The sequence below is a fragment of the Dermacentor silvarum genome, unplaced genomic scaffold, assembly GCF_013339745.2.
Source record: "Dermacentor silvarum isolate Dsil-2018 unplaced genomic scaffold, BIME_Dsil_1.4 Seq94, whole genome shotgun sequence".
Taxonomy (NCBI): domain Eukaryota; kingdom Metazoa; phylum Arthropoda; class Arachnida; order Ixodida; family Ixodidae; genus Dermacentor; species Dermacentor silvarum.
The window spans coordinates 1138-73226 of NW_023606994.1; the positions used below are offsets into that span (position 1 = coordinate 1138).

Consider the following 72089-nt stretch of genomic DNA (forward strand, 5'->3'; position numbering starts at 1 on the left):
AAAGAAATTCAGGAGAATAAAAGGTGTTTTCAAATTTATTAACGATTATCCAAACTCATTCATTCGATTGCATGTCAAGCTGTTTACTGAAAAACATTCTGATCCAATGGCCAGAATCACCAGAATATTCTGGACCAGGAGGGAAAGCACTTCCTCTCTGGCACATTTTTTCAAAGTTTATTTGTCCATGCAGCATATACATACATAAATTCTGACACACTGCTACCACTGCATGTTGCGGGGTTCGTTGAACCTCTTCGTCCTCTATCGTCTCTTTATCCTTATTTATCAGCGGCCCTCTAAAGTTTGACAAGTAGGCACATGTTGTAAAAACTGCATCTGCCAGGTCCAGCATGTTTATAGGAAATGGTTTGTCTAAAATGTGGAACTCCTTAATTCTCCTAATAACTCTCTCTATATGAACTCTCGCAATGGCAATTTGCCTGGTTTCTTCAACGTCCTTTCCACTCATTTGAGCTTCGCCAGTAATGCGAAAAAGAGGAATATGAAGTGAAACACCACGTGGAAGAAGGTCTTCAACTTTGAAGCCCTTATCCACCATTACACCATCGCCTGGTTCCAACAAATCAAGTACACCTGACTGTTGTACAATTTCCCTGTCACTGGTTCCTCCACCATACAAAGCAGACACAAAACTCGCAAAGCAATTCGGTGTGGCTCCCACTAGGCACTTCATCGTGTTGGCATGCTTATAGTTGGAAAATGTTTGTCTCTGGGCGTACACCCCTGAAGGCTTCTGGATGCGAATTTCTGTTGTATCTAATATTATCCGTGTGTTTGGATACCGTCTGAAGTGGTGTGAAATGTTGCACTGGATATCGGAGAGGGATGGAAAGCCAGTAATATCTGTGAGGAGTCTTTCTAACATCAGAATCCATGTCGAGAAAAGGCGACTAAATGTCGACATTGGTATGGCGAAATTTCGACAAATCTCCCTCGTGGGCATGCCTGTCCGCAGGCGTGCCAACACCATAAACAACTGCTCTTTGGTGTTGTGCGTTTTTATCTCTTCATGCTTTTTAAGGTGTCGATTTTGATGTACGACTAGGTAAAGGAGGTTATTAAACACATCCATGGACGGTAGGCTTGTGTAATACAGCATGTCTTGTTCTGTCTTCATGTTAGACAGACACAGTGTTGTTTCTTTCAGCTCATAGTAGCTCATTCTCCAGGTGTCAGTGTGCTGTGCTGCTTTTAAATGCGACTCTAGTATCAGGTTATATTGTTCTGCACTAGCTAAACGGAATTCAGGTTCAGCTATTCTAAGGCTAGACACATTGTCGGGCTGGCATGCATCATGCATGGCAGCACCACTTTCAAGATTGGCTGTAGAATGCTCAGGTGCTTCACTAGCCTGGGTTTCTGTATTTTCCCCAGAGTCAAAATGAATGTGTAATACAGGAGTTTTTGGAAGTTGATGTACTGCCTCGGGTTCCAGCACTGGGCTTCCATCGCTGTGGTGTGGTGGATCGTCCGGGACAGCTGGCACCATTGATGTGTTACTTCCTGAAGGCTGGCTGCTCTGTGTGGTTGCTGGCTTTGTATCTGAACGAAAAAAAAGAAAAATGTGTAGACCTGCAGACAAAAACTAATGTTACAATCCTGCATTTAAAACGTAGAAAAGTTGTACACATGCTTGTCAGCAACTAAGCATGAAGTATTAAGAGGACTACCATTAATGATTGCCCACTGCAGTACGCATTGTACTGATGCATGTACTGTCGGGTGAGTTTGTGGTGTAACAAAAAGTACAACCGCAGTCTTCACACAAAGCGCTAGACGCATGAACCCTGCAGTTTATTAAACGGAGTCGGAAAGCTACACAAATGTAAACAAATAGCATTTACTACTTGCTTAACCGTACACGCTGATAGACTCAGAGAATATTCAACCTCCGGCAACTAGCGCCTATACTGCTTTTGCTTGTGCCTTAAACCACTAATCAGAGCTGTAAATCTAATGATCACCGTCCCATCTAGTGATGACTGCTTCTGTTACTGACATTCTCCATTTTTTTCAGTAGCTTTATTTCAACTCGACGCATATGTGTGGATTGCCGAATAGTGTCAAACATTACTCACTTGGAAGCTGAGAACGTTTGAAAGACTGGCTCGGAGTACTTCGTCTGTTGGCCGACCTTTCAAAACGCACAACAGCATCTCGGCGGCTCGTAGGCTTGTGCTTAAATACGGACGGGACGCTGTCGGGGTGGTCCGGAAACCTACATGGTTCTCCTGCAAACAGAAATCGTTCTTACATTGTCCAATACTTTACCCTTCAGTCCACAATCACCACAGCTTTATCACACACGCAGAGAGATAACCTAGCTTTATATCCGGGCAAACTTCAGTAGTCGATGCGCAACTAAAACCCTTAGGGGCGTTTACATGAACCAGACAGAAGCGGGTCGAGTCGACTTTTCAGGCTGGGATATGTCTGTCGAGATCATGAAAACGCGGTCACGTCGGGCTCAGTCATCCCCATTTCTGACTCGACCCGCTCACGTCGGGTTCATGTAAACGATTTCTTTACATATCTCCCCGCTCACGCTTCGTCTCCGCGGCGACCGCACCTCGCCCGCGTTATCGTTAGCACCGCTCTGTCTGCTTAGCGGGCCGCGGCACATGTCAACCACTTGCTTGTACACCACACTCATCATTCATCTGATATGACGAAGCTCGAAAAGCAAAAGAATAGGAAAGGCAATGCTACAAAAGCGGCGATTGTCGACAATGCGCACCGTTTGCCCGACGTGAATGTTATCAATCCGAGCGCAGGAGGCCTTACATAATATGAAATGCTCGCTGCAAACGCGCGAGTTAGCTGTACGCTTCCACGTCGATCCGTTGACATTTACTCAGTGCATCGTCATTCGCGGCGATTGGACGCCGCCCGCGTTATCGTTAGCACCGCGCTGTCTGCTTGGCGGACCGCGGCACATGTCAACCACTTGCTTGTTCCACTTGCTTATCATTCATCTGATATGACGAAGCTCGGAAAGGAACAGCATAGGAAAAGCATTGCTACAAAACGCAGCGATTGTCGACAATGTGCACCGTTTGCCCGACGTGAATGTTATCAATCCGAGCGCAGGAGGCCTTACCTAATATGAAATGCTCGCTGCAAACACGCGAGTTAGCTGTACGCTTCCACGTCGATCCGTCGACATTTATCCGGCGCATCGCCTGGACCCACTTTCTCCTTTTCGCTGCGTGTAAAGAAGCTGCAGGGAAGCAAAAAAACCTGACCTTAGGAAGCTTGTTGCTGGCATTTGTGCTATAGCCCCTATATATAAAAAGTAGCGCCATTCTTAGATCTTGCCGCCACCACGCTCACCCCGGCGTTTCCTCCTTGCCGCCTCCTGTCGCCCCAGCGTCATCCGCTCCCCCATTGACCAATCCGTGTCACGTGGAAGCTCGTGTTGCGCTTTTGTATATTTTTTTCTTTCCAGCGCGCTTCGACTGCCATTCTCGGGCCTGTGCGTCGAAAGTGCTGTACGCACAAACGGATCAAACGTGTTAGGGACAAGAACTTCGTTGTGATGGCATGCTGCTGCGCCTTAAGTTGCCGCAACCGACAAGGCGAGGGCAAAAGGCTTTTTTTGTTTACCATCCGGCGTGCGCAAACGCTTGCTGCACACTTGATATTTGCGCCGTCTCGCATCGTCGCGTTGCTACTTCCAAAACGGCATTATTAAGACCAGTTACTGACTGACGAAGCAAAATCGCCCCTCAAAAACTTCTCCGCAGGGCGCGATCGAAGTTTTCCTCGGATTTCCTCTGGTAGCGCGTTAGCTGTCGTATGCCACGGCAGGCCCGACGCAGGCACTGTCGATATCGCGCCGAGCGCGATAGTGGAACGGAGGAGGAGGGAAGTGGATGGCGCTACTTTTTATATAAAGGGGATTTAATTTGTGCACCACAGCGGCGCACCTCTGCGGCATCACAAGAAAGCTCGACGGCGAGCAGGCGAGCCGGAGAGCCTCAAAAAACATGGCGCTCGCGTCCTTCCCGTCGTACTGTGCGCGGCCATCGCCGCGCATGCGCAGAGGACCCCTTTGGAAAAGGTCAATTATCTGCTCCGGGTATTTCTGCTTCAGAAAGGCGTCTTTCATTAGCACACAATTATCACTGAAATCTTCTTTGTTTAAGCATATACGCTTAAAGCGGTGGGCTTGGCTGTACGGAATGTCCGTCTTACAGGGTCTGACGTGACTGCTATAGAAATGCAAATACTCGTGTGTGTCCGTTGGCTTCCCGTTAAGTTTTGTAGTTAATCTGCCTCCAGACAGTGAGACGCTTACATCCAGAAAGTTAACACTGTCCTGCGAGTAGTGGTGAGTAAAGAAATAGTGGGATAAGCACGATTGAAGCCACCTATAAATTTTAAGAGATCTGTTTCCCCTTGAGGCCAAATCATAAAGATGTCATCGATAAAACGCTTGTAGCAGAGTGGATTTAAGCTGCGAGACGCGAGAAATTCTTCTAGTACAGCCATAAAAATATTGGCGTAATTAGGACCTATTCTCGTTCCCATTGACGTTCCGCTTACTTGCACACAATGGACCCCGTTAAACTCAAAATTGTTTAGTTCGAGAACTAACTTAAGAAGTGTCTGTGGCGTGTAGGAGTCAACAGGCTTATCGACTAGTGATTGATGATGCTGTGAACAGAGCTGGCGAGCTCAACTGTGCCGACATACTTAAAGCTAAACCACCTGATAGTGAACAATGCACAAATATAATCCTTACCCACTCTGCGTCGGTGCCGAAGGTTTCAGCGATTCTTAGAAAGCACCATTATATCATTGAACAAAGCGATCGCCTTAAGCGCATATTTGTAGAACCACCCCGCGTCGTGTATAGGAGAAATAAAAATTTACGCGACAGTTTGACAAAGTCAACCTTAAATCCAAGCCGTTGCACAGGCTGTATGCCTTGCAACAAATCACGTTGCCAGGTTTGTCCTCACATGAGGACAACACAGAAAGCAACCAGTACCACCGAGTCCAACTTCTCTGTTCAAATCAAAGGAAACTTTACATGTGACACCGCCAATGTAATCTACCTTCTTGAATGTGCATTTTGTAATCAACAGTATATTGGTCAGACGGAGACACCTTTCAGGATACGATTGAATAACCACAGGTCACACACAAAATCTCTTTTGAACCTTCCCTTTTACACACATGTCAACCTTCCCGGTCACTCTGTTAATGACTTGAAAGCGAGAATATTGGAATCAGGCTTTCGCTCACACCACGACCGGGAAATTCGCGAGTCCTAGCTTATCTATAAGTTTAAAACCACCGCCTCGGGTATTAATGAAAGCACCGGGAAACTCACGTCTTTGTCTTCCGATTAGAACAATGTGGTTATAGCCAAAAGTAAATTCCTTGTAGTCTAACCGCGACGCATGTAAAACGATCTTCCTTCGTGCTGAAAAGTCCGCATATCCTCTCTTTTTTCACTCTGGAGACGCTAATGTGTCGCATGCCCCTTTCGCACGGCGTGTCTGCAGTAGAGTGTAGTCTTCTTATCTTAAACGATGGTGGTCCCTCGGGACTGGGGAACGCGCTGCCTTAGAGGCGGCTCATCAAAGCCACCCACATGTGTTTTCCTCCCCTTTTTCCCCCTTCCACCACCGTAATTTTTCTTTTTTTTCCGCTTCTTCGACGGTGAGGACAACGCGTCCACCTCCATGACTCATCGCAGCCATTCACGTGTGGTGCTCTCTTCATCTGTTAATGCCTCGTTTAAAAAATTGTGTGTATTTGTTGTTTATTTTATTTTTCTCCTCAAATTTTGTTTGGAGCCACACAAGGACGTTTAAATAAATTTGCTGGAGCGGAGGTCGCCTATACCTACCAATAGGCGGCGGTGAAGCCGCGCCGCGCTCGCGGCTCCCATCTTGCCATAGGCAAGAAACGGGAGCCGCAACGCGCCCGCCGCGCCCGCCGCGTCTCCCCACCGTGGTTTTTAACGGTTATGGCGAGCACTAAGGGGGAAGTAGTCAATAATTAGAAGTCAAATGGCAGATAACAATGCAATGAACTTTATTTTGTTTCTTTTGGTGTTCTCCTTGCAAGCATGAACACCGGTGAAGGGTCTGCATTACTGGTCTTTAAAAATAATCAGCCTCGTAATAGCAGACCTCACTTTTCGGCACTCATTTCCGCTTTTTTCTTTCGTCTTTCGTCTGATGCTTATGTAGAGTTTGGCCACTTCGCCATGGTGATGTTTGATGCAGCGCCATCAAATGTCAGTGAAACAACATCAACACCTATTGACGTTAGCTTTTCAATATATTGTCTCGTTAGCTCGGCTCTATCAGCTCCTGTCAATGAATCACTTAAAAAATACCCAAGTGGCAACTTAATTCGCAAGTTCAAGCCAAGGAGCATCTACACAGATGCATTCTTGGCTTCAGGCACACTGTCATCACGCATTCCATGCCCAAATTCCACATATCCAACCACTTTGTCGCCCACAACCTCAACATGTTTCCTGATTGACATGTCTTAGACAACCAAAGTACAGTACAGTCGACGTGCGGCAGTGGACACGTTTTTCAAGAAAGACAGTGACTCAGCTGTGAAGCCAGGATCCCCGTTGATGGAACTGTACCATTCTCTTTAGTGCACTCTGCTGGCAGTGCTCCATTAAACTTCGAGCGTACATAATCATAAGCTGACGGAGACTATCAGAGCAGCGTTAACGCAAATGCACGCAGCTCAGATGGGTACGTGCCTTAAGATCTGGTCTTTTTCTGCCCTGTTCAGGAGTTGCTGTATATCAGGGTAAAGGGCTGCAGTGAACGCCTCCATGCCCTCCTCAGACATTAGCTTTTCGTCCTTGATATCCCTTATTATCTCTTGAGCAGTCTGGGTTTTTTTTTTCGTTTTTTATGGTTAATCTCCGCTTCCTCTGCTGCAGAATATTTACCTTCTTGAGCTGTGTTATTTCCTCTTGAGAAACATGACGCATTTCTTTTAAATGCTGCTTTGTAGGTGATGCAACTGCCACATCTTCAACAACTTTGTCAACTTCAACACCTCTGTCGGTTGTAGTACTGCGAGGCCTCAGTGGTGGTCGCTTTCTTTTCAGCTGGAACGAGAATTGCACAGCTTAAAACTACTGGCTTTACTCACGGAATTGCGTAATGCAACCCCAAATATAAGAACAGAAAAGGCACAAATGTAAGACAAAACAGGTGCTCGTATATTGCCCAAACGACGCTAATTAACACCCCGTAGTTGCGAGAAAACCTATTAATTAAGACAACACAGCAACTGATTACGAAGTCTAGGGGGTCATCTATTTACTTTCAGCGAATGGCAAAGGTGTGTTCTTTTCCTATTCACGCTCCGCACCGGTTATATCAACAAGCACAAGAATGTGTACTCACCGGCAATTACAGGTGCTTTGGAATTGCGTCAAACACAGTAGGACAGCTTCCCGGTCGTAGGCGTACATCTGCCCGAAGGTCCGGTCGAAAGAACCCGGCGTGATCTGCCACGAACATATGTGACCGCCGTCTTTTTGCTTCCAGACTTTCCGCCGAACAGCCCGCTCCCACGTGCTTCACACATTTTGGTTCTTAGGAAACCTGTTTGGAAAAAACAATGACCGTCGGAGGCGAAATTGCCGACAGATTGCGAGCTGTCAGCATGTGTTGCGACAGGTAGAGAAGTTTTCATGAAGTACAAAATGTGCTACTTACAAGTGAAACGTAATCCCAGAGTCCTTTTTCCCTCGATTTGTGCAGCCGTACGCAACGCCCGATGCAACGATTACGCCACCACACTACGCACTTTAGCTGCCGTGGCAGAAGGCGCGCTTTCTGCCTATGGCAACATGGCGGCGCGTTGCTTCATCTCAGGGGCGTCCCCTCCACTCCCGCAAGATTTATTTAAACCACCTTGGCGCCACATGTCCTTTCCACGTGTCTTCCCAACACCTTGGTAACGAACGTGTTGTATATTCTCATTCACTGCGATGAAGGCCGGACCACCGGCCGAAACGTCAGTAAAATAATAGTATTTTGTGTCTGTTGAACGTGTGAGCATTTCTTTCGTAACATATATATATATATATATATATATATATATATATATGAGATAACGCGTAAAGTGATTTCAGATAGGTTTTTCACATATTAACTTATGGTCCATGTTGCAATTTACAAATTCTAGCCGTAGAGTTCGCAAGGCGGATGCACTAGGAACTAATTCTCAGGTGGCACCAGTTTCGAGACATTAATTCCCGGACATTGCGAAGAAATGCCTTGGTGTTCCGGTTATTTTTGTGCTTACCCACCTAGTTGCTTAGTGGCTATGGTGTTGGACTGCTGAGCATGAGGTCGCGGTATCAAATCACGGCCACGGCGGCTGCATTTCGATTGGGGCGAAATGCTAGAACACCCGTATACTTAGATTTAGGTGCACGTTAAAGAGCCCCAAGTGGTTTAAATTATTCCAGAGTCCTCCGCTAAGGCGTGCCTCATTATCATATCGAGGTTTTGGCAAGTAAAACCCCATAATTTATATGGGTGCAAAAAACGACGTTTTGTTAAGAAAGTGACTCGCACGCCAATACATATCTCTGCAAAGTTAGAGAAATAATATCTCGACTTCGGTGTCAGCCTGAGAATTAGTTCCAAGTGGATCCGAACTCCACGGATATAATTGGTAAATTGCAACATGGGTCGTACGGTAATTAGGTAAAAATTTAATTGGTTAATTTTGTTAATTAGTCTTTATGCACTTGAATTTTTTGTGCAAATGTCCGCCTCTTCGAGTAGAGCTCGTGAACTAGAATTTTGCTCTATGCCACAGGCAACCTTTAAAATTCTTTGAAAGTGTTCGCTGAAACACCTTGTATATAGAAATTTCCTCAGTAACCGAAATGATGACAAGCCGGGTTCACTCAAAATCAGAATAACTAGAATATCTAATTTTAGCGAATGCTACGGAGAATATTTGATTGGAATGAAACAATCGTATCCTGTTTAGAACAATGCATTTGAAAAGAAAATGAATGTTACAAAAGGCAATCCCGTGCGTCTGCTACGCTTTGGAGTACAATTTACTTCCATTTACGTCTAACGCCTGAGAAAGCAGTGTTGTACGGGGTGATGTCCTTTGCATTTCTATTTTCCATGCTTGTTAACAAGCTCAAGAAAATACATGGTCTGACGCTGAAACGTAATGATCTCTGGATATGGGCAGAAATTGAGTTAAGAAAAATTATGATTGAATAAGGTCATCCAACATATCCGCGAAAAAAAACGACCCTGATTCGCAAAGTACTTCATTACGCTCACCAGTTCGTGGCTGGCATTTGTTGGTATTTTCAACAATTAAAACACTAAAGTGGATCGAAGGTACTGCGGGCACCCAATCATCAACGATCCACCCTTTCACTCACGGGCGGGACTTACTAATTGAATTGAATTGTTGGCTTTTTATGCACCGAAACCACGATTTGATTATGAGGCACGCCGTAGCGGGGGACTCCGGATCAGTTTTCACCACCAGGGGATCTTTAACGTGACCTCAATGCACGGGACACGAGCGTTTCTGCATTTCTCCCCCATCGAAATGCTGTTGTCACGGCCGGAATTCGATCCCGCGATCCCGCGACCTTGTGCTTAGCAGCGCTACACCATAGCCGCTAAGCCAACACGGCGGCGGGTGGGAGTTGCTAATTCCCAGCTGCCCCAATTAATTTCAAACATTCAGTGGAACTAACTTCCACGGCCGCCAAAAGTGAACTCTGGCTAACGGGATCTCGCCGCTAAATTCCATAAATTGCGAGGCGTCAGCGCTCATGGTTCTTCCTGCCGTTCTTTTATGCAACCCTTCCAATATAACCCACTCATGTCATACGTGGCTTGCATATGTAGGCAAACTCGCTCACGAGTCCACTCACGCAGACTCACCGGTTGGTCCGAGTCTGCGTGAGTTAACTCGTGCGTGAGTTTGCCTACATATTCAGCCACGTATGACATGAGTGAGTTAAATTGGAAGGGTTGCATAAAAGCACGGCAGGAAGAACCATGAGCGCTGACGCCTCGCAATTTATGGAATTTAGCGGCGAGATCCCGTTAGCCAGAGTTCACTTTTGGCGGCCGTGGAAGTTAGTTCCACTGGATGTTTGAAATGAATTGGGGCAGCTGGGCATTAGGAAGTCCCACCCGTCGCCGTGTTGGCTTAGCGGCTATGGTGTAGCGCTGCTAAGCACAAGGTCGCGGGATCGCGGGATCGAATTCCGGCCGTGACAACATCATTTCGATGGGGGAGAAATGCAGAAACGCTCGTGTCCAGTGCATTGAGGTCACGTTAAAGATCCCCTGGTGGTGAAAAATGATCCGGAGTCCCCCGCTACGGCGTGCCTCATAATCAAATCGTGGTTTCGGTGCATAAAAAGCCAACAATTCAATTCAATTAGTAAGTCCCGCCCGTGAGTGAAAGGGTGGCTCGTCGATGATTGGGTGCCCGCAGTACCTTCGATCCACTTTAGTGTTTTAATTGTTGAAAATACCAACGAATGCCAGCCACGAACTGGTGAGCGTAATGAAGTACTTTGCGAATCAGGGTCGTTTTTTTCGCGGATATGTTGGATGACCTTATTCAATCATAATTTCGCTAGTCTGAGTTAGCCGAGCTGTGTAGAACTTTGGCGAGCTTGAGCCCGAGTTTATACCCGCGGGAAATTTTTGGCTAGACTGAGTCCGAGTAAGCCCCAAGCGAAATAATGTATATACAGTATGCAGGCTGTTTCAGTGAACACTTTCAAAAATTCCTAAATGTTTTCTGTGGCAGATAGCACAATTCTAATTAATGAGCTGGTCTACTGGTAGAGGCGGGCATTACTTGCACGAGAAATTGAAATGAATAATCGAATAATTACCAAAAATCACTATTTAGGTATTTAACTAATTACCTGATGGCCCATATTGCAATTTACAAATTGTAGCTGTCAAGTTCGCAAGGCGGATCCACTTGGAACGAATTCTCCGGATGACATCATTTTTGAAATACTAATTCCCGAACTTTGCGGAGAAATGCATTGGCGTTCCAGTTAGTTTCTTAACAAAAACGTCTCTTTATGCATTGAAGCACAAAATTACCTGGAACGCCAATGCATTTCTCCGCAAAGTTCGGGAAATAATATTTCGAAACCGGCGTCATCCTGAGAATTCCAAATGAATCCGCCTTGCGAACTCCATGGATGCATTTTGTAAATTGCAATATGGGCCATCAGGTAATTAGTTAAAAACTTAATTAGTGAATTTTTGTTAATTAGTCGATTGTGCATTTCAATTTTCGTGCAAGTAATGTCCGCCTCTCCGAGTCGACCAGCTCATTACCTAAAATTGGGCAATCTGCCGCAGGCAACCTTAAATAAATTTTGACAGTGTTCGCTGAAACACCCTCTCTCTCTCTCTCTCTCTCTCTCTATATATATATATATATATATATATATATATATATATATATGGTAATGTCAGTGAGTAGTGTTTATTTTTCCGGCCTCAAAACATTTGGTAAAATCGCGGCGAAGAATGCAGCGCGATGCGACGCAACCCTACGTCGCGCGAGAGCTCGAAGATTGAAAAGAATAAATATAGCAATAACAAGCACGAGAATACGCGAGTGGAGGAAGGCTCGCTGCGAAGCGTGTTAAATCCGGGCACATGCGAGCAGATTGTATGCTGTGTGAGCTTTCCCTTTCACCTTTGCGGCCAAGGTCAGGCACGGCTAGAGAGATAGATGATACGGGACGATACGGCACTCGGCGCGCTGCGGTGTTAACAGGAAACAAGCAAGGTTTATGCCGTCCGTGTTTCTCGAGTCTGGCAGGTTTGTTCTGCGGCGCTAGCTCGGACCCGTCCCCCTGTTTGACGGCTCTTTGCTTTTGTGCGGGAGTGGTGATGGCCAATGTTCAGCGCGACTGACGTCCGGGTACTGCGCGTCTGCTGGTTGTGCTGCGCGTGCACGCTCGTGGCAACTTCTAGAATGAGTGGTGCTCCTGTCGCTTCTGCGAATCGACCGACGTTCCAAATGCTCAGTGTTCGAGAACAACCAGGTGAGATGCACTCTTCAGCAATGCTCTCGTGAACCGTAATTCTATTGAACGTCGCAGATGCAGCTTGCACGCGGGCATTTCGATGCCTTCGAGGACGGAAAAAGAAAAACTAGGAGGGAGCATGACGGGGGGCCAAGCAGCTAGCCTCGGCAAGCCAGCCTCTTCTAACGCCGCCCCATAATCCCCCTTTTCTGGGCCTCACCTTTTCAAGATGCTTTGGGGCACGCGGTGACCTGTTAGCCGTGGCCTCATCACAGCTGACCTAGGTCACGCGCTCTCCGTTATATCCTCTCGCGTACCGTGCTCAGTGCATAGAAATTTTATCGCTTGCGCATCACGCCATGAGCCTTTTCATTTTTATGACTAGGCTTCAAGATGGTCAAGTGACGCTCCCTCCTAGTTCTTTTCTTTCTTCCGTGTTTGGCGCCCGCGTTCAGCGAGATTGACAGCAGATATGGATGTCAGTAGCGCCACTGATTGATCTGCAATTATGGCACGTGTTCTGATAGACAACATTAGTGTTGATGGCTGTGGACAAACCAGAAATTAGGAAGGCCTACACCCGACAACACAAAACAGCGAGTCGGACCTTCTGCTGTGCTGTCGTGAATCGTATTTAAAATGTGGCGTCACGGGATGTCCTGTTTTCCTTGTTCATAATTTTAGCAGCGTCCACTTTACTACGAGACAGGCCCGCACAGTGCCACAGAGATAAGACCGAGTTCTATCCTGAGCTTCCACAAAGGCATGCACGCTTGCGCCTCCCAAACCAAAGTTCGTGCGCGCCGCTGGCACCACACGCTTGCACAAACACGGAAATAACAATTTGCATATTTTTTTAAAAGATGCCTTCAGCACATTTTATCCTTAGGCGCATACTTCCAGCAGTGCCAAGATCTCTGGTCGTACTTGTTTGTTTCTTGCAAGATGCTGTGCTGCACAGGAAATAAAGAACTTTATCCCGCGTTGTCTGGTTTCGAGTGCTCGCAATAGTCGTGGGACGCCGTTCCATTGCGTTTCCGAGAATGCCGTGTCCCTCGACTCCGTGCCTGATGGGAGCGGGTCATAAAAATTGTCACTTGGATGTCATCCCGCAACACGAAAAGCGCTCGCCCACTGACCGACTTTCGGGCGGGATTCGCGCCTTGAGGAGAGACCACGCATCCTGGCGCCACAAGGTGTTGCTCTCTTACGGCGGCGGCCCCTTTGATCCACCCCCCCCCCCCGGCCGACGATTGATTCGGCTCGTCCCGGACCCGGCGGGCGGGCGCATTTCAGTCGTCTCGATAGCGGCCACCTGCAAACCTTTTGGCCATGTTGTACAGCCGTTAGGTTCAGATTCGGTCGTGTTTGTTAGCATTGCGTTTGTATCAAAACCCGGCTTTATACGGTCGTGTTGTCCTTTCCGGAGAGCTTCGCCTAGTGTCTCCTTTGCTGCGTGCGCGGTCTCGCATTTCCCTAGCTGGGACTGCGGTGGACGCGCGCACGCAGCGGCCGTGGGGCTCGAACCCGTGGAGGTCCTCCGGCGTGCGTGATCGGAACGTGAGCGCCGTTAGCGTAGTGTGACACCAGAGCGCTGAAAAACCCTTATCAGGCGTTTTCCTGATATTAGAGTTTCTAGTCCCTCTTCTGGCTGTAAATCTCGCTTGGAAGTCTTTGATTCATTGATGTATCAAGTTCACGATCAAAGAAGCTGAGTGATACTGTTTTTACATGTATAAAAGTGTAAAATGATGTTCTGTTTTTTCTGTATTTTTATTGTGATGACAGCATTACTGTGCATATTCTTTTTCCTTAAACCGCTGACCAAACCGTAAAGCACAGAGGCCTTTGTCAGGAATTTTAAGCCTTTAGCCTCTGCCCCTTTAGCAGGCTCTGTAATAAGTCTATTGAAAAATAAAGGCGGAATTGAAAATATTAAAACGAAAAAAAAAATGCATCACCTACGGCAAAAGCTGGAGTACAAAGCGGCCTTGTGCGTGCACTGCATCAGTCAAGGCATTATTTCACAATAATGATTCATCATCAAAAGAGCCCCGAATATGTTCTCGGACTTTCTCGGTGAAAATTGGAGATTGTTGTCGCGAATTTCAGCTTATGGTATTGTAATCACGCATGAAAAAAAAAGACATTACAGTAGACGACATTGTACCATGTGAAACGGTGGTGTTGATTGCAATTAGTGCACTTCAGCGAACGCTTCATGCACGACATATGCAGACGTAAAGCTCAAAACGTGCTTGCAGCCAGCATGTGAACTTCGGCGATTAAAAAGTCTATCAGGGGGGCGAGTGGTCTCCAAGTTACTTGAAGAACGCGCGAGTCGCCAAGATGTCTTGATATCTATACGCGGCAGTACGCAGAGTTTCTTGCAACGTTCCTAGCAATCATTTGTGCCTGCATGTTAGATCGCCAATGCTTTCTACGCAGAGTCTCTTGCAACGTGCAATCAAAGATTGCCTGACGACTTTGGTGCCAGTGTTCAAAATAGGCGATCGAATGTTATTTGAAAGCTACAGGATAATTTCTGTTAACTGATTAAACACAACATGGTTCCAGAAAGGGCTTTTCTACAGTTACTCAGCTTATTTCAGTTACACATTCATATGCTTAAGTTTTCAATAATAGCGGTGAAATTGATTCATTCTTTTTAGATCTTCGCAAAGCATTTACTGAGGTCCCTCACGCTAGATCAACATTCAAGCTTAGAAATGAGGTGGCATTCCTGAGCTATTTATGTCTTGGACTGCAGCGCATACCTCAATAATCGCGAACAATTTATGGATGTGTGAGGGCATTACTCGGACTGTCTTCTGGTCACATTTGGAGTTCCATAGGGCAGCACGTGTTATAGGTCATTTGCTGTTTTTATTATGTGTAAATGATATTGTGAACCCATGTGTAATAAGCTCGTTAGCAAATGATTAGTGTTTTGTTCCTTCAGATAACTTGTTCTAGTAACCAGGATCACCTCAACACAATTTGAACTAGTATTTCTCACTGGTGACCTTGCATAAAAGTAAATGCATGTTTCGGATAAAAATAAACACCTTTGAAAATTTCTTGTAACCTTCATAGTTGCTGTAACTCTTATTTGCGAGATAACTCATAAACGCAGTTTTCGATGACATTAAACTATAATATTCGGAAAGAAAGCGATAGGATGAGTGACTGACATCAACACTGTCCAAATGACGGAAGCTCGGTTGGTCGGCCAAGATAGACTCGAATAACCGTGTGACAAATTTAGCTTGGAAGTATTTCTCTCAACTTGCCTATAAAACGAAGCCGCTGTGACAGCAAAAAGTCATTGAGGACGCCGCGGGAAAAACAACCGTCTCAAAACACGTGCAAATACTCGCACATAATTATCTTGCATGCCACTTTACTGCCAAGATTTATTTTAACGGCAACTATGCGATTCGAAAAAGATATTTGGCCAAATCACTATTTGCTTAGAACTGTGTGTGTGTGTGACTGTGAGAGTTGGTGGGACATGCATCTAGGCTCTGTGTATAGTGATCTTGTTTGCGTTTAGTTGTTTGCTTCGGCATTACAAATATGTGTTCCGTATCAAGCTTGTTGGAAAGATTGGCTCGATTTGTTCTTTCTTTTTTTGCGACTATTATTTATTTTTCTCATTTTGTGCAGCTATAGCATCCTAGTAAGATCTGCACATGCGGGTAACAATACTGAAAATATCAGTACATTAGATACTCTACATCTGGCTTATTCAGTTCCAAGTCACCGATGTATGCTTCGCGCTTATTGTTCGGAGCCTCTTTACCGATTGCTATGGAGAATATTTGATTGGCATCAAACAACGGCATCCTGTTTATAACAATGCATTATTAAAGAATGAACGTAATAAAAGGCTTTCCCGTGCGGCGCCTGCACTTTCATGTGTCAGTAACTTCCGTTTTAACGTTTAACTCCTGAGATTAAGCAGTCTTGTACGCGGGCACGTACCCACGGCGCCCCCCCCCCTTCCCCGAAATTACCGGCATACCCCTTTCCTTCGTTTACCGCATAGTCTCCGGCAGAGTGTCCGCCCCGCGTTTCTTACCGGTGCCAGTGCGTTTGATGTGGTTCCTTGTTTGCCAAGTAAGGAGAGGTGTGTCTCACAGGCGTACCTGTGAGATACATCTTATTTCATTTCTCTTTCGCGGGTTTACGCATCTTTATGGCTAATGGTGGTATTATTCACGTTTTTACTAGTAAAGCTACCCCCCCCTCATTTGCATAGAAATGTAACCTTGGGTTGCCCCCCCCCCCACCGAAAAAAATTCTGGGTGCGTGCCTGCTTGTGGACGGCTTGATGTCATTGGCATTTCTATTATCCATATGCTTCTTAACAAGCCCAAGAAAATGCATAACCTAACGCTGAAGCGCAATAACCTCTAAATATGTGCCGAAATGCGAGTGCAATGCAAAGCGCTCGTGCTAAATTCACCGATGGCATGCTCGTAGCCGAAACCACTTTTGTCACAGTTTCTTACAATGCCACCTATTTTATTGCTTTCCTTTTTGTTTACTAAAATACTGTATGTACAATGTGGGCCGTAGCAGCACGGGTAAGAATCTATGCATTAAATCACGAGGAAGAATACATGGGCTACATTAAATAAATTACCGTGCATCGAAAATTTTACAGCGAAACCTGGCGCTGCTACACTCGCATGCATGCAAATGCTGCTAGGTGGTGACTTCGGATTTACATCGTAATCGGAGAGCCGGGACACCAAGAAGGCACGCCTGACTATCACCGTTCCGTCTCTCAGAATGGTTCATTTTGTAATACCACAGCATGCAAACAGTTCTTTTATCTTCATTATTGCACAATAACGTGTTCATAGTTGCATATGACATCGATTATGCCTTAAGAATAAATTCATATCTTTCTCTTTTTTATATTATTTTTCAATGCCACTCGGTGATTGTGCATTCATTGCGGCCGCAGTGCCGGCTGTCATTCTACAATGTATGGTACTGTTCCCTTTGGAGAACAAATATTTTTCTCGTTCTTCAAGCAGCATGTATCTCTTGCGTGTATTGTTGCGCGAATAGGTCTCCATGTAGTTTGCGGCCAGTGCTCGGCGGTTGTATTGTCTTGTCAACATTTCGAGCGTCTTCTCAGTGGTTGTGGCCTCGGAAACAAATTCAGCAACAGTCTTGGCCGGGTTGCGTATCAATCCGGCGAAGAGCTCTTGCTTGACACCCCTCATCGAGAAGTGATCTTTTTTCTCTTCTGGCATGTTGGGGTCGGCGTGCTGGAACATGTGAGTCATCTCGTCCGTGAAAATCATGATGTTTTCGTTGGGCAGTTGCACCCGGGCTTCTAGGAGAACTTCGGCCATTTCCTTGCGCACGACGCTTGTAAAGGTCTGCAGGAAGCCGTGGCGGAACAGGTCCCATGTTGTCAAGGTCAACTCCCGATTCTTGAACCACGTCCTGGCGGCATCTTCCAATGAGAAGAAGACGTGGCGCAGCTTGTCGTCGCTGTTCCAGTTGTTAAATACAGCGACCCTTTCGTACGTCTCCAGCCAGCTTTCCGGATCCTCAAATGTTGATCCGCGCAACGTCGGTGGCTCCCGGGGGTGCTGTAACACGATCGGTGTAGGCGGCCCTGGTGCGGTCATTGTTGATAGCGTCGGTGGTCGTGCACTTCCTGGTCTCGTCGGGAACAAGTTCGTACATCGTGGGCTGGTTTCGTAGCCTGAGGCTAGCTCGATGGTCCGGGACAACTTTGGTACTGTCGTCGGGGTTCGGGCTTGGATCACGGCTTTTCGGGGGCGTCCGGTGCATGAACACAAAAGCACTTCTACCAGATGTCACGTGGTAGTCACGCTGAAGAAAAGTCATAAAACTGTGTATGACGAAACTGATTCTTTTTGGGCGAACCTGTGCCCACAAAAGCAAGCTACACTCGAAGCACAACGATAGCGGCGAACACACTCGGTGATCGTCGAAATCTGATCAGCGGCGAAACGCGTCGGCTTTTATACATGAGTCATAGAAGGTTCCAGAGTAATCCCTGGTGCCTGCGTGTCTTCCAGAAAGTACTAGACCATTCGCGTCGCTCATACAATTAGATAACATAAGCGTCGGTGACGCAACGGATAGAAGCGTCGATAACGTCGAGAAACTTCCGATACATGCAGGTGCGTCCTGTGCCTAGCGATAATTTTTAGCATTTGTTAGGCCGTGAAAAGCAGTCACCCCGGTGAAAGATAAACATGTACCGTGTCATATATTATATATATACATATATATATATATATATATATATATATATATACAGGGTGTTTCAATGACCACTTTCAAAAATTTTAAAGGTTGCCTGCGGCAGATAGCACAATTCTAGTTCATGAGCTGGTCTACTCGAAGAGTCGGACATTACTTCAACAAGAATAGATATGCATAATCGAATATTTACAGAATTGACTAATTAAGTTTTTAACTAATTACCTGATGGCCCATATTGCAATTTACAAATTGTAGCCGTGGAGTTCTCAAGGCGAATCCAATTGGAACGAATTGTCGGGATGACACCAGTTTCGAGATATTAATTCCCGAACTTGACGGAGAAATGCATTGGCGTTCCAGTTAGGTTCTTAATAAAACGTCGCTTTTTGCAGTGAAGCACAAAATTATCTGGAATGCCAATGCATTCTCCGCAAAGTTCGGGAATTAATATCTCGAACTGGTGTCATCCTGAGAATTAATTCTAAGTGGATCCGCCTTGCGAACTCCACAGCTACAATTTGTAAATTGCAATATGGGCCATCAGGTAATTAGTTAAAAACTTAATTAGTAATTTTTTGTTAATTAGTTGATTGTGCATTTCAATTTTTTTGCAATTAATGTCCACCTCTTCGAGTAGACCATCTCAATAACTATAATTGGGCTATCTTCCACGGGCAACCTTAAATAAATTTTGAAAGTGTTCGCTGAAACACCCTGTGTATATATATATATATATATATATATATATATTATTGTCACCGGCGCCACGTTATCTTTTCGTCCACTTTCATTTCCCTTTCTTTCATTATTTGCTACATTCTAATATCAACCAAACATAATTTCTCCGATGCCTTCTGTGACGCCTCATATAGTCTTATTTGGTTATGTGGTCCATGATTAACAAATCGAGCTCCTCGGTGCTCCCTTCATATCTCGTTTCTATATATATATATATATATATACGCGATGTTTTTGCCTGCTATGAACATTTTTTTGCGAATGCGAGCTGTATGTGCAGCATTCCCTAATTAGTGTTTGTTACGGCAACATGTGCGCTCATTACGGTCAGAAGTTCTGAGTTTTTCAATTAGTGCATTAGAGTATTTCATATGTTTCCTTACATATATATCTCGAATACATATGTATATGTACCCTTTGATTTAATTACCTAAAATTCATTGGCCATTCTTTGCACCACGCAGTTAAAAAACCTGGTTTATTTCACTCTAACATTGTTTCTTCTATCATTGTCCCCGAACAATATTCCACCAACAAGATGCACGTGTAAAATGACACGATATTAATTATATTTTCTTACGTAGCATCATGGTGCAGATAAGAGGCTTATTCAGTTACTTTTAGAAGGCAGTGTTAAAACAGCAGTTCACCTGGTTAAAACTATATTTGGTTCCTGCCGTCAAGAGTCATGGGCGCACCAAAGCAACTAAAACATTAAAAAAGTACTGCGCAGACATTCTGCGTGAAAAACTGGGCGTCCGCCAGCGTCCGCATAGCGAACGCGCGCTCGCTAGCAGACGACGCGCTTGACAACGACAGCAAAATTGGAGACATCGTGTTGTACCATCTGTGCCTCAAATATACATGTTTGGCAAAATGGTGTAAACATAAATTTGCAGTTGAAATAAAGCACTATTTTAAGAGGGTACTATGCGCAATCGCCCTCGGCGCCCGCAACGAAAGTACGTTGTATGTGCCGCGGTCTCCGCTCCAATCCAGTTAAAGCTTTAAATCCAGTTCGCTCGCAGCGTCCTCGCACAATTTTTCCACATGCATCACCTCAGCGGGAGAGCGCCGTTCGGCCCACTCGACAATTGTCGAGTACACTCTAACCGCATGAATACCATAGCGCAGCCGCGCCAGATTTCCCTCTAGGTAATATCGTGAGCAACTGACAGGTAACAACACTGCGGCCTGATTACCACGTAGCTATATGCTGACACACAACATGGAGACGCGCATCTTGCCCGCGTCCGCTCTATTTACTTTCGGGGATCCGATGACTGCGCTGAATGGAAAAGCTCCTTGAGCCCACACAATCTCTCGACGAAACAAGGCATTGCAGTTGCCTTGAGTGCGGCGAACCGACGTCGAGGCGCAGAACAGTTTGTGGCGACAGATGGCCCCATTAGCAAGGCCAGGTATTCCCCTGGCCTCGTCGGCTAAGAGCCCGGTTCACTAGACGTACTATGTCGCACTGACGCATGGCATTAAGACATTTTTTTTTTAATCATGCATCCAAACCTGACCGCGTGTTGCGACATCTGTTGCTAGAAAAGTAAAATTTAATCGTGTCATTATGTTTGTTAGTCAAAATTTCACCTGCTGCTTACATTCTATATAGCAAAACCACAGGTTAGTTCAATGTAGTTTGTCGCGCGAGTTGCGAAATATTCTGCGTGTGTTCTCAACGTTCTGCGTCAAGAGGCAGCCTTTACAAGTGAACTTCCCGACCAGCACTTTTATTAAACTCTCAGCTAGTTGCAGTGTGGTTAGGGAGCGTTTAATAACACGGTATCAAAATCGCTATTACTTTTCCTAATGAATTATCGTAGACGCCACCCCATTACCGCTAAACGCGGATCTCAGAGGAATAAATGGTGTGCAAAACCTAACATTCATGGCGTGTTTCCGGGTCTCGCAATCGCTTCCGCCGCATGCAGCAATCAAAAGCGTGACCTTTGAGCTTCGCCACCTATCAATGCTAGTCGCTGCTAGTCCGAGCGTTCCTAAATTTTTGGCGAAAATTGTGCTATAGCTCTGCTATTTTATAAGTGACGGGCAAATGAACGAGCCCTAATGATGCTTTTTGCAGCGACATTAAACATTAGATCTCTTAGTTTCCTACTTTCAAGCTTGCCCCTCCCCTCCCCCCCCCCCCCCCACTGCCAGTAACACAAAAAACTATATTCTAAACCAGGATGCATATAAAAATTATTCATTGACACAACATGCATGTATATAACATTGAACTCTGGTTTTGATCCAAGACGTTTACAAATCTGAAAAAAAGGAAGTTGTGTTCAGGGGGGGGGGGGGGGGTGGTTAGAAAAAAACCGGCGGGGTGGCTAGACATTAATAAACCTTGTTTGGCTGCCAGACTTTTGTGATTGGCAGAACGGTTAGAACAAAACCAAATTACTTCTTTGTCAAATATATTTGTTTACTATGTTACACTCACGTAGTGCCGCTAATTCTGTTGTTGTATACGAATGTCATGGACGAAGGAAAAAAAAGTAGGCGCGAGCATCACGTGAATCCGCTAGCCTCGTCAAGCCAACCTCTTGTGACCGCCCCCCCCCCCCCCCCCAAAAAAAAATCTCTGGGTGTTCTATTGTGCTGAACATGGCGGACGGAAAAAGATCGGAGGGAGCATCGCGCAACGCGATTGAAGCCGGGTTTGGTGGGGTTTTTATTTGGTCCTCTTCATACCCATTCGAAACGAGCGCCGTGCCCCGAACGTGACCCATTCGGGGCACGGCGCTCTTTTCGGCACAAACTCACGATTCTTCAGGTACCAGGTGCTGCTCGGATTCTTCGCTGTCGTGGCGAACGTCGTCGGGGCGGTGGACCATGGCTTCACCAAACCTTGGCCGGCGGCTGCTACAACTGATCTGCAATCATCTGCTCGTGTCTCACACGGTCCGCAAGATTATTTGCTGGAAATCGTGTACGATCTCCGACGCATCGAAATGGAATCTGCGCATCGGGGGACCTTTCCGGTTCCGCTGCGCGCTGGCCATATAAAGGACCAGCCAAGCCTACAGCGACTGGGGCACGACGCTCTTTTCGGCACAAACTCACGATTCTTCATGTACCAGGTGCTGCTCGGATTCTTCGCTGTCGTGGCGAACGTCGTCGGGGCGGTGGACCATGGCTTCACCAAACCTTGGCCGGCGGCTGCTACAACTGATCTGCAATCATCTGCTCGTGTCTCACACGGTCCGCAAGATTATTTGCTGGAAATCGTGTACGATCTCCGACGCATCGAAATGGAATCTGCGCATCGGGGGACCTTTCCGGTTCCGCTGCGCGCTGGCCATATAAAGGACCAGCCAAGCCTACAGCGACTGGGGCACGACGCTCTTTTCGGCACAAACTCACGATTCTTCATGTACCAGGTCAGTTACCTAAATGGAACTAAGTGTTATCGCTCTAGCAATGTTATGCTTTTAAGAGTGTCGTGCCCCATTAGCAAGCGACAAATGTTTGAATGCTTTGAACATGTCAGCCTGTGTTTCGTTGATGCTATGCTATTCTCTCTCTACGACGGCTGTCTGCGCTTTCCCAGATCTTACTGCTCCTATCGGGGGACGTAGAGCTAAATCCAGGGCCCATGAATGCAGTGGAACGTGACCAAATGACAAACATTGAAAGGATTCTCTTAGAAATGAAAACAGGCCAGGAAACTGTGCTCGCGAAGTTAACGGAAATTACAACAAGACAAAGTGAATTAGAATCTAAAATTACGGGCTTAATAGAGAAGACAAGCAATGTAGAAAGTCGTATTGCTCGGGTGGAAAAAATTGAAGACAAATTGATGGCTAAACTGGACGACTTGGAGAATAGAAGCCGTAGACAGAATTTGGTATTTTTCGGGTTGCCTGACAGGGAGCATACGAGACGTGGGAGGCGTCTGAAAAACTAATTAGTGGAATATGCAAAGATGTGATGAAACTTGATAATATTTCGGTTGAACGGGCTCATCGCGTAGGAGTTTTCAGAGAAGGCAAAAACCGGCCCATAGTAGCATGCTTTTCACGGTGGAAGGCTAGAGAAGTCGTCTTTAAAAATGCTTACAGACTAAAAGGCACTTCGTACGGCATCTCTGAAGATTTCAGCCGAGCCGTACAAGAAAAAAGACGTCAGCTTTGGAATTATGCGAAAGAAAAAAGAGAAAACAAAGAAAATCGTGTTCGCTTGAGTTATGATAAATTGATCATCAATGGGCAAACGTTTGTCTGGGATAGCGATATGCGAACGCCAGTTCCACTACAGACGCATGCGCGACTGAATAGAGGCAATTGACGCATTCCGAATTCTGGTCCGCCCCAAGATAATCCAGCACGTTGCTCGCAGCCTGAACGGCTCTCTGTCCTGCTTGTAAATTGTCGCAGCATAAAGAACAAAGTCGATAGCTTCATCTCTTTAGTAGCCACTGTTAAACCTCAGATCGTGATGGGCACCGAATCATGGTTAGACAAGACGATACCTAATGTAGAAATCTTTCCACCTGGTTTTACTGTCTATCGGAAAGATAGGCATGGGCATGGCGGGGGAGTATTTATTTTGATATCAAATGCATTGTCAAGTACACAAATTTTATTTGAAAACGATTCTGAGTCTGTCTGGTGCCTTGTGAAATTACCTAAAGGTAACAATGTTGTGTACGGGACTTTCTACCGCCCACCCGGCAGCAGCGACTCATTCGGACTGCTGTCTGAGATGCTATCTCTTGTGCCTAATAGCGTATTTTTGGGGGGTGATTTCAATTTGCCTGACTTCAACTGGAATGCCGGATGTGTGGCTGGTAATAGGTACCGTATTTACACAGAGTTCGAAGAACTGGTCGGATTAAATGGATTACAGCAGTACGTACTGGAACCTACGCGAGAAAATGCAATTTTAGACTTAGTACTTTGCAATGAGCCGAACTTAGTATCAAAAGTTACTGTTTGTCCAGGTATTAGTGACCACAGGGCAGTTGTCATAGAACTTAACATACAGCGAGTACGGATGCCGCAAATTCCGCAAAGAAAAGTGTACAGCTACGACAGAGGAGACTATGTCGCTATTAGGACCGAACTTGAAAATTTCTTCCCTACTTTCCAGTATCTTTCAAACGCACGCTGTCCGTTAGCTTTGTGGTCGTCATTCCGGGACAAAATACTTCAATTAGTCGAAATTCATGTTCCATGCAGGTACCTGCGGCAACGAAAAAAACAAAAGCTTTGGTTTAACGTAGAAATACGTAAACTTATAAGGAAAGCAAGACAAACGTATAAAACGTTTTCTGCCGACACCAGTCTAGGCAAATCAGAAACGCTTGCAAGAGATAAATAATCTATTGAAAGCAACAATTAAGTCTGCGAAAGATACCTTCTTTGTTAAATTAAATAAGGACTTGAGAGAAAACCCAAAATCGTTTTGGAAATATGTAAAACAAAACCGAAAAGAAGACATATCCATACCATCTTTAACTATTGATGGCAAAACTGTGACGTCAGACTATCAGAGGGCGGAATCCTTTAACCAGTACTTCCAATCTGTGTTTTCGCTAGTGTCTACTGGAGAGACTTCGCTTTTGAACAACGCCAATCAGGGCGATATGATGCCAGACATTGAATTTGATGTTAGTGGCGTCGATTCTTTATTACGGCATTTAGATGAAACAAAAGCAACTGGACCTGATGGAATATCCCCAGTGGTCCTTAAAGAGTGTCATAGCATCATTGCTCCGTATTTAACGATCATCTATAAGCTTTCCCTCGAAACAGGCCTCATTCCCCAAGATTGGAAAACGGCAAGCGTGACACCAGTTTTTAAATCGGGCGATAGAAAACTCAGAGAAAACTATAGGCCGATTTCACTAACGTCGATATGTTGCAAAATATTCGAACACATTTTATATAGTAACATATCTGCATTTCTTGACTCAAACGCTTTCTTTACGTCTTCCCAGCACGGATTCCGAAAAGGTTATTCCTGCAACACACAACTAATAGAATTTCAGCACTACTTATCCAAAGCCATTGATAACAATAGTCAGGTAGACGCGGTTTTTATTGATTTTCAAAAAGCTTTTGATACTGTGTCCCATAAACTCTTAGATGTAAAGCTTGCTGCAATAAATGTAAACAAAAACGTTCAAAATTGGATACGAAACTACCTAAACGGAAGAACCCAGTTTGTCGTCCTAAACAACGCCGCATCTTCACCAATAACCGTTTCTTCGGGCGTTCCTCAGGGAAGCGTACTGGGCCCCTTGTTGTTTTTAATCTACATAAATGACATTGTCGAACTAATTACATCACCTATAAAACTATTTGCCGATGACTGTGTGATTTACAGAGAAATTACTACTGAATATGACATAGACACTTTGCAAACAGATTTAGACAAGGTAGCGAACTGGTGTAAAAAATGGAACATGAACTTAAATATAAAAAAGTGCAGTAGCATAAGTTTTTCCAGAAAATTATCCAAATTTCAGCACCGATATAACATCAATGGCACGCTTATCGAAATACAGTCGGAATACAAGTATCTAGGAGTCTATTTCACCGAATCACTCACTTGGCATAAACAGATTGACACTGTCATAGCAAAAGCTAGTAGAATGTTACATTTTATTCGCAGAAATTTCAAACAGGCAACGCGCGAAGTTAAAGAAACTTTATACTTCTTACATGTCAGAACAATACTTGATTATGCTTGTGTAATATGGGATCCCTATCAAGATTACCTCATTAATAGACTGGAAAAACTACAGAACCAAGCAGTAAGGTTTGTTTGCAATAATTACAGCCCGTACTCTAGCGTTTCCGAAATGAAGGCCACTTTAGGATGGGATCTACTACACATGCGTAGGCAGAAGTTAAGGCTTAAACTATTACACCGAATATATAACAGTGAGACAGGTATCGATCGCCATATCTATCTTCTGGACCCAGATTACATATCGACTCGCTGTGATAACAACAAAAAGATCTCAGCCTATAACTGCAGAACAAACACGTTTTACTACTCTTTTTTCCCCAAATCAATTCGACAATGGAATACTTTATCAAATGATATAGTAAATGTGTCAAATAACGAATTATTCTATTCTATGCTGTGATGGTGCTCTTGTAAAACAAATGTGTTTGCTATATATCTTGAAAACCTGTTTGTTTGACATTACTAGTGTCTCTCTCTAAATACTATTGTAGTGCTTCTGTTTGTGAGTATATCTGTGCAAAAGCTTTTCTGTATTACTGGTTATGTTTTGTTCCCCCCTACGTAATGTCTTTATGGCGATGTAGGTACTCTGTAAATAAATAAAAAACATGGCTACTACCGTGGCCCTTTCGCTTATTCGCTGAAAGGGTCCCTGAAACGGTCAGGACAAATTTTGTAGGCGCGTAGGGTAAAGCTAAAGTAAAACATTCACACCCCAATTTGTGTGAAGCGTCTCATATTAAGAGAACTACGGACGATTACAAGTTATCCTCCTCCATAGCCAAGCTTTTTGAGTGATCGGAGCTATAACTAGGGCTCCGTGTTTTCGGTTTTATCCGAAAAAATTCGATAAACATTCGTCGGTAAAATTTTTGACAATTCGGATTTATCCGATAAACTGCGATTTGCTTGGCCATGGGTATCACCATCAAGTCGCTAAAAACCGCATGTTCGTCGAGGTGGTTCTCGTCTTATGAAGCTCTAGAAAATATTTTGGACTACTAGCGCGCCATTTTGTCTTTCTTGAGAAGCGACGAAGCCAAGGGGACGAAGTGTGAAATGCTCAGGAGTCTTGTTTCATCGCCTGAAGCTGTGCACGACTTGCTCGTTAAGATGAGGTTTCTGAAGACCAATGCGTGTGCCTTGATCTCAATCATTAAGGAACTTGAGGCAGAGAGTAACCTGATACATCAAGTTTATCCCATACTGGGGGTTCGTTTGCACGCACTCATCAGTCAATGGCGGGATCCAACCGAGGTCTTCGCATCAGATGTCACAAGTATGTTGGACCTCCTTGACGAGAATCAACGCTTAACGACTGTCGCAGACTTTAACGGATACCACGCTGCTGTCGCCGAAAAGTGGAGACAGACATCTGAGAGGAACCTGTGCGATCAACTCCAGTACACAAAGAATCATTTTGGTACTGTGTTCAAATTGTGAACCCAAATGTGAAGCATGAGCTTCCCTGCGCGTTCGAAACCTATGCGCCTATTTTTCAATTAGTGCTTCTTGAAACTGATGACCTGAGCCAGCTCCGGGGTGATTTTGCGAACTATCAGTGCTATGAAATACGTAACATTGTTAAACCCCTGTCGTTTTGGAGACTTCACAATGTCGAGTGGCCAGTGCTTTCTCGCTGCGCGCTGCGTCTTCTGGCGCTTCCTGTTTCTAGCGCCAACGTTGAAAGGGCGTTTTCAAAGCTGAGAGTCGTCAATAGAATGGAGTGTGCTTCGATCAGTGACAGCAATCTCGCAAAGTATGCTTGCGTGTTTTACAATGAACTTTAAGCTAAGGTTGTTATGCGCAAAATTAAAGGTGTTCTGTGTTCAAGTATTTCGCTTGTGCGTATATGTTTTTGTCCATTCAAATGTTCTAGAAAAAATAAAATGTGCTTCGTGTGTTTTGATATTATAGTATTCAGATATGAATTGATGGAAGATTTGCGGGTTTTGAGAATAATTCAAAACTCAGAATTTCGGAGAATTGGGTATTTACGAAAAATAAACTCCGATAAACGCTGAATTTCCGCCAGAAATATAAACTCCGATAAACACCCGCCGATTTTCAAGAAAAATAAACACCGAAAATACAGAGCCCTAGCTATAACCCACTGCTGATTCATCACACAACCAGCACCCGCCGTGGTGGCTCAGTGGCTATGGTGTTGAGCTGCTGAGCACGAGGTCGCGGGATCGAATCCCGGCCTCGGCGGCCGCATTTCGATGGGGGCGAAATGGGAAAACACCCATGTACTTAGATTTAGGTGCACGTTAAGGAACCCCAGGAGGTCCAAATTTCCGGAGTCCGCCACTACGGCGTGCCTCATAATCAGATCGTGGTTTTGGCACGTAAAACCCCATAATTTAATTTTTAATCACACAACCAGCGTTGAACAACGCGCGGTCGGCGTGGGCCAGAGATGCAACGCCACTTGGAGCCAGCATCGTGCCTTCTGAAAGTCCTAAAGGATTCTGTCCCTAGGCACCTAAGATGAGGTCACGTGAGGGATTTTTGTACGACATTTAGACGCACGCGAACACACGTCGGGTTTTGGACAATTGCGTTCGACGCATTTAACTAGCGAAAGCATAGCCATCCATAGGGCAGCAAATCTCCGTTCCTTAAATGGTTGCATCATCATCGAGAGCGCTACTTGCCACGTGACCTCCCAGCAGAAGGAGGAACCCGCCGCCTGTTCAACTTTCAAGCTGCTTGAAGCAGCCCCCGGAAAGTAAAGCTAGTTTCGGTTTTAAGTAACACGCGTGCTCCTAGCGGTTGCCGGACATCCTAAGGTTATTTCTTATTTTTCTTTTTGTGAATTTTAAATCGGACGAAGTGCGGGGAGGTGGTCGCCCTCGTGCGTCCGTCGAGCTAAAGCCCCTCTAATAAAAAGTAGCGACACTCTCCTCCTCCGCCTTCCCTCCTCCTCGTTTCTCCTCCCTTTCGCGCTCCTTTCTCGACCGTGGCGCCGCCTACAGCGCTTGAGACACGTGCACTCATTTATCGTTCACCGTTGACCGCTTTTCACCGGCTAACAAATTTTAAGCGTTATCGTTAGGCGCACGACGCACCTGCTTGTATCGGCCGTTTCTAGAACGTTATTGATGCGTCTATATGTTGTCTGCTGTCACCGACGCTTATGTAATCTGATTGTTTTGTGTCGCGAACTGTTTAGTACTTTCTGGAAGACACGCGGCCTCCAGGGATTACTGTCGAACCTTCGATGACACATGTATGAAAGTCGACGCGTTTCGCCGCTGATCAGATTTCGACAATCGCCGACTGTCTTCGCCGCTATCGTTGTGCTCCTCGCCAGTCGATAGACGCTTCTCGGGCGAAAATGGCGATGGAGCGGCGATCGTAAACAAACGCCGCCAGCGCCTGGCGGCGCGACGGACCTCGTGATGCCATTAGGCCAATACCGACGCGGCGTCCGCCTCGGACAGGGCGTGCGAGGAGGAGGCGGCATTCTTCAAAGCGTGTCGCTACTTTTTATATAGAGAGACTTTACGTCGAGCTTGCCTCCGCTCACCCTTGCCACTCGCTCAGCGATATCGCAAGAGAGAGAGAGAGAGAATAAACTTTTATTATCGAGGTTAAATGGAGTTTTCTTTCCCAGCGGAATGGGCTAGCGTGGCATCGGCTTCGCCGCGACGCTATCAGCCCATTCCGCCAACCGTATCTGGTCTTCCGGGTTGTAAGTTTTCGTCTTCATCTCCCACTCTTCGTGTGAAGGAGCTCGCCGAAAGAGTTCTCTCGGGGGAGGGTCCTTTTGGCATCCCCACAAGATGTGATCTTGGTCCGCGAGGGGGCCGTTACAATGTTTGCAGTTTGGTGGATATTCATCACCGGTCATTGCAGCTAGTCTTTTTGGACTAAGTACAGACCTAGTCTGTACTCTCCTGAGGTTAGTGGCCTGTATTCTTGTCAATGTCTCGTGCGGGGATGGATATATTCGCCTCGATTCGCGGTAATAAATTGTCATTTCGTTAAAGGTGTGGATACCCGCATGTCGGTCAACCCGGTCGGGCAGGCCCACCTCCCGGTTACTTGCTGCTCGGGCGGCTAGGTGGGCGGCCTCATTACCGGGGTTGCCCGCATGAGCGGGTACCCACACCAACTTTAACTCATTGAGTTCTTTGTTGATGATTCTGAACGCTCGAGGGGAAATGAAACCCGAGGTGTAGTTACGAATCGATGTTTTCGAGTCGGATATAATAATCTTGGTGCCCGGGATGGAAGTGCCCATGGCGATGGCGGCCTCTTCCGCCTCTACAATGGAGGATGTGTTTACCGTCGCACAGCTGATGGTGTGTCCGTCGCCAGTAGTGACGGCTATGGTGTGTCGAAAATCACTGGCGCGAGCAGCATCCACGTATATGGCGGGTTGGTTTTTGTATCATTGCCAGAGTGCCGCCGCCCTAGCTTTGCCTCTACCATTGTTTTCAGTACTCATGTTTTTGGGAAGCGGGGGGATAATGATCTTGGTCCGGATAGTGTTAGGTATCCGGTGTCGTTGCGGGATGTCTAAGGCAGGGCGATACCCCAAGGTGTCCAGGATCCGCTGTCCCGCGTGTGTGCCGGATAATCGAAGTGTTTGAGCCCATTTGTGGGCCTCTATGATTTCCTCAACGTTGTTATGCATCCCTAGACTCAAGAGTGCCTTCGTACTAGTCCATTTTGGTAGCCCAAGAGCCTGTTTGAATAAAGTTCAGATTAGACCGTTAATCCCTTCCAAGTCCCTCTTCCTGAGATGTAAGTAAGGGCAGACATACGCCACTCGGCTCAGAAAAAAAAAGCTTGGATTAGTCTGCAGGCATCTTTCTCCTTAACTCCGTGCCGTCGGTTGGAGACCCTCCTGAGAAGGTTCTGTAGTTGCCCAGCTGTAGTTTGGAGACGTGTTATGGCTTCTTGGTTGTGCGTGTTTTGCTGAATCCACAATCCTAACACTCTGATTTTAGGAACGGGCGGGCCCGGTTGTCCAGCTACCTGCTCCTGAATGTGTGCAGCCATATTGGCAGCCGGGTTTGCAGGAGTTTTGTTCCGGACTATAAGCAGTTCTCATTTTTTCGGTGAACAGCTGAGGCCATTGTTGCGAGCGTGTTTCTGCACTGCGTCAGCTGCTGCCTGCAGGGATTCTGAAATTTCTCCATCCGAGCCAGTGCACGTCCAGATCGTTACGTCATCGGCGTAGATGGCGTGCCTGATATGAGGAATCTCGTTTAGCTGCCGGGATAAGCCTCTCATAGTGGTATTAAAGAGGAAGGGAGAAAGTAAGGCTCCCTGTGGTGTACCTCTAGTGCCGAGCTCTATGATTTTGCTTTTAATATCTCCTATGTTTAGGGTGGCAGTACGCCCCCTGAGGAATGTGGTAATATAGGTGTATGTTCTCTTACCTACGGTCATGTTGGATACGTTTTCTAGAATGGCTCGATGTGAGACATTGTCAAACACTTTGTGTATGTCTAATGCTAACACTGTTCGAGTTGCGCGTATAGGCGCTGGGTTAAGGATATCATTTTGTACCTGCCACAGTATGTCTTCGGTGCACAGTTTAGGTCGAAAGCCTATCATTGTCTCCGGGAAGAGGTGGTTAGTTTCGGCATAGTCAACCAGCCTATTGAGAACCACATGCTCCATGGCCTTACCAAGACAAGAGGTAAGGGATATGGGCCGGAAGCTCTCTAGACTGAGTGACTTGCCTGGTTTAGGAATGAAGACCACCCTAGCATCCTTCCACTCTTGCGGGAGTGCACCGTTTTGCCAGTGCTGATTAAAGAGATTGGTGATCATTGTTATGGTAGGGTTATCTAGATTCCTTAGCATTTTGTTGATGTTATCTTTACCGGCTGATGATGTCGTGCGTAGGCAGTTTAAAGCAGCGCATACTTCGGCCTCAGCGATGTCTTCGTCTAATGTTCTGTTTTTCATCTCCTCTGTACTCTATATATGCACCCGGCTCCCGTTCTGTATTAAGATATTGCATGGTCAAGAGATTGATGAGATCAGAGTCTGTTCCCGGAAAACTGTGTACGATTTTCTGAACCCTTTTATGAGCAGCACTTTTAGAGTGCTGTGGATCTAGCATGTGTTTAAGCAGGGTCCAGGGGTTCTTTTTGCTCAACTGGCCATTCATGCTGTCACATAATTGGTTCCATTGCATAGTGATGAGCTCGCTAGAGAAGTCCTGAATCTCTTTCTCTAGGGCGGCGAGTTCGCGGCGCAGCGTGCGGTTGATCTTATTCTTTAGCCATCTCTGCTGAAGGTCTTTATGCTTTTCCCATAGACCTACGAGTTTAGAGTCCGGCACGGGGCCTTCCTCTTCTATCGGTGCCATGGTTGTGGCATTGTCCACATCCTGGATAAGCTAATTCGTCCACGCAGTGAGGTCTGCTATATCGGTGAGCTGTTTGCGGTTTCTTACGTATTGGAATACATCCCATTTGGTGTGTGGAGTTAGCTTCATTTTCCTTTTGTGCCCTTTGGAAAAGATAGTGATAAGAACGAGATAGTGATCGCTCCCAAGACTAGTTTCGGTGTTATCCCAAAGAGCCCCATTGGCATTTCTGACGAAGCATAAGTCGGGTGTGGTATTTCGGCATACACTGTTGCCGATACGCGTGGGCCTATCTGGGTCGGTGATGAGTGTAAGTTCTAAGTCACTTGTCATTGAATATAGCGCATTGCCTTTCCTAGTGCAGTTTTGGTATCCCCAGAGTGTGTGCGGAGCGTTAAAGTCTCCTACATCAACGAGTTGTTCCTTCTCTGCGGCTTTACAGGCTTTTTTTTCAGGAGGGCAATAACTCTGTTGCTTTATCTTTCGGCGAGCTGTACAAGTTAAGAATGAATACACATCTGTGTTCCCTTTTTCTAGGCAGCAGCTATACAAAGTGTAAGGAATGTTGTCTTCCTCCAGATCAATTTCCATTGCCGTAAGGTTGCGTTGTATCGCAACTGCCGTAGAAGGTCTGTTGTCGGCTTCAGTTAATTCCATTTAACGTGGTATACCCAGTAATTTTGACTTGCGTGCCTGTTTTCCTGTAAGGCTACAACATCTCCCTTGGGATCAAAGGTAGCGAGTTGGAACTGCAGTGCTGCACGCTTTTTCTTAAAGGATCTGCAGTTCCATTGTATAATCTTAATGGTTTCAGCCATCTTTCTTCGTGTATGGTTCTGCCTTAACGGTAGTACAGATGTCATTTTGAAGCCCTTAGTGTTGAGCACTTTGGTGGCTGTGGTGGCAAGTTGTTCGTGTTCCGGGCTTGTGTAAGATCCCTGGGTACATTCGGCTCTGTATACAGCCCCTATCCTTGTAAGCTCGTGGGCCATCATCTGCTGAAATTCTGCGGTGGTTTTTTATGTGATTGGAGACTGCGTCAGCTAGCTGAGCAATTGCTCTTTCTAACTTATCTACTCTGTCCGTAGAGTTCGAGGCTTCGGACACCTTGGGTGTGTCCCGCACTGACGCTTTGCGTTTTTTTGTCGGTTCTGCCTCCATCGATTCAAGCTCATCTCTACGAACACAGACCACTATTTCGCGTGCAGCCGGCGTCATAGGGGTGCCTCCAACTGGCTGCCTACTTTCTAGGGCCCTGATTTGGCATTGGTTGCCTCTAGCTGTTGTCTTAGTGCTTTAATCTCTTCAGCGAGCTCCCTCACCTGGTTCGCGTCCTGTGGAGGTCGTGTGGACGTGGGCTTGGGCTCGGTATTGGCTGACCAGGCGACCTTCCTCGATACCGCCTGGTCATTGGTTTGTTCGGAGTTGGAGCGGTTGCGAGGCTGGCTGCTGCTCTGGCTGCGCTGCCTGCTGCCACTCCTGCTATTTGAAGCTTCGCGCTGATCAGAGCGCACGGAAGGGCGGCTGTGCCGCACGGCGTCTCGGTAGCTCGTTCCGCTCTCTGTGCCGGCGCCAGATGCGCTCTGTGCGCCGCTGGCCGGTGGCCCTGCTGCCGGCGACGTGGTCGCGCTTTCTTTTTTTCCCTCTTCAGCTGGTTTTTTTCCCCCAGCGCTGCACAGGTGCATATCTCCCACGAAGCGATAGCGGCAGCTGGGAGCGCCGGTAGGGTGACCGCCGCGGCAGATGATGCAACGCGCCTTGCACGTTGTAATAGTCTGCCTCAGCTCCCCGTGGCGGCGTCTCATGTTCTTCGTCGCCGCATAGGCGGCATCGTGGTCGTCTTAGGTCCGGACAGACATCGCTGAGCGACGGCCACTCCGGTAGGGTGACGCCGCGGCAGATGATGCAGTTACGCTGCCTCAGCTCCCCGTGGCGGCGTCTCAGCTTCGTCGCGCAGGCTTCGTCTTAGGTCCGGACAGACATCGGAGCGACGGCCACTCCGGCGACAGTTAAAGCGCAATCCGTTCGCAATGGATGCACAATAAAGGCTGAGGCCCAAAAGCGGACGTGCTTGGGTAATGCTTGCCCGGCAAAGGTCACCACAATATGGCGAGAGGATCCTATCCTTCTTGCTCCAACGATTTCCTATCCTGGATTTCTCGTGCATACTTCCTTGAATATGTCCGGCGTCAGTCTCGTCTGAGTAAGCGTAATAGATAACGCCTTTCACTGAATTTTCTGGGGCTGGTGCGTATGTTAAAACGGCACATTCCTGTTGCTCAATTTTATAGCATTTGATGTTATAATAAGCTTCAGCTCTTACCCTGGATGGGGTGCTGCTCAGCGCAGTGTTGCTAGTAGGGTGTACTCTGACTTGATCTTCTTTCAGCGATTCATCCAGGTTAGCTTGGGCGGCGGCACACGCTGTACGCAGAATCTTGGCTGGGCCGTAAGATTGCAGGTTGATCGCGCACTGTGGGCGAATGATGATCTTGTAATCTTCGGCCGGGAGCCTCGGTAGGGGTCTTCTCTTCGGTAACGACGGCGGGCGAGCGTGATATCTCGGTGCGCTGCTTGGCGTTCCACTTGGCGTCCCTTTGTTCTCTTCGGCAGCTGGATGCGTCTCGGTGTCAGTCTTGCGTCGGGCATATCGCCGCTGCTTGTCGAGAGCGGTCCAAGTGCCGTCGTTCAGTTCTTCGTCGGTGATGGTTTCCCCATCCACGACAACTTCCATGCTGCGGAATCTTCGGATCGCCGGGGTCATGCAGTCGTTTCGGCGTGGAGACCACGCCGGCGCCGTTATACTTCTCGATGAGGAGACCGCATGGCGGAGAGCCCACAGGAGTCAGGTTCTTTTCTTCAAGCTGGTCTTGTAACAGCTCCATCGCCGCTTCTTCGTCCATGACGCCGGAACGCCCAGTCGCGTTTGCCCCAGCCGCCGGCGAGGCTCCGGCGGTTAGGGATAGCGAGGCCGCCGTGTCGCAGATCCAAGAAAAAGCTTCCGAAACAAGAGTACACTGCTACGGCTTACCCTACATGATGTCCATGGGGGGCCGGAACACTGCTCGCATCCGTCAGAAAAGTTGAGCGTCGTATATCCGATAGATCGGGTATTTGGGTGAAAATAGCGGAGCCGTGGCGAGGTGCGTCTTGTCGCCTCGGCTGGCGTCGGCGTCTCCAGCGATATCGCAAGTCAGATCGCGCTTGGTCGTCTGCTTCGGTTGTCGTCCCAAGTGAGAAGATGGGAAAGATAAGACAGAGAAGCTTGATAAGGCGTGAAACTAACGGAAGATGCACGAAACCATCATGTCAACCAAGCATTAGACGAAGATGGCTAAATCGGGATCACATGTGTTGCCCGGCTCTGTGGTGTTCGAACACCGGGAATTATAGTTCTGCGAAGTTTTTCAGGATTCCTGATGACCACGGGTAAGCACAAGTATTTCACCCTATTTTCCGAGCAGGTATTCATTTTGCATGAGTAAACCAGTTCTCTGCAAGCCTGAGTGGACTGACATAAGAGCAGTATCATCATGACGGCAGCTTATCTGTGGCCGGTGAAATACTTGTAATGAAGGGCTTTAGTGCGTGTTTTTGGGCTATAAATTTTGTTCACACTTTGTCGGTATACACAGCGAAGGTTAAAAAAGACGAAGGCGCAGCGGTGGTGGTTAATAACTCTCGCATTGGTTTGGATCTTCTGGAATCTATTTTCACTCATTATGTACAAATTTCCGTTGTGAATGAAAGTTGCTTCTGCACCGAATGTGTGAATGAAAACAAAAGCGTTGAACTTTTACTTGTGTTGAATTTTGGCTGGCTGAGAAATCGGATAGCTTTAGTTGATCCACTTCCCAATACACGAACAAAATTAACGATTGATGGTGCCATGAAGTTATTTTCGTTATGCTACCCCCCACTATATCTGTGGAATAGTTGAAGTGTAGCCCTAAACGTTACCGCAAGTTAGGACTTTCAAAGCGACTATTTTCACGAAATGACGAAATGTAATATATTAACCACGAATATTGGTAATTACCAACGGTTCCCTGTATAAATATTCGTTATAATTGCTTGGCACTTGTGCGTACGAGCAATGACCCAGTGGTTTATAAAATGAATAGCAGCTTGCAAGGTAAACCTGGTAGGAAGAAAGCGCTTCCTAATACACGACACACTTCAGCGGGTTCTGCTCCGCGATTTGGCCAATGTCGCCGCACGGCCAGCGGACCTGCATGAGAGCACGAACACAAGCCACTTGCATGCGAAGTGGGAAAGGAGGGCTTCAGCGGCAACCCTCCTCCTCCCGCCTTCCCGCCCTCTCCCTCTACCTTCTGACCTGATCAGTGACGTCATGGAGGCATTGTTTGTGAATTATTTCCAGTAGGATATCCGGCAGTCGCCAGTGGTGGAAGCGGCGCTGCTGGCGCGTATCGGCTAAGGTCCCGGTATGTTCTAAAGGTAGCGCAAACCATTGTTCAGATAGGAAAGGAGAATTTCCTCCCCGCCCTCTACCCCTCTCCTTACTTCTTCGCCGTTTTCCAGTCTCCCATTGGACGAGGCTTGACACGTGACGAATGAGTGAGTGAGTGAGTGAGTGAGTGAAATAACTTTTATTACAGGTCCGGCGAGGACGCGAACTCGTCGCGCACCCGGCTAGTCCCACGTCGGGACCGGCAGGTCTAGCCCACCAGCCCGGTCGCGGGCACACCGGACAGCCAGGATTTGCTTGTCTAGAGCGGGGCTACGCAGAAGCGAGTCCCACTCATCCTTGCTGAACTTGGGGTATCTCGACCCGCACTCCCAGAGCATGTGTGCTAGAGTGGAGGTCTGCCCACAGGATGGGCAGGCGTCGTCGCGATATACGTCAGGGTAAACTTCGTGCAGAACGGCCAGACACGGATATGTGCCGGTCTGTAAAAGTCTAAGCGAAACAGCTTGCGCCCTATTCAATTTGGGGTGAGGGGGTGGAAAGACCCTTCTGGACATGTAGAAAAATTTTGTCACCTCGTTGTGAGTAGCGGGAGCATCCCTGTGGCCGTAGGGGGGAGGGGTGTCGGCTCTCCTTACAGAGGAAGCGCGGTCGGTGAGGTCGCGCGCAGCCTCGTGAGCAGACTCATTGAGGTTCGGGGGAGCACCCTCGACCGACCCTACGTGAGCGGGAAACCAGTGAATCGAATGATGCGTGAGAGCATCCGGATTGGAGACGCTAAGAAGACGAGCAGCCTGCTCGGCGATGCGACCCTTCTGAAAAGCCCTAACTGCCGTTTTGGAATCGCTGTAGATCTCAGACCCACGACCGTCTAGCAGGGCGAGGGCGATGGCGGCTTGCTCGGCGACTTCGGGGTCTGAAGTGCGAATTGAAGCGCTATTGGAAAGCTTGCCGCGGGAGTCGACCACGACGACGGCAAAGGTCTTTCCATCGCTGTACTCCGCGGCGTCGACGAAGCGTGCTCTGATGCCTTGTTGATAGATCTGTTTCAGAATTGCTACTGCTCTCGCCTTGCGTCTGCCCTCGTTGTGGACGGGATGGACGTTTCGAGGCACGGGGGCCACTTCGAACTTGTCTCGAATGCACCTAGGGATCGGGGTACTGACCCTCGAAGATACCACAGGAGGGTAACCCAGCTCTTCGAGGATGCGTTTACCTGCCGCTGTGGTGGTCAGGCGAGCGAGTTGCGCGCGTTCTTGGGCTTCGGCAATCTCCTCGGCGGTGTTGTGTACCCCCAGCTTGAGGAGATCTTCGGTATGGGTCCTAATGGGTAGCCCGAGAGCCCTTTTGACACGTGACGAATAACTTACGCGGCTTTTGTTATCGCGGGAAAACGGCGCCATTAGTGAGCGTAGAAACACAGGGCCACGTGTGCGCTGTGCGTGAGCGTAGGCTTTTTACATTTTTGAAGACGCGCTCGGCTGCAGCACGATGCCGACTTGCTGTGCTGTTGGATGTTCGAATAGCATTGCCAAGGGGGGGGGGGGGGGGCAAGCTTTTTGCGGTTCCTCGTGGCAAACGAAACCTCAAACAGCGAGCGATATGGCTCCACCGTACCGGAAGAAAGAAATTTGACTGCCACCGAGGGAGGTCATTACTGAGGGAGGTTCTGGTCGCTGTTTTCACCCAGTTAGGGATGAACGCGGGAAGGTGGGCGTTCGCGAGTTCACCATCAGCCAACGACTGAGTAAAAAAAAAAAGTCCCGGCTTCTGGTCTGCGGCGAACAAAAGGGCGCATTTTGGCAATATGAATATCAGCATGACTTCTCGTGAAATGAGCATAATGGAAGAGTCTCCAAGTCAAGAGCAAAACGCAGAAAGCGCGCGCACACACAGAAACCAAGGCATATAACTGAGGGGGAAATAAAAGCGCGGATGCATTTTGGAAAAAAAAACACGTTGAGGGTATTTAGCACATAAATGTCTCCGCCGTGTTGTGTGTGCATCGTTTGATGTATATACAGCTCTTTGTTTTCGTAAATGCGTCAGGTAAACTGAACTCCATTCGATTCCGAGAAACAATCAGCAGTAGTAAAGACTGCCTAGAATTGCGTTTAACTTGTTCTACCTTTCGTTTTCCTCGTCTGAGCGATGCAGATTCTACTAATAATTGAAGGTACTACTTATCTTACGTAGGTATCATACGTACGAAAAGCCGTGTGAAAATGCGCCAAGAATAGTCGCGTTTCAAGCAAGCGCTTCAACGCGTCGCATGGGATACGATATGAAGCGGGTGGTAGCGGCCGCGCGCTTCGCTCACTAATGGCGGCCAAGAGGGAGGGGCGAGGAGGAAACGGCGCGGAGAGGAGTTTGCGCAACCTTTGAAACATACAGGGACCTTAGTATCGGCTAAAGCCCCTTAGTACCGGCTAAAGCCTTGGGAATGAGGGCTTCAGCGTCAACCCTCCTTCTCCCGAATGCGCGCCCTCTCACTCTACCTTCTGACCTCATCAGTGACGTCATGGATGAATTGTTTGTGAATTATTTCTAGCAGGTTATCCGGCAGTCGCCAGTGGTGGAAGCGGCGCTGCCGCCGCGTATCGGTTAAAACCCCAGAAACTTCGTGAAGTAGCGACACTCTCTTCCTCCGCCTTCCCTCCTCCTCGTTGGCCCTCTCTTTCACACCTTCCTCGACCGTGGCGCCGCCTACACCGCTTGAGCGTAGCAGACGACCTTTTGCAGAGTGAATGCACGCTTAGCAATGCCTTGCGCTTTAAGCGTTCGCGTTGGCGTTCTAGCTCCGAGTAATTTCTGTATGGAGGGTTATATATAGACACGTGCACTTGTTTATCTTTCACCGGTCACCGCGGCTAACAAATGTTAAATGTTATTGCTCGGCACAGGACGCCCCTGCATGTCTCGGAAGTTTCTCGAATGTTATTGATGCTTCTATCCGTTGTCTGTTGTCGCCGACTATGTTCGCCCCTATCTTTGTGTTTCAAGTACAACTTGCTTTTGTGGGCGCAGATTCGCCCAATAAAAAGTCCGTTCCGTCATTCACAGTTTGGCGATTGACTTCTTCACCGCAACTACTACGTCACAATACATGGCTTGCACGTGACGTCACGTCCGCCCGCGCCGCTGCGTCCGCGCCATGCCGGAGCACCGCGCGCGCCGCCTTCGCATCTGATCGCGTGCGCTTATGCGGTCTCACTGTGTTTTCTAAGCGGATTTCACCGCTCCTCGCGAGAAATGCCACCCGTTTACAGTAGGCCTGCGTTTAACGAGGCATTTTACGCAGGACTGATCGGTTCGGCGCGTGCACGATATCAAGAAAAAGTGAAACTGTGCGACGATGTGGACCCGTACACGTTGCGACTGAGTGCGGATACGACGATGGACGTTAGCGCTTTCCCCGAGGTCTCGCACGGATGCATTGTAAACTGCCTAGTTTACACTGCATCCGTGCTTCGCGACACTGGAGGAAATGAAGGCTTATAAATCGCTTGAATCCCACAACTACTTCGCAAGCGGTTGGGTGAAAACACTGTCGGCGAAGCGGCTGCAAGGAGAAAAGGTGCTCCTACTAGGAGATGTAGGCTGCAGCCCCCGTTTTCCATGCCGCATTTTGTTTATAACATGCAGAGGCATTCCCTGGTTAGTCAGTGGTGCGTGCAGGAGACACGCAAGATTGGAGCTTGGTGCAGAGAAGAAACGAACTGATACTGTCCATTTAACAATCACGCAAAAGCGGAGTTTATGTGCTAGGGTCTGAAAATTTTCAAACAGGATATGCAGCTTGCGCGAGTGTTTTGTGGCTGGGAGAATGATGTGCGTACTTTCCATGCTTTATTTGGATCGATAGTTCTGCATTGTTTACATGTACGTTTTGATTTCAACAGTTTTCAACGGGCTGTCTGTGTATGTGCGGTCGTCGTCACCGTCGTCGTAGCGGTTTTCGGGTGGCGTTGCGCCGACTCCAAAAGCTCTTGCCGGTGCAGCGGTCACCGCGTCGACCTCGGGAGTCGTTCGTTAAAACCATCGCCTTGCAGCACGCTCGTAACGCGCAGTGCCTTCATTATTTGCTTTGTAGCCTAGCAAAAGCGTTGGCGCCCAGTCCGAGTTCGTTTCTTCACAAAGCTTGGACGGTCTTCCTACAAATGCAAACAAATGTGATTCTAGTGCAGCGTTAAGTGCGCATTATGTAATATTGCGCAGGCTTAGCTGTTACCAAGTGGGCGCCGCACACTCGAATGTTTGGGAGATCGCCCTTGAGATCAGCACGCTTGATACGCGCAAGCCACAGGCTGCGCCGCTTCGAGCTAAGTGCTTTCGTTCGTTCGTCTTGCCATTCCACAACCTTCGGAAGCCGAAAAAGGTTCGTGTTTGCCGACTCCTTCCTCGAGCTGCTTTTACTGCGGTTGCAACACCCAACAACTGCGCAAATAGCCATTGCAAAACAGTGCCATTCGCACACGACTAACAGCGTGGTGCCATATGGTGGTGCTCCGGGTGCTCCGGTATGGCGGAAACCTAACACAGCATTGGCGGAAGTGACGTCAGTGCAAGCCATGTATATATACATATTCAGTGACGGTAGATTGTTTTTCCTGTTTTGATAACTATTTTTATAAGTATCTAAACGAGCGCTAACGCCGCACCATGACGATTCCGAACGTATAGCGTACACGACATTTGTTAAGGGCGTGACGCAAGATTGAACTGAATTGAATTGAATCTTTCTTTTCATGTATCATACATGAAGATATTGTTGCGAGTGGTTGTAAATAACACATTTACGATCGAATGTCAACATCCTGGCCACCAGCAAACCCTCACTAACCTACATACACCGCTCCGTCCTTGCCACTTGAATTCGCGGGGCGTGTAAGCTATGACGCTCAAAGCCTGGCGGAGAGCACGGACGCACCAGCCTTAGTGTCCTACAGCAAGTGCGTCTCAGAGACATAGTGGCCGTACGAACTAATAGTTGAACGAACAAGCAAGCGAACGACTAATACCCCTGTCACACGGCACATGTAATGTCATTTGCAGTAAATGACATTCATAGCGAATGTCATTGCCGTCTTGGGTTCCCAGTCTACACGGGTAAACAAAATGGCATTCGCAATTAGTGGCAATGTTTATCGGCAGGCTACTATGAAAACGAAACCCTACAAATCGCGCCTCTTGTTTACATCTTTTCACTATATTGTTAACAATAGAATGGTAAACATTGGATGGTTATCTGAAAATATTGTTACGCTGCGCGGCGGAGCCGAAGAAGAGGAGATGGAAGGAGTGCACGCGGTGTAGAGCAATGCCTGACTGCCTGCGACAATACCTGGCGATATGTCCACGGATTCCGCAGCTAAAGCAATAGGTGGCTCCCGGTACACAGGGTTTTCATAAAATAGGGTCTGAGGCTGGCTGTATTGTGGAGAAACGCGTTGGGGTGGTGCAGCCTGGCGGCGTTCGAAGTTAGGTGAAGGATGCCGGAACCCCGCCGGGTCGACGCGGACGCGTTCATCACGCAAGGGCCGATTTTCGCTGTCCGTTTGCAGTTGGCAAAGTACCAGTTGTGCAGGACAGCGTTCATCCAGCGTGGATTGCTGGTATTCCCGGGGTGCGTCTCTTCCTCCACCTTGTGCTTGAAAGTGAGCCAGTTATTCTTTAATGAGTTGACGTACTAACAAGGCGATGTCGTGGGAGGTAGAGATTGTCCACGCTTGCGACAGTGGTCCCGTTGTCAAGTCTTCCAAACTTTGGCAATACTCGTCGCGTCATCAGCGCCTCAAAAGCACGGCAGTGATGTCTTAGATCTGAAGGGGCACGCAGGTCTTCCTTTGAAATAAGAAAATTGTAGACATCTTCAGTGATGCCCTTCAGGAGATGTAAACCATATCTTCATCCGACATGCCCGTGTTCACAATTTTGCACAGTTTCAATACGTCTTCAATGTACGTTGTCCATGTTTCACCGGGCAACTGTGCTCTTCGCGAAAGCGTATGCTCAGCTCTCTTTCTTTTTGAAAGTGAGTGCCCGAAGCAGCACTTGATTTCCTCAACGAACGTTTCCCCCGTAGTCATCGTGCTCTCGTTATTATCGAACCAGAGAAGGGCGGTTCCGGTGAGAAAGAAAACGACGTTAGCAAGTCGCACCGTAGAGTTCCAGCCATTGTGACCGCTTACCCCTTGATAATAATACTTCAGCCAGTCGTTGACATCATCAGCTTTATCGGAAAAGGTGCGCGGTTCTTTCTGAGGGGTCCAGCAGATGACTTGCCTGGGGCGCTCACTATCATCTTGCATGCTTGTGTCATGGCTGCCGCCAGCTGCTTGCGGTTCGTTCATGTCCGTGTCTTCAGGCGGTCCGACCACCTTGTTTTCGTTTTCAAACGCCTTGAACTAAGTTTTGCAGCAAGTGCGAGGTCGTTTCACGGCATGTTCTATCACCATCACCTGCTGCGCCTTCGCATGCGAAAATAGTTTCAGCAAAGGCAAGAAGCTTAATCGTTTTGTACGCCAACAGTCTTGATTTCGCGGACACGCGAAGCTTCGTGTGAAAACGAATTTTATACGATTCAGCTCAGTCCTTCTGACATTTGACGCTCGAGCATGAAAACTCATCTTAGGGAAGCAACTCTGCCTTTTGTGGTTACCTGCTTGAAGCGTATGCTTGAAGTCTATGCTTGAAGTTGTCTATTTAGTGCTTGTGTGGTGACACATTTGGAGAATTAGCGGCGCGTACTATCAGCATTGAAATGCCCCGCCGAAAGCCCGCGGTAATTGCTTTTTTGTTACCATGCTGTCTAAAAGAAGAGACGTCTGGTGTGCTTTCTCGTGGTCACGCCGGCGGCAAAGTTCTGACTGCTGTCAGAACTTAGCCCGGTGTCCCACGTCGTGACAGCTACAACGCGGAAAGAAAATGACTGAAGCACCGCCGAGACCGGACCCTGTGTTTTTGATGACTCGAGGCCGCTGTTGACGAAAAATGTACCGTTCTGTCTTCGTTGTCGCAGCACCTTAGATGTCACAGCGCATGTTCGAATTCAATCTTACATTGTCTCGAAATCACGCAGAGCGAGTGTATTCGAAAAACGACGTTCGAAGTACCGTTTCTGTCAACTGTCCGAAGTTTTGTTTGCTCAATTACGGTTCATTATTTTCGGTTGTTTCGGTATAATATTCTTAGGAACATGCTAGCGCATCTGCTGAAGACGATACAGATTTGCGTGCGTAGCTGGTTCGTGCTTTCTGTGAAGAATCCGCAGTTTAACTTTGGGAGAGGGCCAAGTGCCGACCCGGCAGTAGTGGACGAAAAAAGACGAAGCGGCCGGCCATTCGCATTTTGGTCAGGTTATTTAATCGAAATGCAGTGTGGGACTCTTCATTTCTTAGCGGTGTAAATACGTTTTCTTACGTCGTGAAGGGGCGCCACTCTGTCGTCTGTGGTTTAGTGATCCTCTCTTGCCTTATATTCCGCCGTCACACAGAGCCTAGTGAACAGATCAGATTTCTGTAGCGCATATTCCAATTTCGTGCCGCGTTTATAGTTGTCTCGCCTAACTTCACAGGCCGCGTCGGGCGTTAGCAAGCATCGATACAGGCGTGCGCCTGTTATCGTTCTTAAAATGTTCTCTCATTTCCGTGGCTTCCCTACAGATCGGTGTCAGCATATGCAAATAATCAATGCACATGCAACTTTAGAGGTGCTTGCGTCAATTGCAGCCTTAGTCTCTTGCTTATATTAACTGCTGACCAGTTATGCTTTTACCTACTTTAAAATTACGGGGTTTTACGTGCCAAAACCACGATCTGATTATGAGGCATGCCGTAGTGAGGGACTCCGGAAATTTGGACCTCCTGGGGTTCTTCAACGTGCACCTAAATCTAAGTACACGGGTGTTTTCGCGTTTCACCCCCATTGAAATGCGGCCGCCGTCGCCGGAATTCGATCACGCGACCTCGTGCGCAGCAGCCCAACACCATAGCCACTGAGCAACCACGGCGGGTTACCTACTTTAAAGCGATGTACTTCGGAAGGTGTGCGTTACCTACAGGTCTCGCAGCCCCTTCGCATTTCTTTACGATGTGCTGAGTGGTCTCCGCTTCTTCTCTACTGCAAAGACATGCTTCATCTTCTTGGGAATATTTTCTCCAGTATGTTTTTGTCATTAGGCAACCAGCTCAAACCTCAATAAAGAGCAAGGAACTGCCCTTAGCATTATCGTACAGCATTTCCCTTCTAATTTTTCTTCCCATTCTTATAAACCTCTGTTCTTATAAACCTTTTCTTGTAAACCTTTTTGTTTCCATTCTTTGCATCCAATTTGCTGTCTGTTTCTCTCACTGTCTTTGTGATGACTCTTGGTTGTGAGCAGCGATTGACGTGTGACCAGGAAACAAACATTCTGAAAGAAAAACATGTTTTACTTAAAAAGACAGCTTGATTTATTTAAGTAAAAATAAACTTCCTGGTCAATGTTATATACTGTGGCGAACAAAGAAAAGACAACTCCTTTACTTCATCAGAAACAATAAATGCCACCTTTACAGCACCCACTATCAAATGCAGTGCAAAGCAGCTTTTGAACGCGAGCACGTAAGCATCACCTGGTACTACGTACTGTTGCTTGCTTGTCAACGTTTGTGTGAATTCTGGTGGGGGAGTGTTTGCAAGGTGTGTTTCATCGATGCTCAACTTGTTCAGTCAAAAGTAGTTTATTATGACTGCCAGATATTATGACTGCCTTCGTGCGGCTGCACTGACCGGCGTGCTTGGCATCTGACGAAGCGACCAGCACTCAACACCCAAAGCTTCCTTCAGCCTGCAAAGAAATTATGTTCTGTGCGGGGTGCATGTCTGACGCCTCTACGGTTAACATTTTGCTGCATCGCTTTCCGCGCTCAAAGGACAAAACGCCCATCGAGTCAAATAGTGCGTCATTTGAAAATACAGCTACAATGGCAGGCCACCACTACAAATTTCATGCCTTTCATAACCAAAAAGTGACGACATTGCTCTTTTTAATGGAAATGCCGGTGTATTATTTCTTGTTCCGCCGGAAGTGTTCCCTCATCACCCAGACGGCACTAAGCCCCATGAACTGCCGATGAGCCACCATGTTTTGAATGTAATGGCTTCTATGGAAGCTTCGCTACTTGATGTATTTGCTTTGGACATTCCCTCAAATGCTTGAACGCATTATATGACCATTATCCTCAACATTTCCAAGCATTATGAGACAACTGTGGATGACCCGAGTTCACATTTGGTGGAAATGGGAGCCATGTTAGGGGTCATGTCTGGAAAAGTTTAACAATGGTGCCTTAATTATGGTCACTATCCTGCGTGTGTGGGCCACCTCTTAGGTGTAGCACTAAACCAGGAACACATCGCAGCTGTGGTTAATGACTGAGTAGAACTCCCCGGGATGCCCCACAACACCAATGTCGACTGCGCTACCCCTCGCCACATTCAGCAAAGTGAAGAAGTGGCTCCGCCTGCAGACAAATGCATGCCTGTACCTATGGTTAAAACATGCCACCCACAGCATATGTGGGATTGCGATCTCGGTCCACCCAAAATTAATGAGCTTCGCATTCCGGCGCTAAAATTCAGAACAGAGCATCGGGAGACATGGCTCGCCAGAGGAGGAGCAAGTGGTGCTCAACCAAGCACAGTGGGCTGCTTAGGCTAGTGGGAATAGGGGCCCCACCTAAGGCTCCTCTTTTTTCCACAGGTAGCAACGACTACACGCGCGCCCTCTCGGGGGGTCTATTGAGCCGCGCTAGCAGACGACGTACCGCTCGCTCCCATGCATTCCGCGGACGCCTGAAATCATCGCACGCAGTGCGCGCTTGCACCGTGTAATTAACATTTGCGGCCTAAGCTGCTCAAGAGACTTCAAACGACAGGCACAATAGTGTGATCGAGCCCAGAGCAAGTTAAACGTTGAAATGAAACGCGTGCGTTTCCGAAGCAGGTCATTCTATATCTTTCACCAGTGCCGGTGATACACGGCATTTTTTTTTCTTTCTTTGCATGTTTTCAAGTTCAGTGTAACTTGCAGTAGATATGACATTTCGGTCAGTTGATAGTGCTTCTTTTCTAGTTCGGCAAAAGTACGCAGATTGTGAGCTTAACACAATATTCGGAAACGTCATTGCGCACCAAGCGCTCTAATAGTGTGTTGTGCATAATACGCGCTAATGTCAGTTTCATTGCGTTTGTCTGTGTTCATCATTATTTCTACGGTTACACGGTATTTTTAACCTAAGGTTATTTATGCATTACTCTAATAGCTTTACTTAAGAGAAAGAGTTGCACTGCATCTGTGGAATATCAGCAACCAGAGTACATTCGAACGACTAGGAAATATATCGGGCCTACTAGTGTATATGAGGCGCCAATTTTAACTTTTATTGGTTTTTAAATAATGCATCTATTCCAAGCTCTTTCCCTTTTATTACCCTCATCGCCGCCATCCCCGTTGCACCTTTGCAAGCCCCACAGATATAAAGGTACGTTTGCAATGCTACCCAATGCACTTGCAAATAAATTTTGATTATTTCTACACGTATAGTCCCTAAAACCAGACTATAGCCAGAAAAGGTGAGTTATATGTTTTTGTAGAGATGCAGGTGAATGAAGGAACCCTTATTTAAAACTTTCCTTTTATTGCAGGAACGCATAACAAACTTTTTCTTTGAAAGGCCTGCTGTAAGCACTGATTTGAAGCATGTCCTATAGAAGAATACAATAAAAAGAACAGCAGTTAGTAAGTGGAACCATTCTCCATAGCATCATGTAGCACTCCACTGACCAATAAAGAGCTCTTTGATGTTCGACTAGAAGGCAGAGGCATAAAAGTTCTTAAGCTCATAATTTCTTATAGCTGCTGGAGCAATGAACCATTGCATGGAACCTAATCACACGTAAGAGTAAAAACCACAAGAAATTACGGTTACAGGTCACTTCCAGAAATAGCAAATATCGAAGTTGAGTACAGTAAATCACATAATGAACGACCCCAAATACCTGTCATTTATAGACACGCCGTAACCAGAATTGCAGATTTAATACTAACAATAAAGCTTTATTACATTAACACAACCGTGAGAAATACTGCACTTCAATGTTATATGGAACCAAAGTTTTATTGATATCCCGAGCTTTTTGTGAGAAATATTGGGCGTGAAGCGACAATGAATATTACATTCAAATCTACAATATGAAGAAAGCCGAAATAATAGGGTTGCAGAGATAATGTTCATGCAAGAGCACATACATGAACAAAAGCACGCCGGCCAGGCGAAAAGCTGTTTGAAGTTACGCCTATGACAGTGCTTACATTTTATAAACATTAAGAAACCACTTACTTCGCCTAGCCAGGTGTTTTCAGTGGGCACAAAAATCCTTGTTCCGGACTCTATGGAGCCATACCTTCCTTCTGCTGATATTGTCACCTCGTGAAACGGAAAATAACTTTTTTTTCCATCCTCCGTGCGGTTGCGGCAACCGAAGGCACAGCAGCCCGGCATACTGGCACGCAACGCTGCAAACGTTGAATTGAAACGCATAATTCCGGCGTCCACTCAAATTTCAGGTACATAGGCACTTCTAGTTTGCAATAACAATGTAACAGAGGCGCATGAAGTACCATAATCGTCAAACTTCATGCTCAAGAACACAGACATCCGCACATTCCGCCGGCACAGAGACCGCTACTGGACCCTTTGGGCGAGGCGCGAAGGCGAAAATGGTCACGTGTCGCCAACCGGCCTATCGCAGGGCGTGGCGGCTACATCAAAGCCTTTTGCTACTTTTGAAAGATAGAGGAGCTTTAGGCCAACTCACCTGCTTCCCCAACCCTTTCCTTCCGCAATACAATGTTTTTTTCAATTCAATTGATTATGAGTAATGCAAATATTTACTGGACGCTTTATATATATATATATATATATATATATATATATATATATATATAACAGACAACAGCGATGCTGGATCCGGGTAAATATTCGCAGTGAAGTAGACGCGCGTATGAAGCGGTTTATTGACGGTGCGGCCGGGGTCCCGACTCCATCAGATTCTCATGAAGACCGGACCCCGGCCGAAACGTCAATAAACCGCTTCATACGCGCGTCTACTTCACTGTATATATATAGTCAGCCGATATGTATGTCCACTGCAGGACGAAAGCCTCTCCCTGCAATCTCCAATTACCCAGCTCTTGCGTTAGCTGATTCCGACTTTTGCCTGCAAATTTCCCAACTTCATCGCCCCACCTAGTTTTCTGCCGTCCTCGACTGCGCTTGCCTTCTCTTGGTATTCATTCTGTAACTCTAATGGTCCACTTGTTATCCACCCTACGCATTACGTGGCCTGCTCAGCTCCGTTTTTTTCTCTTAATGTCAACTAGAATATCGGCTATCCCCGTTTGCTCTGATCCACAGCGCTTTCTTCCTGTCTCCTAACGTTAGTCCTAAGATTTTTCATTCCATTGCTCGTTGTGCGGTCCTTAACTTAATCTCGAGCTTCTTTGTTAACCTCCAAGTTTCTGCCCCATATGTTAGCACCGGTAAAATGCAATGATTGTGCACTTTTATTTCCAACGACAGTGGTAAGCTTACAGTCAGGATTTGGCAATGCCTGCCGTATGCACTCCAACCCAATTTTGTTCTGTAAATTTCATGATCAGGGTCACCTGTAAGTAATTGACATAAATAAACAATCTCATTTAAAGACTCGAGAGGCTGACTGGAGATCCTGAATTCTTGTTTCCTTGCCGGGCTATTCTCTTCTGCATATAACTTTCTCTTCTGCATATTAATCTTCAACCCCACTCTTAGACTTTCTTGGTTAAGGCCCTCAATCACTTGTTGCAATTCGTCCCCATTCTTGCTGGACAGGACAGTGTCATCTGCAAACCGAAGGTTGCTGAGGTATTCGCCGTTGATCTTCCCTCCTAAGCCTTCCCAGTCTGATAGCTTAGATACTTCTTTTGAGCAAATTTGAATAACATAGGAGAAATTGTGTTTCCTTGCCTGACCCCTTTCTTGATAGATAATTTTCTACTTTTCTTGTAGAGAACCAATGTAGCTGTAGTCTTTGTAGATATTTGCCAAAATATTCATGTATGCCTCCTGTACTCCTTGATTACGCAATGCCTCTGTGAATGATGCGTCAAACAAGACAAATAAACCTGTTTCTCAGTCACAGATAGTAAACTTTACGCATAGAAAGACAGATGATCCAGGCAAGAACAATACTATTATCGCAGAAATCGTGATACGTACTTGGGTCATGCTGCGGTCGCGACAGCATCATATGGGTAGAAAAATAAAGGAAGGTGCAGAAATCAGTAGGAAAATGTGCATTTTAGCTGCTTTCCCAGCGGAAACAATTATTCCGCACCCAAAATCAAAGAAGGCTATTGCTTTGTTTAAAAAAATTAAAAGCACGTAGCCAAAAAGGAAAGAAAAGGACAAACGAAAGCCAAAAATAATGCGGCAAGTTGAACTACCCAATAACCGAGTGTGTTTGTTAGGAAACGCTGCGTGGGCCGTGCTTTGAATGAGCAAGGTTGGTCGAAATTGGTTATTGATGTCCTCGTAATTTTCGTATTCGCATGATAATTTTGATCATGATGCAAACTGTTACAAGAAATGGTGAAAATGTCTGCGGTTTTAAAAGCTAATGAACAGTCTTACGTTTTCACAATTACGAGTTTTGAAGACACAGAGCTTTTTACTTGAATTGATCGTTGCTGCTTTGCTGTCTAAAGGACAAACTTCACTCGGCGGGGAAGTTTAGCGAAGCGGTCAATGACTTCGGACACGTTGATGCCGATGTCTCTGTGGGCGCATAAAAAATCTAGCCTAACCATGCGTTCCTCAGACATTGCAGAGCTCAAGTAGTGTTTTAGTAATCTCATGACTGAAAATATTTTCTCTGCGCTGGCAGTGGTCACGAGAAGGGTGCCTAGAATCTTCAGCAGTTTGTACACATTTACATAAACTTCCAGTCGCAATGAGAGAGGCCATCTATTCCGGTGCTAAAACCTAAATACACTTCTTCGATGCCGTTGGCATCCTTGTTTCGGTACCTTGCACAAACAGTAAGCTGTTAGATTCCAGCAATATACGCCGTTTCGTCAGCAAGTACGGAGAAGTAGCTGCAGTGTTTACTTTTGCATCTAGGCTTTCTTTGATAATTTCACCAAAATGTCTATAATTTGGTTTTGTACATATGGGCTCAAATACGAGGCATAACTGGGGCAACTTTCAAAATGGTTCTCCAGATATGTATCTACACAATCAGCTCGCATGTGAAGAAGCGCTTTGAAAATACCAGTATTTCCAGCCGGGCTTTGCTTTAATCCATAGGACCACTGTCCCTATGGCTACGGCGAGCCAGACTTTGTCGCCCGCAACAAAGAACTGTCTCAATAATGCGCCGCTAACTTTCTTCTGTTTTCTCTTATTTTACTTTGCGTGCCCTGGTCCATGCATCTGATCGATCACATTGAGCGCGCTTCCTAAAAATGTTTCGAGAAATTTATCAGCTGCCAGCTGACAGTCACGGCGATATTTAGGAATTTCGTGCATGGAAGAATGCGATCGAGTGCTTACATCTTTGGAACGTCGTGAATACGAGGGCTCCAGTGCGCGCTTATTGGCCCAAGTTTATAAGATCATTAATCCCATAAAGTTCCAGAATTGAAAATCTAAAGCACGCGTTTGGAAATGTCGGTGCATCTTTTGCGTCAAAAGTTTATGAGAACTTTATACCTACAAAGTTTCGGAATTGAAATCCATGCGCTCCGTAGATTCCACAAGCGCTGCGAGAAGCCGAGACGCGCCCACTCGCTATCAAAAAGCCCTTAAAACTTTGTGCTCGGATGGGGCTCCTTGCGTTATGCGACTCCAAGCGCAGAAGCGTTGCCATGGAATCCAGCCCGATTCCGCAATGTTCGTGCCGAAATGTCTTTTCGAGCGTCAAAAAGACATTGTAGACAAAATCCAGAACAATTCCCGGCGCCGTTGGTTGTTTTAGTCGGCGCCGGGAAAAAATTTCGGGGCGGGGAGGGGCTGAAGCCCCATAAGCCCACCGACCCTGGCTATGCCCCTGGGCACGGCGTAGCTTTCTGCAACCACTGCACGCCATTTGGACCTACATAGCATCCCCGGTATCCTGGGCGCAACATCGTAAAATGGCTCCACATCAAGCGGCTGCGCTCTATGCGGAGGTGTGTCTGTTGCGGGTGGGGCTCTATCGCTTTACATTAAAGGCTACACACATCTTGTCACCTTGGCACGTATATTATAAGGAATTGGCCATGAATGGGCACATACCGACATCGCTTATGCAGAGGCGCAGTTGTCTGTCTTGGCACAAATACTGTGGCACGTAACCAGTGACCCAAGTTGTCTACTAGGCCAGCCAGCAGCAAGTTGTTAATTTGGACACATACCCATGATCTCATATTGTCTGCTCTGCAAGGCCGCATCCAGCGCATACCTAGTGGCCCAAACTAGGAGGCAACTTAGGTCACTGGGTGAAACAGGGTAAGTGCGAACGGACAAAATGCAAAGTATGTAAAGTTCCCAAAGAATGCTAATCGTAATAAAATACAATGGATATTTAGGCAGTGGAATTTTTACCTTCTCCATTCCTCCTTGGCACAAGTTTTTTCCTCGGCTCTGGTGGCACTGACAGCATTGATGTGCCTATCGCTAGGGTCTGAATTTTTATTCTTTTTGTGGTACATTTATAGCAACCATTCAAGGTTGGCATCTAAGAAAGGTGACTGAGAGCAACAGAACAGTGTCCGCAGTACAAGCGGGACACATTAGCAACCATCGCTTCCCCGTTTGCTGGAAGATTCGAGGGATGTGCATGCTCAAGCAAGCTTTCGTTTGGAAGTAACCTGCAGTCGAGAGCAATTGCCCAAGGACTGGTGCCTGTGGATTGTTACAAACGTCTAACACACGTCATAGGCAGGACACAGTGGAGGAGGACTTGGAATAAGCCACCGGAGTGAGCAAGCAATCTACTAAAGAGAAAAACTGTTTCACCTGTATGAATAAATTATCCTTGGGTGCAATACCAAAAACATAATTTTTAACCCAGGTAGTTGCTTGGGAAGCCCGAAAAGGTGCAAGAAAAGGGGGAAAGACGGTTTGCAATGCGACCTTGAAGTTCGCGCACCAGCTTGCCGTGGCATCATGAAATTTCGCAGCACCTGCTAGCACCTAGTTAATTCTTTACCGGTAAAAAATGAACTACATTGTGTTCTAATTAGGAGCCAAGCATTGAACACGGAGAGTTTCGGGAACTTTTACTGAGCCGACGTGATGCAAATATGAAACAAATACTTTGAAATTCATGACGTTACGCTGACGAACTGGCATGTGGGTTTTGGCCCGCAAACAAAAATAGGAACTTTGATTTTCATTATCTTTTCTAGTTGTCAGCCCATTACCCGAAATTAATAAAAACAAAGTTTTCAAAGAATACTTTATCTGTCTAAACTGATTAGGTATTTTTCTTTAGTGTCTCCTCAAGAAAAAATTGCAGGCTCCATGCTGCATGCATCAGAATATTGTTGGCTCACATGTTGATGGAAGCGCTGTCCAGATGACGAACGTTTTCTTACCGTGTGCAACAAATTGTTGCAGTGCCCCTTCAAGGAAAAGAGGAACATTCAATATTTTATTTATTAGTCCTATTATATTCTGTTTGTCAAAAAAAGTAATTATGTGGATCCAACGCACATCTTGGAACTTCAGGAAGAGGTTAATCAAATGCTGTAAGTTTTCGCATCCTTAAGACTTAGAGATTGACTCCAACCAAATAAGGGAATTTTTTAGCCTGACCTTTCGGAGCCAATTCGGTGCCTTCTTCAGGGGGTATTCTTCGGAGGTGGTGGTGTGCCGCTTTTAAAAGGTCCATCGTAAAAAATTAGAGGAAGGGGGAGAGAGCCCAAGGTGGGGAGACACTTGACAGGGCACCTGTGCTTGACAGACGAAAGAGGTGGTAGGTGGGGGAGGGGGGGCTGTGGTGTAGGGGGGCTGGTCGGCTGGGTTGACGGATGCTGGGGGCTCTTTACTCGCGGGTATGCCGTTGATGAGGGGCGGGGGGGGGGGAGGGGGGACGAGATGTTTTGGTGTTCGTGACCTAGAGCGGGGGGTCCTTTCTTCCCTTTGTCGCGTCTGCAAGGCCATATACATACAAAGAAGTAAGCATGCCCTTCACGCGGTTTATATTAGAGCTCTGCACAGGCCCGGGCCGGGCCGTCCGAAGCGTTCTTTAGGCGCGCTCGGGCCGGGCCCGGGCTTAAAGCCGCGGGCCCGGGTCGGACTCGGGCTTGAAGCCACGGGCCCGGGCCAGACTCGGGCCCGCTCATTAAAGCGCATAAGTAGGCCTTCGGGCACACGCGACCGTTATGCATTGCATGGTTCAATGCATTATGTGCCAAGTGGAAGTGACACGTGCAAGATGACTGTCGTCATCATCATCATCAGCCTATATTTATGTCCACTGCAGGACGAAGGCCTCTCCCTGAAATCTCCAATATACCCTGTCTTGCGCTAGCTGGTTCCAATTTGCGCCGGCGAATTAACTTCATCACCCCACCTAGTTTTCTGCCGTCCTCGACTGCGCTTCCCTTCTCTTGGTATCCATTCTGTAGCTCTAATGGTCCATCGGTTATCCATCCCGCGCTTTACATGGCCTGCCCAGCTCCAATTTTTCCGCTTAATATCAACTAGAATATCAGTTATCGTTGTTTGTTGTCTGATCCACACAGCTCTCTTGACAGTATATCTTATCAGATGACTGTATATCTTATCAAAAAAATTGTAAAACAGATGAAGTTCTCGTTTTTAACAGCGGATCTGTTTCAGCCGGGCGTAATGTGTCTGCTGAATCCAAAAATGTGGGCCGATCCTGGCAGCATTGCAGTAAGGCTCCAAGCGCAATAGCACATACACCCGTGAACTAGCGAAGCTGAGCCTCCATAAGTCTAGCTAAGAATGGTGGGAACTACTTAAACTTAGTCAGCCATCGATAGGCAATTGATAGCCAATCAATAGTTAGTCGATAATCGATCAATAATCAATAAATTCCGGAAAATGCTGGGGATGACTTGGTAGTGCTTAGCCTAGCCCAAATACGTGGCCAATACCTTACGATAGGCAATCAATAGCTAATCGATAATCGACCAATAGTCAATAAATTCCGGGAAATGCTGGGGATGACTTGGTAGTACTTAGCCTAGCCCAAAAGTCAGGACTAGCTAGGTGCCCACCAGCTCCACTGTCTCCTTAGCATTGCGCCGCCAGTGCAAGCTACGCAAATAGTTTTTTTTTCTTTTCCACAAAAACGAACGTTGTTCCTGCGTAAGGAAAAATAAATTATACGAAGAGCCGCTCCTCAAACCATTTCCATGTTACCGCTTTTTGATTGTCGATACCAGTGTCGATACTATTGCATTATTTTAGCGCTAAGGCCAGTTACTTTTGTGCTTCAATGCATAAAACAGCGTTTTCCTCAAAAAGTTAACTGGAAAGCCAATGCATTTCGTCGGACACATTGAAAATTAATATCTCGAAACTGATTCAGTCCCGAGAATTCGTTCCAAGTGGATCCGCCTTGCGAACTCAGCGGCTATAATTTGTAGATTGAAAGATGTGCCGTAAAATAATTAATTAAAAAGCTAATTAGGGTGATTGTGTTAAATATTCAATTAGGCGTTTTGCCCATCCATTAGGCCATCCATGTCAGAATTAGCTTGGAACTACATAAAACAATTAACCTCCTTAGAGCGTCGTCGCATTAATGCAAACACAAGAAATCCTGAGATATGGTCAATTCCATACTTCACAACACTCTATAAGCATCAGTCGTTAATACATGACCTACCATTCACTTTGAATAAATACAAAAATGCCGATAATTTCAGTAAGAAAGAACTCAGCTCATACTTCGGTCGCTTGTAATGTATCTGATGTGTTTATTATTCTGCCTTCGTGTATGGTTCTGAGTATATAATGTACATCCTGGTTCGTTTTCTTCGCAAATGTTAATCTTGTAAAATTCAGTCTCATGCTATGTGGTATAGCTGGTGTTCCGTTGTTTTGTATAGCTAGTATTGCTATTTAATATTGTATATAGGCTGATGATGATGATGATTGCTATTGTAGTGGTGTTTAAAACGCATTTTGTTAAAACTTTTTCCAATTCTGTTAACTCGCCATGACGAAAATATTCTCGGTCTTTCCGTTCATAGCTATTTCGTCCAAGAGGAATTCCAGCGATATATCTGGAAATATATGTGAATTATTGTACATGTGCGCACACTGCTTGCTGTACTATTGCCTTGCCTGGTACTTTGGGTCACGTCAAGCTACATATGTAGCTTTTAGTCCAAAGTTACCGTCCAGCATGTAAACTGGAGAATAAATTGATTTGATTGATTTCGTCGGACACTTTAAGAATTATCTCGAAACTGGATTAGTCCTGAGAATTCGTTCTAAGTGGATACGCCTTGCGAACTCGGCGGCTATAGTTCGTAGATTGAAATATGTGCCGTAAAATAATTATTTAAAATCTAATTAGCGTAATTATGCTAATTCTTCAATTAGGCGTTTTGATTTCTCGTGGAAGTAATGGCCGCCTCATCGAGTAGTTTAGATCAAGGATTATAATTATGCTATCTGCCACAGGCAATTTAAAAAATTTTGTTCAGTTAAAATGAACCAAATTTGCATGCTAAATGACATCATATAACCATATCGTACAAATCAAGGTACATATCGTACAAATCAAGCGGCAGAATAGCAGCACAGGCTATGGGCCAGATTACTGATGTTCCCGTGGGAGAAACAAAGATTTCGGCCTTTTATTGCTTATGTACTGCAGCTGATTAAACCTCGAGGTGAGGCTGACCGATACGGTACAATCTGTAAGTAAAAAAAGAATTTTTTTCTTACAGGCCGGGCCTGGTCATGCAGACACGGGCCCCAACTAAGCTTAGTAATGAACGCCTGGGCCCGGGCCGGGCCCGGGCTCAGTAACACGGGCCCGGGTTGGGCCCGGGCTTGTCTCGGTCACGTACGCCCGGGCCCGCGCCGGGCTCGGGCTTTGTATTACGGGCCCGGGCTGAGCTCGGGCCTTGTAAAGCGGGCCCGGGCCGGGCTCGGGCCGAAAAATCAGGCCCGTGCACTGCTCTAGTTTATATTACCCCCCGTATTCTGAATGTACCATGACTCCAGTGTTTGAAGGATTTGGGTTTCTTGAAAAGAAATCTTGTGGTCGGCGTCTTCGGAATGTTCGGCGACGGCGCTGCGTATTCGGTTGAATGTTCTGACGTCAATTTCATGTTGTCTGATTTTTTTCTTTTACATTTTTGGTTTCCCCCATGTACGACGCCGGACAGTCGGCACAGCTGATTTTATAGAGGACGCCTTTAGCTTTTTCTTCTGCTGGACGGTCTTTTGGTTTAGGAATGAGGATGTTCAAAGGGTTCATCGGTTTGTGCGTGACTTTGAGGCCTTCTTTTTTTAATATTCGGCTGAGAGCTTCGCTGGTACCTTTGACGTATGGGATGGACACTCGTTTCTGTGGTCGGGGGGAAGTCAACGGTTGCAGGTCTCGTAGTTTTTTTTTTTTCTTTTTGTTGTCGGATGGTTTTTCGAATGAATTCCGTTGTATAGCCGTTCCTTTTAAGTTCGTTGAGAACTGTTCTCTTTCTTTCTTTTTATCTGATGCCAATGTGCAATGAGTTTCGCCTCTTTTCAATAAAGAATTTACGACAAATGCCATGTGGTTTGCCGGATGGTTGGATGCGATGTGTAGGTAGCGGCCTGTGTGGGTTGGTTTTCGGTAGACTGAAAATTTTAGATTGCCGTCTTCTTCATCTTTCGGGGGTTTTACGTGCCAAAACCATTTCTGATTATGAGGCACGCCATAGTGAAGGGCTCCGGGTTATTTTCACCACCTGGGGCTCTTTAACGTGCACTACAACGCAAGCACATGGAAGTTTTTGCATTTCGCCTCCATAGAAATGCGGCCGCCGCGGCCGGGATTCGATCCCGCGATCTCGTGCTCAGCCCCCCAACGCCTTAGCTGACTGGGCCACCGCGGCAGGTTCGGCTCCTGTAACTTGTACATCTAGGAATGGTTCGCGCTCAGACATGAATTGCATATCAGGGTCTTTGGAATTTAAATGGCTCTGCAGATTTTCGACTTGCGACTCCTTCGTGATACAGAATCAATCATCCACGTACCTTAGGAAAACTTTTGGCTTCGGGCAAAAAGTACTCAGAGCTCTGTCTTCGATATTCCCCACAGTTAGGTTAGCCATGTTGACGGAAATTGAGGCCCCCATGAGAGTTCCTTTCACCTGCTTGTAGTAGCTGCCTCGGAAGGTGAAGTAGGTATTTCACAGACATAGCTCGAGAAGGCGGCAGATCTCGTCTACACTCAAGGGGGTTCTCTCATCGAATGTGTCGTCGCGTTCCAGGGCATCCCTTGTTGCGGATGCCCTGAATGGGTACTCTGGTGAAGAAAGAGATCGCATCAAAAGAGACCAGGCATTCATCTTCTTCGAGGTGTACATTTGATATGAGCTTGAAGTTCTCGGGGTTGCGCACGTGGGATGCTATCGTTCCGTTGAGGGGTGATATAATCTGGTGCAAGTATGTGGATAGTGATCGAAGTGGGGAGCACGAAAAGCCTACGATTGGCCGTAACGGGATTCCTGGTTTATAGAGTTTTGGCAAGTCGTAAAAGGCTGGTGCGGACCCGTTCCTGCACATTAATGTTAAAGATTTCGAGAATTTGGGCGGTTTGAGAATATTTCGACCAGCGTCTTATTCAGCACTGATTGGGTCCTTGTGGTGGGGTCCTTCTTTAGCTTTTCGTAGTCTTGGCTGTTCAGTATGGTGGACGCCTTTTCCTAGGTAGTCCTGCATGTTCAACCCCTCATCACCGCCCCTCGTCAACGGCATTCCCACGAGTAAAGAGCCCCCAGCATCGGTCAACCCAGCCGACCAGTAACAACGCACCCCCCCTCCCCCACCTACCACCTCTTTCGTCTGTCAAGAACAGGTGCCCTGTCAAGTGTCTCCCCACCTTGCGCTCTCTCCCGCTTCCTCTCCTTTCTTACGATGGACCTTTTAAAAGCGGCACACCGCCACCTCCGAAGAATACCCCCTGAAGAAGGCGCCGAATTGTCTCCGAAACGTCGAGCAAATGAATTCCCTTATTAGGTTGGAGTCAATGTCTAAGTCTTAATCAATTTTTCCCAACCAGACAGGTAATTCTGTCGAAATGTTTAGCTTCAAGTTTTCGCATCCTGCTTCTTTAGCATAAAACAAACTTTTCCGCATGCATGTGCTCTGATCTGCTAAGCAATGTGACACACGCGTCGGTCATAACAAAGATCTAGTTGGCGTTGGCACAATATAAGTACACGTGCGATTCTGGCCTACGTCCATACGACAGGGGTGTCTGCTGTTGCCTTTGTTGTGTGCATTGTATTTAGAACCCTGGCGTTCAAAAATACGGGCTTACAGGTACACATCTTCTGCTCTGATAGTGTTGATAGAAAACGGAATGGCAATAGTTATGTGATGTCATTGGCAATCGGCTGAGCATAGACAAGTACCAGGGCCTTCTGTGTGTGAAAACGTCCACTGGTTTACAATACCCAGTCTCTACCTCGAAATCCCCCTAAAGAAATACCGGGACACAGCCATATACTGGAGGGAAAGAACACAGGAACGGAGCACACAGACTCAGCTGTGTCAGACTGTGACCTGTCAGTGTTTGTATACATGCGATTATTTGTTATGTGTTCCTATTATCGAGATTATGGTGTGTCCGGCAAGCATTGTATTGTTCACGCTTGAACATACGAGAAATCCACAGTGTGTTGGCGGTTTTTGTCTGGCAATCTGAATGGGAACGAATGAGTCGGGACAATTTGTTCCAAAGCTTAGGCGGAGGAGGGCTCGCGCTTTTTTTTTATGCGACAAGTCATTTCCCTTATTCTTTTTCTTAGAGACCAATCTCATCCATTCCTACGCATCTATTTCCAGCTAGAGTTGTCGTTTGCTCTACCAAATTTTGTTGTATTATCAAAAGAGTGATTACGATACAGTATCAGATTTCTGCGTGAAGTTATATTTGCGCTCAACTTTCTGACGTCCCGTTTTAGCTTAGAGTACCTCTCTGCTGCCACTTGAAAGATCTGAGGGAGTGTATGCTTCCGGAACCATTTTACAGATCCATGTATTGTGGATGCAGGAAGAATGATGTATTAAAGAGTGTTAAGAACATGCTTCCCCACGGGTGGTCAAAACTTTCTTTAGGCTACATACTGGGACGTTGCTTGTGAAAACTCCATGTCGACTTAGTATTTAACTTTAGTGTCTCTTTAATATGTCTATAGTATGCTTGTGTTGTACCATTGTGTGTCTATATACACTTATTGTAAATGGCGTGTGTTCTACATCTTTACCATTATTTATATGCAATAAGGAAAAAAAGTGCTATTGTGGCGTAATGGTTTTCCTCCTAACACCCTCATTCCATATATTGCACATTGCCTTGGGTTTTTTGTTGTCAGAAACAATTACTCGGAAAATATTACTTGAAATTCTCATTCTGGATATCAAGGCCGCGTGCATGTGGAACTGTACTTTACTGGTTTACTGTGCATGGGAACTTGCCATTAGCTTTCAAGAAGCTTGTCACCAAATTGACCTATAAGCCTCTATATTATAACAGAGGCAGAAAGCAACCTTGAAGCATGTATTGAAATTTTAGGTTTCGTGAAAGTCCAAGATGCAGCTGCAACATGTCAATGTACTACACATATTTCCAACTTCATCTTAGCTTTTAGGCAATGAAATGCAGTTTTTACCGTAACAAACATGAAGAGACGGTTATACTTCTCTCACGCACATGGAGATGCCGTTTATGGCACCTAACTGTGGTATTGAAATTTAACAAAGTTTTCATGTTCCTAAAAAACCAGTACACAATAAAATGGCGCTTGAAGAATGATTATGTCCCATAGCTGTAGTCGGTCCTCCTCAGGTTGTGGCAGTGGGCTGCTGAGCTGGGATACCGAGGTTCGACCCCACCATCGGGCACGTAATTAATTTTCTTTCAAGTGCGAGCAATTCGGTAAGACAGCAGCAGCACCCAGCCGCCACGCTCAGTAAAGTCCGGTAGGGTTGGCAAAGAAACCTCTGATTTTAAAAATTTCTTGACTTTGATGCCCCTAAAATTTTGGTTTATCACATTCTCGACTACGCAAGTACTGCACCTGCTACTTGTAACCTACTGCAGTAGCTCAGTGCGTTCCGCTGATGAGCATGAGTAAGATCACGGGTTCAGTCCCAGCCGCGGTAGCCGCATTTTGATGGGAAGAAAATGCAATAACGCTCGCGTATTTCATTTTAGGTGCATGTTAAAGAAACCAGGGTGGTCCAAATTACGGCGTGCCTCACAATCACATTGTGGTTTTAGCACATAAAACCCAAGCATTTAATTTTAAAAAAATTACATGCTACTTTTAATCTAGACCCTTTCTTGGTTTCCACTGCTGATTTAAAAGATAGCTCGGACCAAGAAACAGGGTTCAAGTTCGCGCCAGTCGTCGCTTCTTTGTGGAGCTGCAATCATCGCCGACCAAGTCGGGTAAGACTGACTGCCAGTATGGTCTTGAAACATTTTCACCTTTGTCTAATTTGTCTGCTTCTCATGTTATTGCCATGTGTCGTTGTATCACTTTTAGTCGCTGACTGCGTTCATTGAATCATTGCTCCATGCAAGATGTGCTTAATTGCTGTATCTGAAACAACACGAATATTGTAACATATTGCGAATACAGTGGCGATACTTGCGTTTCTAATCAGATGGCGTGCGTAAAGCAATTAAGTAGTGTTTTACAACTCGAATCTACGTGAGCACCAATGATTCTTCTGGAGTGGAGCATGCATAAGTAGCCGGAAAACCTGAGCAGGAGATTTAGATTCAATAACTATGCTCAGCGCTGCCATCATTTCAGTCTTGCTTTCCATTCTGGGTACAATTTCACCCAAAGAACAGTTTGATTCTTTATTCATTCTTTCTGGTAACATTTCCACTCATTTCCACCATCACTTCATTGTCACATTAATAAGTCACACTGCAGACCGATGGATGACGAAACCCGAACGGTTGAAATTTATGGAAATAAAATGGTTGATGGATTGATTGACAATTGAACTCCTGAACACCCCGCTTTGCTGACCCATGTGGTGGCTCGCTAGGTATATTGCTCCGACGCTGAGCACGATGTTTCATCAATTCAATTCCTGGCCGTTGCATTCCTATGGAGGTAGAGTGCACAAATGTTTGTGTACCGTGCGCTCGTGTTAAAGGGGCTCTAATAGCAAACAGATTTCAGCATTACTGGTAAATTATGCTTCTACAATACCGAAAAAAAGCCACTGTTATAGTGAGAGGCGGCTCAGTAAGTCAGGAGAAAATGCAAAAACTAAAGAACGGTGGCGAAGCCGCCTTGAAGTTTCCCGCGCCAGCTTGCCCTGATGTCATAGAATTTGATGTCTGCTCGGGCCGTGTTATGGCTAATCTTTCACCGACTACATTATGCACTCAAACCTCACCTCAACAAAGTCATAATGAGTATACTTTTGTTCTATCTGATGTTCCTCGTAACCGTACGGGCACTTCTTGTTGGGCTAGGTGGTAAAACATACTAATAGAAGAGGGCTACAAATTAGCTTATGCTAACGAAATCTCAAGACAAGTGCTTGTCTACTTTGCCTGTGTATGGGTTAATTTGCACCCCTCTTCTATTAATACATGAGCGTATCTTTATTCCACTTTGATATTTGCAATAAACAATTCATATGTACTTTATTAATATATCCATGTTTGTTATATCAAGGCTAAACAAGTACTATAACTGAGCCGAAGGTTGAACTTAAGTCTCAAAAATTTTGCTGAGGCTTTCTTTTACCGGGCAAAATACGAGAAAATACTTCGACATCCATGACAGTGGCACTGGAGCTGTGGCGAATTAAAGAAGTGGAACTTTGACCTTGGTTATTTCTATAAGTAACATATTACCGTAAAATTAACGAAGAAGGCATTTTGAGAGAATATCAGTCTAAGCTTATTCAGTGTTTCTTTTTAGTATCCCGTTAAAGAACCTGCTAACGGTGGCTTAGGGGCTATGGTGTTGCGCTGCTACAGACAAGGTCGTGGGATCGAATCCAAGCCGCCGAATGTTGATAAAGGCGAAATGCAAATATGCCCTTGTCCCGTGCATTAGCGGCACATTAAAGATCCCCTGGTGGTCAAAATTAGTCCGGAGTCCCCCCACCATGGCGCGCCTCATAATCAAATCGTGGTTTTGGCACATAAAAGTGCAGAATTCAACTCAATTCAGTATCCCTTTAAAGAATGCCGGGTGATGAAATTAAAGCAGAGCCCCAACTGATCACGGTATTTCTCATAAACATTTCGGCTGGATCCTACACTGACGCTACAAATTCCATCGAACTTACCCCGCCGTGATGCAACCTTACTTTGCCACCTCTGGTTAGGGGTGGCTTTTACGAAAGCGTACTCATTCCTTCTGGGCATGTCCGACACAGCAATCTGTGACTCGTGCAACTGTGAGGAGACGGTGGAACACGTGTTGTTTTTGTCATCTTTATGAGACTGAACGCGACATTCTCCGGAGTGTGTTAAACAAATTAGACAGGATACCGTTTTCAGAGACACAGATTCTTGGACCGTGGCCCCACGCGTCGTAGGCTCACAAAGCGACGCGGGCATTGTTAAAATTCATGGAGTCGACTGGCCTCAGTGACCGACTGTGAAGCGTTGGACAACCGCACGTGTTCATACTGCGAGCACTTTCTTCCCTCTCTCTCCTTTCTTTTCATCCCTTTAATCCCCTTCCCCCGTGTAGAGTAGCAAACCGGACGTGCGTCTGGTTGACCTCCCTGCCTTTTCTTCTTTTTCCTCCTCCTCCTTCTCATAAACATGTAATTGTTGTTGCAGGTATACGCCCTTAAATTAATTTCAAGTTTTGCCCCTATTCTGCTTGGGAACAAAAAAAATTGCGTTTCACCCATAATGCGAAGCCGTGACGTGATAGCTGGGAAAATATGATGTTCATTAAGCCTTAGACTGCTTCGTGCAGTGTTTGTTGGCATGGACATTAACAGAAATGAGCGAGCAATCTTCTTTCAAGAAGTAGACGTGCGAGACTAATTCGTTTGTGGAAATTGTGGTTCCTTAGCGACTGGTCACTACTAAAGCAACCTTTTAGCTTCTTACTGCTGGATTTGTTTGGCGGACTTGTGTCGGAATAGTGTTTAGCAGCTTTGGTTGTCACTTCAAAAAGGATGGTGAAGGCAGCCATAGGAGCAAGTTAGTTTGTTATTGAACATTGCCCTTTCAGAACCATTTCAGCATTTATTCAGAAAAAGAAGGCTATTTTACTTAGAAGGAAAATTACTGATGACCTATAAGTTGCAGCTGAAGGCCACACCTTTTATTCTTGTTCGAAGTATCTTTGCAAGATAAAATTGCAGTGCACCTTGGGAGAGGGCTAAACTGGGCTGGTTGGTACATCAATGGGGCAAGAACAAACAGCACTTTAAGACGGGACGCTGAGAGCACGATGGTGATAGCGCCTTGTCTGGCGTGCTCTCACCGGATGCCTTAACTTTGTTTCTGCTCGTCCTAAGCAGTACACCAGTTTTGTTCAATAAAAAGATTTACCTCCATCTGCAACCATCTCGACGATGATGATGACAGACATAAGAGAGAAATGTAACTACCAGCTGTAGCTGCGAAAAAAAGTCATGTTCCTGCCCCACCTCCTCACTGTTGTTGAGCGTAGGTACTAGGTACAAAGCGTGATCATTTGGCTACTTCCTATAAGCCCAAGGCAACATAAAGCCTCAGCTTAACACGAAGTTCTGTTTCGCTTAAGCCGAACTTAAGATGAAGCTTTAGCTCAGGGGCTCCTATCTATGTAAATGCATGGGAAATGAAGCCGTTTTTCTCGACAAGCACTGCAGCAAGTTTGGTTAATATTGTCGCATTTAAAAGAAAATGTTGAAATTCAGAGAATGTTGAAGCACATTTTTAATTCATGGTATCAGTCTTATATTAAAAACTGTTAAAGGTAACGAATTTTTGGAAAACGAAACTATGAATTTTACAACTCGTCAGCAATAAAAATTATTGCAGTCCGGTAAATTGCATCTAATATTATATCTAAAGCGGACAACTTTGTTGAAATGACATGGTACCTTATCCCGTTAAGACAGACCTTGTTAGGCTATATTTTCGCATGTAAGGAACAAAGCATATACCAGTACTATGTGAGTAGAACGTTCGCAAAACACGTGTAAACATTGTGACGAATTCACGTAACATAAACATTAATACATCACATTGCTTCGCCTTAGATGTCCTAAAGGATGCAATTTACAGAACTGCTATATCTGTTATAACAGAGTTGCGTATCTGTAACTTTTGTACTTGTATTTTTTTACATTGATCGATTTCCAGCACTCTCAGCAAGAAGGTTCAAGCCTTAAATCAAAATTTTGCTCTCAACAGTAACTTAAAATTTAACTTTCTCGCTGAAATTTAACAAAATTCATTAAAATCGGCCCAGGGGTTCCCTCAGAAAAGCGTTCCTGTCCACGGTGTTTTTGTCCCTGTTGTTGGCCACCACCGAAGCCGAGATCGAGGACGATCACCCATCCCCCGACTCACGGCTTATACACTTGTGGGAGGTTAGGGAAAGTATCCAGAAGAGATGGATGTCACAAAAAACAACAAGACCTTACGTAGGAAGATAGCTCAAATCGACAAAGAAATCGAGAAACACACGCAAACATTGAGCAGAGAACACTGGCACCAAATGTGTGACCGGCTCAATGGTCAATTAGCTAACAAGAACTCTTGGTTTCTACTCAGACATCTAATTGACCCCGAACAAACCAAATCAATCACAAGTAAGAACATACAGAAACTCATTCATTCTTATCCTGGGGAGGAGCATGACCTAATACAGGAACTGCAGCGCAAATACTTCAACACCAGCAAGGACATACCCACTCCAGCTAAATATGAAGGTTAGAACTGGGAAACCTTAGACCAATTTCTCTCACCTCCTGCTTAGGCAAGGTCATGGAGCATGTAATATTAAACAGGATAAACTATTACATTGAGACAGAACACCTACTACCTGACACGCTAATCGGTTTCAGAGCGTGTCTGTCAACACAAGACATATGCTTCAACTGCAACAAGACATTCTAGATCCACGCCCAATAAGAGCCACTCGTACCATACTGGGCCTGGACGTCTGTAAAGCATTTGATAATGTAGCCCATCAGGCCATCTTAAATGGCCTATCCCAGCTGAATGTAGTCGCCTACATTTCCGACTTTCTCGAAGAAAGAACGGCAACCATCCAACTGGGTGAAGTGCGTGGTCAAAAGCTTACTCTAGGGACAAGAGGCACCCCGCAAGGTGCCGTCCTCTCACCCCTACTCTTCAATATCACCATGATGAACCTACCGCAACAACTAAACAGGATACCACACATCAAACATGCCATATACGCGGACGATGTTACCATCTGGACAAACAGCGGTTCGGATGGTGCGATAAATGACGCGTTACAGGAGGAAGTAAATGTTGTGCAAGAGTATGTCAGACACAACGGGCTAACATGCTCCCCCACGAAATCCGAACTCCTAATCATTAGAAATAAAGCCAAGAAGACGCCAGACACTGACACCCAACAACAGGCACCGATCAAAATTGTCTTGGAAAGCGGCCCGGTTCCTCCGGTTCTGACCATTAGAGTGCTGGGCATGCTTATTCAACACAACACGCAGAATACCGCGGCCCTCACAAAACTGCAGAACACCGCCAAACAAATTTGTGGACTGCTCAGGCGAGTGGCCAACAGACACAGAGGAATGAAGGAGATGGACTTGTGTAGGTTGATTCAGGCATTCCTAATCAGCCGCATAGTCTACTCCTTCCCCTATTATCATCTCAGGAAATCAGACAAAGCTAAAATAGAAGTTATAATTAGACAAGCGTACAAATGGGCACTAGGTTTGCCTGTTTATACCAGCACCGAGAAGCTCCTCCAACTTGGAATGCACAACACCCTAGAGGAGCTAGCTGATCGAAGCACACAAAACAGCACAAATAATACGCCTATCAGACACGATGACGGGACTACACATCCTGAGTAGACTGAACATTAAACCCATATACACCACGGGAGGCAGAGCACCACTACTTCCCGCAATCAGACATTACCTAATAATCAAGCCAATACCCAAAAACACCCTGGCAGGCAGGCACGATGGCAGGAGAAAAGCCAGGGCAGACAAACTACGCGAAAAGCACACGCAAGACCAAACCGCGGTCTTTGTCGATGCCGCCAACCAGGGATACAACACATACACCCTGAGTGCCGTGGACGGAAAATCTAGAATTGTAAATGTGGCCTCAACTAGAGCCGCATCAAACAAAGAGGCCGAAGAAGTGGCCATAGCGCTGGCCGTCATGAACCCAACTACCCATACTGTCCTGAGCGACTCTAAGAGCGCTATTCTCAGCTTTATGAGGGGCAGTGTGGGACTAAATACAGCCAAGATCTTGAAAAACTTTATTCAGGACGACAGAACAAAAATCAATCTTGTCTGGGTCCCCGCTCACTCGGGAAATCCCGGTAACGAGGAAGCGCATAGAGTGGCCCGAGGGTTAACAAACCGGGTCGCGCTCTCCTTGGAACCGGACCCCCCGATGGGAGAGGTAGTGACTTCCTACAACGAACTCACCAACCTATACAAAGAGAACAGGAGAATATACCCAATACCACACAGCAACCTTACAAGAGCGCAGGCCACTGTCCTCCGCCGAATTCAAACTAACAGCCTTATCACTCCTCATCGCTTAGCGATCTTCACAGATGGGGAGGTTGACCCAATATGCCAAAACTGCGACAAAAATGCCATAGCAAACCAAAGACACATCCTCTGGGAATGCGAGGGTCTTCCCCCACCCAGAGAGCTTCTGCCAGCTCCCTCTGAAACGACATGGGAGACCCTAATACGGTCTCCTGAAGAAAAGCTACAAAAAGGAATCGTTGCCTGGGCGGAAGAGGTCGCTGCAGACAAGCGGCCACCTACAACGCCCTGAAAATTTTTTTTATAAAGTTGTTTCCTCCTCCTCCTCCTTGTCCCTGTTGTAGCAGTTCACCACGCAGCTGTACCGAGCTCCCTGGCTAACCGACCGCCGAATCATCGCGAAACAATGGCGACGCGAGGATAAATTGTGCAAAGATCGCGGGCATCGCGAGTGACTCGCGGTGACGGCAACCTGATATATGATGACGCCGCTCTGCGGTAGGGCAAGGAGTGGCGCTGGTGTCTGTCGGCAAACTTGAGGGGGGCGCTGAGTAGACAGTTTTAGTTCCACGTACGTGAAAATCTTGCGGGATCGGAATGCGCATGGCCCCCGAGCGTAGGGAGCCACGTCGCGTCACATGTGCGCACTTGAAACCTGCGCCATTCAGTTGCGCGCCACACGTACGTGACGAGCTGTGCGAGCTACCAGGCACGGAAAACAGCACAAGTTGGCACAGACGCGCAGTTCGCGAGTTGCGAGAATCACCCGTTGACTCTGATTCGTACTTGTCTTGAACGAACTTGGCGGGAGTAGCGTTCGTGCCTGCCGGCAGAGGGCGCCATTTAACATGCATAAGCGAAGACATTTACGAGGCCTCCAGCCACAGAATCTGTGGGTGCAGTGTACTGTGGTTGTCACGGAGCGGCATAATTTCGCGTCATCGACTCGCCGATGAACGGGCGCCAAAAAACGAGGCCTCACGGTGCGGCATAGTTTCGAGACAGCGGCACGCTGATTAACGGGCGCCGTATGGGCGGCGGCCGCTGCTAATAATGTGCTTGTCAATGAACACAAGTGTGTGCGTGTCTGTCTGTGTGGTGCAGTGCGGGGGCGCGACCTCTGACAGCGGAGGGGAGAGGGAATCACCCGTTCTCTCGACCCTGATTAAAAGGAGCGCGGCCAAGACCTTTGCGAGGAGAAATCAAATGATTAGGTGAACTGAACTGTCACCCATACCTGCCGTTCCCCGACCTGGGGGAACTAGGGAAAGGAAAGGCTATTTAAGCGCAGGTTTCAGCCCCTGCTAATCAGTCTAGAAGCTGAACCTGTAATCTGCTGAGAAGTAGTCGGGGGGATAGTGCCGTGCAGTATCGCCTGAGCCGCATAGCCACGTCAGTACTCCTCCTAACTAGTTGACGTACGAGGCGACAAACCAACGTCTGCAACGAAGCTCCCGGTAGTTCGCCTCAAGTTAGCTCAGCCTGCTTGAGAGAAGTCGTCAGATCTAGACTCCCGGGAAACCCAGCGCAGCAATCGCATCCACCTCAACAAGATCGGCTCGCCGGTATTCTTCGGAAAAGCTTTGCGCGCCGATTTCACGGTTTATGGACTTGGAGCTGCTACCAGGCCACGCGTATGACATCGTTTGTTTTAGTGAACTACTCTTAAGTGTATTCTTGTATATTTGATCCGCGCCCTGTTTCATTTCATATCCATTGTTAATTGCTCGTCATATTTCTTGCTCGTCATCGAGCTATATTAAGTTCAAGTATGTTAGTTTTCTTGTCATTTTTTATTTTATTTTATTAATGTGTATATCGTTCTCAGTCGATAAATGTCTTTTTTTTACTCCCGACTCTGACCCTACCACTGTGTTCGCTTGAGTACGGAACGACCAACCGGCTTGTATACCCCGTCGATCGATTTCGCGCTGACGGCGAACGGGTGACAGCCGTGACAGTGGGACAAGTGGCCGGTGCGGCACATGCTTTGAAGTGAGGCGCCCGATGACGAAAAATACTGTGGCAGCGCTTCTTAAAGGTATTGTAGTTTACAAAAGCTCGAACTTGGTCATCCATAGTTGTAATAGAGCTGGCAATAAAAAATAGTGGTAGATTATTACTATTAGAGGTACAATCAACAATCAAGCACAAAAACAGGGAGACTACGGCTAGAGAATGTGAGGTCGTTTCTGGAGTGATTTTGGCTACGCACAAGTGTAGTAGATTGAATATTGTCACAAAAAATTCTGTTATCTGATGACCAGCTCCACATGCGGCTACTACGCGAATTTGTATTGAAACGCCATGACGCATGATGTAAATTTAGGTCCGCGGTTGTAAAACATCACGCCCACAGCTAGCTACAACACTATCAACATAATGAGTGCCCTGCACACCGCAAGGAAAATAAGTATTCGCAATATAAATCGGAGAAATCTGAGGAGGTCGGGTTCTATTGCCAGAATCCCGCACTCAAGATTCAACTAAAATAAAACTATGGCCTTATGGCATATTTTAGCAGAAATAAATACAATTAGTCTGCCATATCTTCTGGAGCGGTCTAGACGAAAAGATCTGAAAAATTCTGAATTTCATTTTTATCCATTGTCAACCAAGTTTACTGTTATATCATTATATCTTGATTACCTTGGTTAGTAAGAAACTCCCCAACAGCACAAGAAAGCACACATTCTGTCGGTTTCTTGACATCCTGTATTTGCTTTAAATCAGGAAGTCTTGTGCCCCTCGAACATTGACTCACTCTTGATCTTGTACTGACCACTTATCATCTAATTATTTTTGGACGCGTCAATAATGTGCATGAATTACTATATTTCTCTCCATTGTGAACATGCCTTAAGAACTCGAACTGTAAAAAAACATTATACAGGAAACATAAGCCCATCGAATATATACGCACTCAACCACAAATAAATCCAACGTTCTACGCAATATTTACCGAGCATTTCTAATCTATGTACGCAATAAAATCGCTAAGTATTCTAAAACATCCCGCTGGGCTAATGTGAAAATATATTCAGAAAACACAACACGTCTCCCAATCGCATTCTACGTGAAGCAATGCGTTAGAAATGCGTTGAGTCAATGCCTTGAGATAGGGGGGAAGAGGGGGGTGCTGTACTCTAAGGCAAAATTCTCTTGATATTTCGACAATTGCAAACGCTGTCACAGACAGACCAGACTGTGCACACACAAACTGAATCAGTGGATAAAAATTATGAAACCATAGCCTAGCTGGTATTTTAAAAATCATCCGTGAATCAGACACTCGTTTCCTCTTCCCCTGTATTCGTAAAGAAGGGTTTTGAGCTTCTTTTCTTCTTTGAAGCGGCACCTGAATTACACGCTTCCTTCCCGTCTTTTTCTGGGTATCCAGTGTCACGCTATGTTACATTTCCACGCATATACATCAAATGTATGGCACCATCCTCACTCGCGAAAGAGCAGTACCCATAATAACACGTGTTTCACTTTTCAAGCGAAGCTTGTGTAGCCTCACAAGGTGTCCATGGTGGTGGTGGTGGTTTCACGCTAAAAGATGTCGAGAACTTGCGCCTCGTTCACTTGGCATATACTCAAATTGGCATGGAAGGGTACCAATGCATGGCTAACATGACTGATAGGTCATGGCATCAATAGCGTCACATGCTCGTCAGTTACCTCCCGATTAACGATAATAAATTCACGTGGGGCACATACCTACATTGGATATGCGGGTATGAGCCAGGGACAAGAAAGAGCAATCAGGGCCGTTTGGTGGGTCGCGGGGGGGGGGGGGAGGAAATGGGGTTGGCGCGCTATCCGCCGGGCTTCCCTCGCCTCAGATACTTTTCGGTAACCGGATGGGAAGGCTTACGCGTGGTGCTTTGCGCCGAGGAGCAGGCTGCGTTTGAGCAATGGTGCCGCGAACTCGCTCGGGAAAGGGCTCGTCGTCGACGTACCGATTCCAGCGTGAAGGCTTCCGAAGCCCAGGCGAAACGTCAGCAAAGAGCCGCGGACCCCGAGTTGAGGCCCAGGCGAAACGTCAGCGAAAAGCCGTAGTCATGTTCATGCAGTCATGTTGAGGCAAACGGCAGCAAAAAGCCACCGAGTTTAGGGCAAACGAACTGGAACGCCAGCGACAGTGTCGTCGTGCCACAAGCTTCGCTTACCGCCATTTTCCCGACAGGGGAAGGGCTGGTGATTTTTTTTAAGTAGTATATTTTAGGTGATTCAGACCAGAGTCATCCTTTAGTAGTCTTCCTGAGCTACCCGTAGTATCTTTTGAATTATTTTAGTTAGTTGATTATCCAAACTCAATTATTTTTTTGCACTATTCCTTTTGTGGCATAAGTTTGATTGCAAAAGTTGTAGGCCTTGCTCAGAAACACCCATTGAAGATGTTTCCACGTCGTTATCTATCACGTGGTTCTTTTCTATGCACTTTCAAGAAAACCTTGCGAAATATATTTTAAAGAAAGACGTCCCAGCGCACATCTG

The 72089-nt window shown here is 46.4% G+C and overlaps 1 protein-coding gene and 1 pseudogene across 1 annotated transcript; both read left to right on the plus strand.

The window, feature by feature from the left end:
- The first annotated feature begins 21901 nt into the window (after positions 1–21901).
- Positions 21902–23415, plus strand: LOC119435832 (uncharacterized; annotated as a pseudogene).
- On the plus strand, positions 23405–33659 carry LOC125942040 (uncharacterized; the record flags this gene model as incomplete). Its single annotated transcript, XM_049659957.1, has 3 exons — positions 23405–24163; positions 32106–32220; positions 33466–33659. Coding segments are annotated over 3 exons (1068 nt in total), but the record flags the coding sequence as incomplete, so codon positions are not given.
- Between the last annotated feature and the right edge of the window lie 38430 nt (positions 33660–72089).